General features: G+C 34.4%; 2 protein-coding genes across 7 annotated transcripts; one reads left to right on the forward strand and one right to left on the reverse strand.

The window, feature by feature from the left end:
• The first annotated feature begins 16,560 nt into the window (after window positions 1-16,560).
• On the forward strand, window positions 16,561-46,789 carry CIBAR1 (CBY1 interacting BAR domain containing 1). 3 transcript variants are annotated; one of them, XM_051970863.1, is made up of 9 exons: window positions 16,561-16,722; window positions 17,101-17,335; window positions 20,232-20,300; window positions 21,323-21,424; window positions 24,134-24,139; window positions 30,236-30,340; window positions 41,263-41,376; window positions 44,157-44,276; window positions 46,345-46,789. In XM_051970863.1, exons 1-9 carry the CDS (start codon window positions 16,697-16,699, stop codon window positions 46,429-46,431), a joined length of 864 nt encoding a protein of 287 aa, XP_051826823.1. In that variant the 5' UTR covers window positions 16,561-16,696; the 3' UTR covers window positions 46,432-46,789. The 3 variants fall into 3 exon arrangements, with proteins under 3 accessions (XP_051826823.1, XP_051826821.1, XP_051826822.1); XM_051970861.1 differs by lacking the exons at window positions 21,323-21,424; window positions 24,134-24,139 and having other exon boundaries at window positions 46,342-46,789; XM_051970862.1 differs by lacking the exons at window positions 21,323-21,424; window positions 24,134-24,139.
• A 2,627-nt stretch (window positions 46,790-49,416) lies between these two features.
• Window positions 49,417-57,049, reverse strand: RBM12B (RNA binding motif protein 12B). Of its 4 annotated transcripts, none has more exons than XM_051970860.1 (3): window positions 57,035-57,049; window positions 53,073-53,130; window positions 49,417-52,409 (listed from the first exon to the last, which is right to left on the reverse strand). In XM_051970860.1, the coding sequence occupies exon 3, from the start codon at window positions 52,379-52,381 to the stop codon at window positions 50,144-50,146; it is 2,238 nt and encodes a 745-aa protein (XP_051826820.1). In that variant the 5' UTR covers window positions 52,382-52,409; window positions 53,073-53,130; window positions 57,035-57,049; the 3' UTR covers window positions 49,417-50,143. The 4 variants fall into 4 exon arrangements, with proteins under 4 accessions (XP_051826820.1, XP_051826819.1, XP_051826818.1 ...); XM_051970859.1 differs by having other exon boundaries at window positions 57,031-57,045; XM_051970858.1 differs by lacking the exon at window positions 57,035-57,049 and adding an exon at window positions 56,848-56,943.
• Window positions 57,050-72,089: the final 15,040 nt, after the last annotated feature.

Genomic DNA, 72,089 nt, shown 5'->3' on the forward strand with positions numbered 1-72,089 from the left:
GCTTCTCCCCACTGAAGTTATAATAGTCTAATCAAATTACTCTTTTCCCTCCCCAAATTCAATGCTATCAATCCTTTCTTCCCTTCCCATTTTGAAGTCACTGAAGATTTGTGTTTGGACCAGGATGACTCTCTAGAGAACATAGCAGACATTATGCAAAGGCAAAACAAGCAACTAATTTGAAGTGGAGGAGACAGGACTGAAAATTACTCTGTTCCTTCCCAAAAATCTTTCCTCTACTGAAAGACCAGAGAAGTTACACCACCAGCTAGGTAACATAGTAGAATAGTCAGAAAGATCTGAGTTCAAATCCTGCTTCAGATACTCACTAGATATGTGACCCTGGAAAAGATTCTTGACCTCTATAAATAAAATATCCAATATAATCTTGACTTACTTGTAGATAATTTTATTTCTCAGATGGTAGAGGAAACAATGAAAGAAATTACTACTTGGAACTTAATCTTAACCAACAAAGAAGTGGAACTGATGAAAGCCTTAGGCACTATTTCAACAGAAAATTGTACCATTTTACAGATGAGAAAATTCAAGTAAAGAGCAAATAGTTTATTTTATCTTGAGTTTCTTCATCTGTAAAATAGGTATGATAATAGTACCTGTCACTCAGAGTTGTTAAGAGGATAAAATGACAGAATATATATAAAGGGCTTTGCAAATCTCAAAGTATATGTGTTATCTATTATTTAGTCTGTGTGAAATCTTCTAAAAAAAGGAATCTTAGAACTTCAAAAGGTAGCTCCTTTCATTTTTTGGCAGGTCTGCTTGTTAGAAAGGTCTTCCCTATACTGAAACAAAATCTGGCTTTTTGTGAATAATTCCACTGGTTTTAGCTTCTCTGGAACCCCAGAGAATAATTCAATTAATAGAATCATAGGTTCAAAGCTAGAAAGGATTTTCAAGGTCATCCAATGAGAGGTCACAAATTTATACTTGAAAGAAACCTCAGAGGTCATCTAATCCAACCTCCTCATTTTACGAATGAATAAACTGAGACTTGTAAAGATGAAGTGACTTATCCAAGTGGCAGAGAACCCAATGACAGGACTGGGATTTAAACTGAGATAGGAATATAAAATCATAGATTTATTTAGAGCTGGAATAGACCTGAGAAGTCACTTAGATCAACCCTCTCCTGTTAAAGACAAAGAAACTGAGGGCCATAAATGTTAAGTGATTTGGGCAAAATTATACCTTAGTTAGTTAAGAGAGGCAGAGCTGGAATTTGAACCAACATTTCTATGTGATAATCCTACACACAGCTGAAGATTAGGTATCAAATTGTTCCTAAATCTTCTTGTCATAGTTTCTTCAGCAGTTCCTCATATGAGATAGTTTCCAGACTATACACCATCCTCAGGCTATTGTTGAATCCATGAGGATTAGAAGTTCAAGTTTACCTTCTCCAGTCAATTTTCCAAAAATATGGCAGACCTGGACCTAAGGCAATTTAAGTGTTCTCTATTAAACAAGCTCACAAGGGAAATAGAAATGACAAGATTTGACAATTGATCAGATATCTAGAATGAGGAAAAGTTTGGATCTTAGAATGATTCTAACATTATAAGCCTAGAGGCTGAAATATTGACAATGACTTAAATAGAAATACTTATGTAGAAAAAGCAGAGCTCTGAGGTTTTCAGAGTGGGCAAAGTATGTTTCATATATCTCTGGACATGTAGATTCAATTATTAGGTTTTTCTTAAAGAAATAAATAACAACTTAAGCAATGGGGACAATATATTCAGTGCTCATGGCTGGGCCATGCTAATATAATAAATATAGTGATATAAATTAAAAATAAAACATTTAAAATCTGTGAAATGATGTAGAGGTAATGGCAAAGGGAAAATTTTACGTGGATTTTCTAATTGACAGAAGGTTCCATACACCTAACTCCTGTAATGTAGAAGGGACAAATTTATAACTTTTCCCTATCTTTGAGTATCAGAATATTTGTCACTCTCTAGTCTTCTAGTGCCTCTCTGATTTTCCTCAGTTTCTCAAAGATTTTCAGCAAGGGCTCAATATCACATCAAATTTTTCTCCTTAGGTCAGGAAACACATTCATTTAGGCACCAAGATACTCATTAACACCTGGCCAGAGGTAAAAATGGAAAACTTTGATCCAGAATGCCAAAATGTAGAAGCACTAACAGCAACTGAACATCTTGACTACTTAGAAACAATGATGGTTCAGGTAGGTAGCCTAAATCCAGGGAGAACAACTCCCAAATGAGACAGATTTTAGGTCCATCATCCTTGGACCCTTAGCACATTGATTAGCACTCAGTAAATGTGTAATGAATGTTTGTTGCCCACTTGCCTGAACCCCATGCCTCATGCCATGGTCTCCTGCATTCCAAAAAATTCTCCAGCTTATCAATCTTCTTCTTAAATTGTAATACCCAGAAGCTATCTTAGAATTTCAGTTTTAATTTGACCAGTTCAGAATTCACTCACCTCTTTATTCCTGGAAGCTATGTTTCTTTTAATCCTACCCAGGGTCACACATGTTTTATTAGATGCCACATCATACTAATTTTTTTAAAAGTTTTTTATTTTCAAAACATATACACGGATCATTTTTCAACATTGACCCTTGCATAGCTTTGTGTTTCAGATTTTCCCCTCCTTCCCCCCATTGCTTCTCCTAGATGGCAAGCAATCCAATATATGTTATACATATTAAAATGTATATTAAATCCAATATGTGTAAATATATTTATACAATTCTCTTGCTGTACAAGAAAATTGGATCAAAAAGGAAAGTAAATAAGAAAATAAAATGCAAGCAAACAACAACAAAAAGAGTGAGAATGTTATGTTGTGGTCCACTTTCAGTTCCCACGGTCCTCTCTCTGGGTGTAGATGCTCTCTTCATCACAAGATCATTGGAACTGGTATCAGTCATCTCATTGTTGAAGAGAACCACATCCATCAGAATTGATCATCATATAGTATTGTTGTTGAAGTATATAATGATCTGGTTCTGCTCATTTCACTCAGCATCAGTTCATGTAAGTCTCTCCAAGCCTCCCTGTATCCATCCTGCTGGTCATTTCTTACAGAAAAATAATATTCTATAACATTCATATACCATAACTTAGTCAGTCATTCTCCAGTTGAATGGCATCCACTCAGTTTCCAGTTTCTTGCCACTACAAAGAGGGCTGCCACAAACATTTTTGCACATGTGGGTCCCTTTCCCTCCTTTAAGATCTCTTCGGGATATAAGCCCAATAAAAACACTGCTGGATTAAAGGGTATGCAGTTTGCACATCATACTAACTTCCACTGAGTTTGCAGTCCATTGAAGATCTTTTTCAAACTGCTGTAAAACTGTATCACTTCAATCCTATATTTGTGAAATTGATTCTTCAAACACAGATTTGAGACACTTATGTTGCAGTTTATGCCAAACTTTCATAATCAACTTTAGTTTCCTATCCTTCCTTTTATCTTTTGCACATGTCCTTTTAAAAATTCAAATTCATCTGAAAACCCTACATGTAGCAATATTAGTTTCTTTAGATGTTGCTTCCTCTAAATGATATATGTTTCAAAATGCTTTGTATAATCTCTGATACATAGTAGGTCTTTAACAAATGCTTTTCATTCTATTCAATTCTTTCACATTTATATGTTTTCAAGTTCAAATCCAATTTTATTGACTCTTACTGTGTGATCTTCATCAAGTCACTTAAATGCTATTTTCCCCAGTTTCCTTATCTGTAGAAATAGTACATTTTTTCTGTTTTTCCTTAAGGAGAGGGTGTTTATCTGAATATAATCATCTTTTTTTTTTTTCTTGACTATTATGAACTTTGAGGTGAGAGTGCCTAAAACTTTCTTCAATTCCACTCTACTACCTAATTCTTTCTTGTTTATTAAGATTAAGTCTAACGTGGTAATTTCCTTCACTGTTTACTCTACCATCTGAGCAATAAAGTTATTTGTTAGTGAGTCAAGAATATATGGATAGTGTATCAAAAAAACTTCTAGCAAATCTCTTCAGTAGTAATTCATTCTTCTGTGTTAAGCATAAACTTTTTCAAATGTGAGTATTTCAAAGGGAGATAAGACATAAAATAAACAGCTATGAAGGGTCATAAAGATCATTTGGTTCCACCCCCCCCCCCATTCTATATATGAAAAAACGCAGGTTCAAAAAGGTAGACCTGGCCAAGGTCTTATGGTCAATATATGTCAGAGTTGTGATGCTTTTCCTATTTTTCCCCAACATTTTTTCATTGTGTAGTACTGTCCTTGACAACCTAATGTGAAATAAGTAATTCATCTTCTACTGAAAGACCAAGGTAGTATGAAAATATACTTAGCACCTTGTAAATAGAGTGCTGAAAAGGGAGAAAATGTTCCAAAGAGCACCAAACCAAATCAGTCCCACTTAACAATTTGGCCTGAGAATCCCCCAGAAAGTATTTCTGGGATGTTCTTAAGATGAAGGTGGCTTGAAGATGATGGGCAATTTATCCAAAAAGAACTGTCCACACAATAAAATAGAAGAGAACTCAAAGAAAAACAAAATGCTCTTTTTCTAGCATGTCATGAGAAATTCTTCCAGTTTTCCTTTGAACTTCCAAAGTGAGTGGGGAGAAGAGGGAGAAGATGTTTTTCCCCAGAAATATGTATCTGACTCAGAACTTACTAACTCTTGCAAGATCAGCACTTTTCAGAGGAGCAGTATAACCACCTTGAAAGTTCATCAACTTTCAAAGTCAAATACTAGCTTGAGTAAGATCCAAATTAAACGCAGATCAAAGGTAAACAGCAAATATTTGGCCAAAGCTCTACAAGTGATTTTTATGGAGTTTGCTCCCAAGTTTTATCTGCATAACTCAGAAATTACAAGTTGATCAGTTTTTAATGGTATACTGAAAAGATATGAATATCAGAATTGCTTTATACTCATAAAATAAATGTAATTTATTTTATTTATTATTTTATTCTATTATTTAATATTATTTTACAGTCACATTCATATAATCTATAATACAAATGAGAGTTTTGTTAATACTGAATTAAGGTGGGCTCATTTATAGAGAAGCTATTTTATAATGCAAGCATATGAATCTTTTGTGTTTTCAGCCTTTATTTTTCAGTAATGGAAATAAATAGCTGTCCTATACCTGACATCTACTTTGTTAAGCACTTTTCCTAAAATGAACTCTGTTAATTCCTTTTGGGGATATCATAGGCAAAAACCACAACTAATATTTCTCCCAGAACACCAGAGTACAGTGATAGAGAGTTTAAAAAAAAAAAGCCTCTTTTCTTTTAAGCACAAGGCTTCCTCCCCAAGAAAGAAACTGGGCTCATAGGAGTCAAAGTCAGGGCTCTTTGTGGTAAAGGCATGCCTACAAGTCCAGAGATAAGATTAGACCTTAAGGCTAGGTAGCATGATCTCATGACAGAACATTCTGGTCTTGTCCTGCTTCTGACAATATACTTGCCTGTGTAACCCTGGGCAAACTATTTCACCTTTTGGTTTCCCTCAGTAGTCTCTAAGAATGTAAAATAGAGAGGAGTTGCTGATTTGCATAGGTAAAAGGAATTCTCTCTACAAATAAAATCACAGGTCAAGTACAAAGAAGAAAAATCTAGGAAGCAAGTGAACGTGAGGGAATGTCCTTCCAGTCATCCATGTAAGCTAATATGAAGTGTTCTTATTCACCATGCACCTGGAAATGATCCCCTTCCAATTCAGTAACTAAAAAGATTAATCTGAAAAATAATTATAAAAATATTTCAGAGTAAAATGCATTTTATAGATTGAGATACTATTATTTATTGGATTGTATAGAAATTATTTTTCTTTAAACCAAAATTCCTTTTATAACCAGACAAATCATATAACCTCTCTAGGTGAGAAAAATTCATTATCCAACCATCAACTGTGCATTAGGAATATAGACAAATGTTTACTTTTTGAAATCTATAATCTTATTGTTACTAGTTGTTTAACACTGGGAAAGAGGGAGGCAGTTGGGGTTAAGTGATTTGTCCAGGGCCACACAGCTATTAAATGTCTGAGGCTACATTTGAATTCATGTCCTCCTGATTCCAGGGTTGGTTATACTGCACCATCTAGCTATTTAAGATTTGTAAAAATCCTAGTACAAAGAAACATTTTCATTCATTTAGAAATTTAAAATTTTAAATATTTGAATAGATTTCTAATTTGAAATTGAATAAATGTTGAATATTGAATATATATGTGTGATATAAAAATCTTTTTACTTTGTGAATTAAAAAGCTATTGAAAGACATGATGTTCTTTATAGAGGCAAATTGCTCATAATTTAATTACAAAGCTGTTTGGATAACATAAAAGAATTCTCTAATTTTTAAAAGTCTGAAGATTTCACAATTTGACCATTTCTAACTTTGTCTCACTTTTCATTCCTACCTGAATAGAACAGAATAGAACAGAAGTCAAATTTAACTATTTCTAGATTTTAATATATTTATAATAAGTACAGAAAAATTCCCCCAAGTCTATCTCTTCCTAAGAAATATTAAAAGATGAAAAGATGAAAAAATAAATGGTATTCTTTCCAAAATATCTAGACTACCTATTGACTGAAGAATGCTATTTCCAGTTTTCAAATGATCTTAGCCGTGATAGTTAAATAAAAATTCAAGAAGCATAGATAGTAATGCTTAGTACATACTAACATTTATCAAAGACACCTCAGTTTATGGCCACTGTTCAATAAAATTATTGAATCCAAAAGTTTTAATCATAATTATATCTCCATTCAAAAGGCAAATAAAAATATTAAGTAGAAAAGAATGTAAGAAAACATTTTTAATTTTCCAGCAAAATGCCATAAAAGCAAAGAAAAAGTTCAAAATATAATAAGATGTAAGTAGAAAATGGCTTCTTACGATACAAAGCTTGGTTGGCCAGCAACAGAGCAAATCAAGTCCCTCTCTATATGACTTTAATAATGAATTTCTAAATGGGATATTTATAGAGTGTTGCCATAAAATGGCATAAATGGCATCTTAGAGGTTATTTTAAATTCCTTCACTTTCTACATGAAGAAACTGAAGTCTAGATAGATTCAATGACTTACCTAGATTGTATGACAACATTTGAACATAGCTCCTATATCTCCTCTCCATGTATTTAGCCACCACCCTATTTCAGTCCCATATTACCACTGACTCAGACTTGTAAGAGACTAGCCTCCAGTCTATCCCTCCCATCTCCAGCCTGCCATAAATTAATTTTTGTAAATGGTTATAGTTCCTTCCCAAACCCCATGCCTTCGTTGTACTGTGATTACATTGGTAAAAGAAACTTCCAAGTGAGGAATTTTGCTCAACCAATGTAGGCTGACACCTTGTCTTATTGTCTTAGAGACATATTGTCTTAGAGAATTATCTAGAATGCTGAGAAATTAAGTAGCCCAGACAATATGCATCACAGGTAGGACCCAAATGTACTTTTTTTATTTTAAGGCTAACTCTCTGCATATACTGCCTATAGTATTATTACTAATAATAATTTTTAAATATAGTTACTGTTGAAAAGGATGAAAAATTGAATATGACACCTATATCAGAGCCAAATCTTCTTATAGATGTAAAAAAGAGTGATATAGGGCAAATATTGGCCCTATAAATATAACAATAAAAGGCAAAACTTTCAAATGCTTAATATTTATAAAATAATTGTAAAATATTAATAGAAAGTGATTGATCCTGTCACCCAAAGCCAAAATTATAAATTAGTTCTACCAATTTAAATATGTATGTGTGTATATATAGATATAAAGATATGCCAAGGATAAAGCAAATTATAGATCTTTCCATTTAAAAGTTTGTTTTTTTCCTAGTACCGCAACACAGCAGGACTAGATTCATCAATTTAATTAACTAGCTATGTTTTTGGAAGAATTTCAAGTATTGGATTTTACCACCAGAGGGAGCCCAAGGATGTAATATTATTAAAATAACCAATTAAACCTATTAACTAGAGATACATACTCTATGTTGTCAGTTTGCAGTTTTTAAATAAATGTAAAACAAGGCAGCACAGGCAAATCTTTTAAAATTCATTCTTTCTTTGGTATGTATTTGATTTCATTTTCAACATAAATCATTTTGATATGTTCATGAATATTTTTTTCCTTTTACTATAGATGATTGACAGAAACATTCAGTTTGAGATCTTAACAATACATAGAATATGACTATAAAATTTTTTCAAATATACTTCAACATTTCAAGGAACTGTATTTCTTCAATCTGGACATTCCCTCTACCAACAGAAATTACAAACCTTGCATGCTTTATACAGTCCTAAAATTGCTGTGAATAAAAAAACTGATACTCTACTGACCAATCTTCTACTTGTTAATTACTATTAATTATCAGGCTGGTTCTATTGCAACAGATAAAATAATAAACTATCCCTGAAGCCATACTCAAAGTCTTTTCAATGGCTTTACAAACTCTAATAAATTTTAAATATGATTATTATTTAGTCTTGTACAACACTATTTGACCCCATTTAAGGTTTTCCTCGGTGAAGACACTGACTGAGTGGTTTGCCATATCCTTCTCCAGCTCATTTTATAGATGAGGTACTGAAGTGAACAAGGTTAAATGATTTGCCCATGGTTACATAGTAAGTATCTAAATCTTCCTGACTTCAAACCTGGCATTTTAACCCACTGTACCACCTAGCAGCTCTGATAAATGGAAATTCATTTATAAAACATTTAGAAGAGGTTGATGAAAGTTTGCCTCCAAAAATAGCAATAAAGCTAAGTGGAATAAAAGAATAAACAGGAAGAATGGCAAAAAATTCAATTAAATCAGATCATCTCAAGAGCATTATTGGGATAACTAAAAGAATAATAAGTAAATGGAAATGGAACAGATTTGCTAATATTGTTTTGTTCTTACCATTCGTGACACAGAGCTATTGCATTTCCTCTCTAACCCTTAGTTGCCAGTGTTCTATATAGAAAAGTAGAAATCAGAATTAGAAAGATAAAATCCGAATGACATGATCACCAAAATATTTCAATACTTCTTAAGAATATCTGTGATCCTACACCTCTCATATTGGCTAGGATGAAAGGAAAAGATAATGACGAATGTTGGAGGGGATGTGGGAAAACTGGGACACTGATACATTGTTAGTGGAATTGTGAACAAATCCAATCATTCAGGAGAGCAATTTGGAACTATGCTCAAAAAGTTATCAAACTGTGCATACCCTTTGATCCAGCAGTGTTTCTACTGGGCTTATATCCCAAAGAGATCTTAAAGAAGGGAAAGGGACCTGTATGTGCCAAAATGTCTGTAGCAGCCCTTTTTGCAGTGGCTAGAAACTGGAAATCTCCATCAATTGGAGAATGGCTGAATAAATTACAGTATATAAGTGTTATGGACTATTACTGTTCTGTAAGAAATGACCAGCAAGATGATTTCAGCAAGGCGTGGAGAGACTTATATGAACTGATGCTAAGTGAAATGAGCAGAACCAGGAGATCATTATATATTTCAACAATACTATATGAGGATCAATTCTGATGGACATGGCTCTCTTCAACAATGAGATGAACCAAATCAGTTCCATTTGTTCAATAATGTAGAAAACCAGCTACATCCAATGAAAGAACTATGGGAAATGAGTGTGAACCACTACATAGCATTTCCACTCCCTCTTTTTTATCTGTTTGCATTTTTTATTTCCTTCTCAAAAGGTTATTTTTACCTTATGTCTAAGTCCGATTTTTCTTGTGCAGCAAAATAACTGTGTGGATATGTAAACATATGTTGTATTTAACATATACTTTAACATATTTAAGATGTATTGGTCTACCTGCCATCTAGGGGAGGGGTGGAGGGAAGGAGGGGAAAAGTTGGAACAGAAGCTTTTACAAGGGTTACTCACCCATGTATATATCTTGTAAATAAAAAGCTGTAATAAAAAAAGAATATCTGTGATCTCATGCTTCAAGTAATTTCCCCATTAATGAAGACTTCCCCTTCAGCCTTTTTTTTTTTGAAGGGTCAGCATCCTAGCAATATTACCTGAACAGTGGCTTCTGTGAAGAGCCAAAGACAAACTAGACTCATTGACTCTACAAAGAGTAACTACAGAAAACTACAACAGACCTAAGACAAATCTTGTGAGGATCCCATGAAAGGAAGAAGAAAAATTCTAGCCAAAGGACTTCCAAATTCTATGATCATCATTGCCACATCATGAGTTCTAAGTTTGAGCCCATCCCCTCTAAACTGTATATGTACTTGTGAGAAAGCATCTCCTAAACTTGGGAGGGAAAATTTTTGTATCAAGTATTCTTATTATACCACCTTATTAGCAAGAAAAGTTAGTATAAAACATTTCTAAACATTAATTAAATGTGACAGGCTAGTTGATATAAGTTAATTTCCATTGGGATAACATTCTGGTGGGGGCTTAAGAGGTATAGTAATAGAAAAGAAAACTCACCCCTCAAGGATTACCCCTAGAATCCTGAGGGGTAAAGTAATTATTCTCTGAGGACCTGACCTGCCAGTGTGAACAGGAACTTAGACATGTAGTCAGGCAGATCTAATTGCATACTAATATATGATACTTGAGCAATTATACTAGAGTATTCTTTGGGAGAGTCTATAGACCAAAAGGTGTCCAGAGTGGTACCAAGAAAATTAAAAGCATCTTTTTCTTAGATCTGTAGAAACTCCAAGTCCATTGAGTAAAACAATCAAAAAGGACTTATTAAGTGATTACTATGTACAAACATAGTAAATGGAAGCTAAGTGACTTGCCCAGGTTCACCCAGGTAGTAAGTTTCTAAGGTTAAATTTGAATGCAGGTCTTGTTAGCTCCAGATCTGTTGCTTTATTCACAGCACCCTTGGCTGCCCAGAGCTGAGGTTCGTCTTCAGGCAGGAAATGGGAGTGGATTAGATTTTTGTCTGATAAATATTCCTTGTCCAAAGTAAAACTTACTTTTGATGACTAACTAATTATACTCTTCCGATTCCTATTTGGGTCTTATCTAAATGAGTATTTAAAAGCAAGGGTATTGAAGTAGTCTTTGCCCAGAACAAGTTCATTGTCTCACTGACTTATTCATATTCATTTGAACTATTCAAGTACCAGCCTATTTCTAATATTCCTTACATACAAAATGTGTGGATTTCTTCCCAGTGTGACTTCAGCTTTGCTGAATTTCAACAGGGCATATTATTATATCATATCCTGTGTTTAGTACAGTTCCTGGCACATAATAGGTGCTTGATTATTGATTTACTTATTGGTTGTAAATTAATAATACTTAGAAATTCACATGGGTGGCAGGTTTATCAATAATGATGCTCTCTCTACTTTCTAGTTGTCCCCTTCTCCCTACTAAACAGAAAGCCCAGAGATTTTGGTCCCTTGGCACCCTGCTTGAAAATCCACCTCCACTTCCCCACCTCTTCATCTCCAATCCATTCAGGTTTGAGATTCCTCCTGGGCCAAAAGAATTCTGTTTGGTGAGTGAGTGAAAAGTAAAAACAAGTTACTTAACCCACTGTTTTGAACTGGCTCCAAACCATGCTTCACACCTTTGCTTCACATGCTTACACTAATCTACAAGGACACTTTGACCTACTCAACAAAAGCATTTGCCAATTGTCCTGCAGCTAAAAAGAAGCTCTTACTGACTCCCAACCCTCCACTTAAACTTTCTTTACTTCTTGCTCTTGATCTAGAAATAATATTCAAATCAAAATTACTATTATTACTGGAAAAGGGCACAACACTCAGATATTATCTAATAGCTTCATTCATAATCCTCGCGATTGCCTTAAGTCTTTTTCCTTGCCATTATTCTGTTATGTGTTTCATTTCTCCTATTAGAATGTAAGCTTCTTAAACTTATTGTCTCATTTTGGCATATAGTAAGTACTATATAAAGATATTATTATTATTATGCTTTTCAAAAGAGAGAGATTTCTGCTCAAACTAAATGTTTAGAGAACACTGTGACACATTCTCACTAGGTAACCGCATAACCACTTAACCTCATAATGCCTCCAATCAATTGTCAAATTCTCTAATTTTATTAGAATTCTCTAAGATTATAATTGTGCACATCGGCATTAGTAGAGAAAGTTTCTTTACCAGGAATTCACTATTGGGGGGGTGGGGGGGGAGAGAGAAGGGAGGCAAATTACCACTTTTTTGTTGCAAGTAACCCAAACTGTTATTTAGTCACATTTTCTCATTCTATACTTGTTCAATATTATTCCAAATAACAGTCGATTGACATTAGAATTCCAAGAGGCATGGTAGATATGTAGAAAGACTGGCTAAAATGAATGATGAGTCCCTAAGCCAAACACTGAGTACCAAAAATTTTTTACCAATCCCAATGTGCCTCCTTGTCAAGTTTAATAATGAGTTGTGTATTCAAAGGTGGCTTGGGATAGTTTTGTTCATTCATAAGGAAGGAGTTCTAGTTCATTGTGTTTTCCTAAGTATAAAACAATATAAACTTCATCATTAGGAATCCACAAAAGCCATTTATTGGACCTTAATTGTGTTATAGTATTATTGGAGTTCAGAGGACCCCAAAGAAGAGACTAAGCTTGTTACTCTTCCCTGCCCACCCATCTATCCTTAGCTGTGAACTGTATCTTTGACAGTTCCCCCCCAGTCTGTGAAGAGGGAGGAAAGTGTACTACATAACCTCATATCCCAAGGAGGTTACATAGCATTATAAAACAGGATTAGCAAGACTGGCAAAAAAAAAAAAAAAAAGTAACAGGTTTTTAATCGGATTTTCCACTTTATTTTAGTTATTCAGTTGTTAACTTTTCCTTTTTTCCATAATTTGTATGGTATTTTACTGAGTCTCATCACTCAGTAGACTTAGGACACTATCTTTCTTTTCCCCAGCTATTGAAGTTCTGGGAGTTCTCAGGAGGACTTGAGCTCTCTACTTCTGTTTCCTTACACAAATTATTTTGTTTTAAGGAGAAAATAAGACATTTCTTAAAATTCAAATAGGACATAATTTATCACAAAAATGGGTAGGATTCTCGTATAATTTACAATCCAGTTTCCAATTCTAATATACGCACCAATTTAAAAGTACATCAAACCATTCTGGAGAACAATTTTGAACTATGTGCAAAGGGCTATAGAACTGCATACCCTTTAATCTGGCAGTCTCACTACTGACTCTGTATCCCAAAGAGATAAAAAATGGGAAAGAATCCATGTTGGAATACACAGGAGCCACCCAGCAGTGGCTACTGGAGATCCAACCCAGACCTGCAGAATGGATCTCCTCTTGTGAGAGGATGATGACCGAGAGGCAGTTGCTATTATCTGACCTCTCTGACTGAGATACTATTGTGTTGTCTGACCTCTCTCCTCTTCCCTCTGCCTCCAATTTATCTGATTCCCAGGCTAAAACACCTCTGTCAGCAAAGGCTGCCCTGCAACTCCTTCAGATGCTATGATCCACAGCTGTGGAGGTTCTCAGAGAATTGACCTGCCCCTTAACAAATCCACATGTGCAAAATGTTTGTTGCAGCTCTTTTTGTAGTAGTGCGGAACTGGAAATTGAGTGAATGTCCATCAGTTGGGGAATGGCTGAATAAATTATGATGTATAAATGTAATAGAATATTATTGTTCTATAAGAAATGAAAAGCAGACTGATTTCAGAAAAGCCTAGAAAGACTTACACGAACTGATGCTAAATGAAGTGAGCCAAACCAAGAGAATATGGTACACAGCAACAAGAAGATTGTTAAGATCAACTGTGATGGACTTGGCTCTTTTCAGGAATGAGGTGAGTCAAGGCAATTCCAACAGACTTGTAATGGAAAGAGCCACTCTTATCAAGAGAAAGAACTATGAAGACTGAATATAGATAAAAGCATAGTATTTTCACTTTTTTTATTTTTTGCTGTTGTTTTTTCTTTCTTGTTTATCCCTTTTGATTTGATTTTTCTTTTGCAGCATGGTGAATATGGATATAGTTTAGAAGAACTGCACATTGGATTTGAGGGAGTAGAATGAAGAAAAATATGGAACATAAAGTTTTGCAAGGGTGAATATTGAAAACTATTTTTGCATGTATTTGAAAAATAAAAAACTTCAAATCATTATTGATCAGAGAAATGCAAATTAAAACAACTCTGAGATACCACTACACACCTGTCAGATTGGCTAAGATGACAGGAAAAAATAATGATGAATGTTGGAGGGGATGCGGGAAAACTGGGACACTAATGCATTGTTGGTGGAGTTGTGAACGAATCCAACCGTTCTGGAGAGCAATCTGGAATTATGCCCAAAAAATTATCAAATTGTGCATACCCATTAATCCAGCAGTGTTTCTATTGGGCTTATACCCCAAAGAAATACTAAAGAAGGGAAAGGGACCTGTATGTGCCAAAATGTTTGTAGCAGCCCTGGTTGTAGTGGCTAGAAACTGGAAAATGAATGGTTGCCCATCAATTGGAGAATGGCTGGGTAAATTGTGGTATATGAATGTTATGGAATATTATTGTTCTGTAAGAAATGACCAGCAGGATGAATACAGAGAGGACTGGCGAGACTTACATGAACTGATGCTAAGTGAAATGAGCAGAACCAGGAGATCATTATACACTTCGACAACGATATTATATGAGGACATATTTTGATGGAAGTGGATTTCTTTGACAAAGAGACCTGAGTTTCAATTGATAAATGACGGACAAAAGCAGCTACACCCAAAGAAAGAACACTGGGAAACGAATGTGAACTATCTGCATTTTTGTTTTTCTTCCCGGGTTATTTATACCTTCTGAATCCAATTCTCCCTATGCAACAAGAGAACTGTTCGGTTCTGCAAACATATATTGTATCTAGGATATACTGCAACATATCCAACATATAAAGGACTGCTTGCCATCTAGGGGAGGGGGTGGAGGGAGGGAGGGAAAAAAAAAATCGGAACAGAAACAAGTGTCAATATAAAGTAATTATTAAATAAAAATTTTTTAAAAAAGGGAATTACAAAAAAAATAAAAATAAAAAAATAAAATAAAAAACTTATTAAAAAAAAAGAAAAGTACTGAGATCTCTAATACTTTTAGGCTTTTTAATAAGTCAGTATAACTTGAATAAAATAAAAGGGCGTCATGGGCAACTACTTGTCCTTGTAACAAAAGCTTTTTCCAGTGTCCTTTTTTTTGCCTGCTAACCCATCTCATAAGCATGAGATCCAAACCTCAGTACTGGAAACCCATTTCATTACTAAATAAGCACTATATAAATTTTATGTCATTTTAAGTTCATAATAATAAATAAGTTGAGATCCAGATTCAAAGTCACAGGACTAGACTGTAGTGCTTAGGATTAATAAAGCCTGTCTCTGCTTTTTTATCATATTTAATAAACTCACAAAGGCAGAGAGTACTAATCAGGCAGTAACATAGTCATTTATAAGCTCCAAACAAGATTTTAAAATTGTGTTCCCTGTGTTTTAGTGTCCAATTAGAGACACATGATATTTACACTTCTTTGCTAGGGGAGTGGGGGAGAAGAATTTTCTGACATTCAAAGTATGTTCAGATATAAAACTTGGTTTTAGTTACTGGTTGTAGTCAATGTAGTGCCAGGAAGTAACTGCATGGTGTAACTCACATAGAGATTTTGCAGGCCTCGCATTACCTTCGAAAACCACAAATTAGCATTATCTATGTTGTATTACATCTTTATTTAACTAAACACTTCCCAATTATATTTTAATTGGTTCTGGGTCTTTGCAAATGCCTGAGTGACACTTCTGCTCTCAGACTGTTAATGAAATGGATACAAGTTTTGGTCGTTCCCAACAGGCTTGAAAGTCTCAAAGTGTGTCTGGAGAGTCAGCAACTTGGAAATGGATGGGGGGGAGGGGAGGAAGGGAGAGTGCATGGGGAGAGTAGAACCACCAAAATTTATAAAGACCATCCCCTAAGCTCCTATAAGGGCTGGGATTTACAGCTGCTAACAACCCCACACACCAGCTCTTGACTCTTTGTCTCGTTGATTATTCAGACCTAAGAAAGTGATGGAGAAAATATTAATGATGCGAATCAACTTTAAAACGTATCCTGTGTTCAAACGTGGTCATGTTGACCAGGCTGCGCTTGCCTTCCTGTTGTGTAAACGGGCAAACCAATTCAGTTAAATCTCATTTTCCCCATTTGTCACTTAGAGAGGTTCAATGTAGGGTGACCTTTAAGATCTCTCCTAGCTTCTTCAGTGGTCACCCCTCCTCTCCTTCCCACCTTTTGCACCTAGTCCATTCTCTCTACCCCCACCCCGGGTTCAGTCAATTGGAGCCGGGGTGGAATACTATCCTCCCAATCCTCCTTCCCCCTCCTCCCCTGCCTGTCCCTCTTCCTCCTCCCCCCAAGCATTTTGGATTGGTCTCCATAGAAACCGCGGGGGCGGAGGTGGTGGCTTCTCCGGGGCGCGCGCGCGCGCGCGCAGGAAAGGGGTCGAGCTCGCTCCCGTTCTCTCTCTCCCCATCTCTTCCGCGCGAGCGGGCACGCGGGCTCCCGTCCCGGCGCGTGCCGCGGCGGCTCCACCGCAGGGCCCGTTGCGGGCTCTATCCCGGGGTCCGGGGCCGTTTGCGAGGCGACATGCTGAGGCGGAATGTGGAAAGCCGGTAACAATCTCCCCGGGATCCGAAACAGGCTGATGGGAGGGAGCGGAGAAGAGACCGGGCTCTCCCTTATTCTCCTCCTCTCCCTCCCCTCCTTGTCTCCCTTCTTTTTCTCTTCCTTCTTTCCTTCCGCCGTCCCCTCCTTCCCCGGAAGGGATCCCTTCAATAATGAAGGCCCTCTCTGAGACCCGCTAGGCACTGGCGGGCAGGCCTTGTCCGGGCCCTGCAGGGGCGAGGTCCTGAGGCCTAAGGGCGGTCTCCAGCCGGGAGAGTCACCTTTGGGAGGTGTGGGGGGAAGGGCGAAGGGAAGAAGAAGAGGGGGCCCCCGCGAGGCCTCATGTATGTCTATGTGTCGGTGGGTGCACACGTCGCCCTCTCCAGGGACGCCCAGACCAGACAAATGCAAGATGCGGTCTCCAACGTGGAGAAGCACTTCGGAGAGCTGTGCCAGGTCTTCGCGGGGTACGTGCGTAAAAAAGCCCGGCTGCGGGATAAGGCCGACCTCCTAGTGAATGAAATCAACGCCTACGCCTCCACCGAAACGCCCAACTTGAAGCACGGCCTCAAGAACTTTGCTGAAGAGTTTGCCAAACTTCAGGATTATAGGCAAGCCGAGGTAGGAAGGGAGCGAGCGGAGGAGGCCGCCCAGATTTGTGCCTGCTCTGTAATGCGCGCTGGGAGCTTGAACTTCCATTTGTTGTGGATGATGATAAAAATATTTAGGGTAGCAACTTCGGGAAAAGTGATACTTGGATGAAATGGAAAGAGCCTGGCTTTTCAATAAATTTGGTTCAATGAACATTTATTAACATTTTTACATAGTAAATTAACATTTATTAAGCATCTACTATGTATCAGGTACAATACTATGGAAGAGGGAAGGTGCAAGGTGTGTCCTGGTCCTTGTACCAGGGAGAATGGCAAATGCAAAGTGGACTCTAGTCTCTACCCTCTGTAAAGGAAGTTTTGGGGAGGAACACCCCACCTTGCAGCCATCCAATCAGGGCAGAGGAAGCTGATCGAAGATGGTGTTGCGGAACATGATGATGAGAGTAGAAGGGATGACCTTGTTCCCTAGACAGAGCTGCAGGTAGCAAAGTAGAGTGAGCTTCCCTGGCACCTTATGCAAATCATTATTTCTGAACTTGATTGCATGGAGTGTTTTTTATAAGTAATCTGAAACTCAAAAGATTGCCCTTCATAGAATCTTGCCAATTGTAAATCCTAAATATTCGTGCTATGCTATGCCACGGCTATGGCTACTTCCTTTCACAAATTTTTTGGCTGTGAATGGAGAAAAAGAGGATTTATATGTATAAATGTACAACTCTGACTGGGGAAAAGAATGTATATGACTAAGTGCTGATGCTGCCTCTTCTGATATCTCCCCAGACTACCCTTCAGCTTACCAAAGCAAATTTATAGTTGTGTGCCAACCTGAAAGAAGTTGGGATATCTTGATTTATGCCATGGATACTAGTAAACTACATAGTAGCATATTGATTATTTTTATAGTATTTTTCTTTATAACAGGGCAAAGAGCTTTTACTTGATTTATTTCATTATGTTCATATAATTATAAAGGTATTAAGAAGAGGGACAGATTAATTGGTGCCTCAGAATTGGGATTCCTGGGTGGTATATTTTTCATTTGTAGATGCCTTTTTTTCCTTAATTTATTACCGTTCAAACAGGGTATAGTATATAGTGCTTCCCATGACTTCTCAGAGTTTATATTCAGGTGATGGGTTATGATAATTATACAAATTACTATTATTATATTTTTTTTGCTGAGGCAGTTGGGGTTAAGTGACTTGCCCAGGGTCACACAGTTAAAAAGTGTTAAGTGTCTGAGACCACATCAGACCTCAAGTCCTCCTGACTAAAGGGCCATCTAGCCATTATCTTCTTTTAAAGGCTTCTTCTATAAAACTCCCTTTTGCAGCAAAATGAACCTTCTTTTATTCCCCACACATAACATTCTGTCTCCTTACTCCATTCCTTTGCCCAGGCTGCCCTATTTCCAACTTCACAACCTCAAAGTCTCTTTCATGCTTCTCTTAATCACTTAATCATTTATATCCAAAATCTTGTAATTTTTTGCTCAGCAACTCTCACATAATCCCTTTTCCTTCCATTCACAAAATCACCATCCTAATTTAGGCACTAATTAAATTGCATTAGTGTTTCAATTTGATGTCTTTGTCTTTTCTCTAATATACTACCATTAGTTCAACTGCCAAATTGATTTTCTTAAATCATAAGTCTGATCATATTATTTCTTTAATCACTAACCTCCAAATCCCTTAAAGCTCTTCACAACTCATCCTTTCCAGTCATGTTACATTCTCCTGTCTATCACATACTCTTTCGATCCAGACATACTGGCCTGGTTACTGCTTCTCAAATCACATCTCTGTGCCTTTGTATTGGCTTGTCCCTGTACCTGGAATGTTTTTCTCCCAAACTCCCAATTCATAGAATTCCTGGTATCTATAGGCCTGGAGTCAAGAAACCTGAGTTCCCATCTAGCTTCAGACACTTTATGAGCAAGTCACTTAACCAAGTTTGCCTCAGTTTCCTCACCTATAAAATGATCCAGAGAAGGAAAGGAAATGGCAAACTATTACAGTATCTTTGCCAAGAAAACCCAAATGGGATCATGGAAGAGTCAGACTAGACAGAACAACATATGGCACTTAAAATTACTTTGCTTTCTTCTGTATTTATTAGTTTATGTATATCATTCCCCTTATACTATGTAAATTTCTTGAGAGCAGGGGCCTTTTTTAGATTTTCCTTAAGTCTTTCCACTAAGCATAGAACCTAGCACATAATAAACACTAAATAAAAACTTGTTGATTGGATTATCTTATTTGGAATGTCAGTCACTAAACATTTTTTTAAGCCCTTATTAATGTGCCAGGCACTCTGCTAAATTCTGAGGAAACAAAGAAAGGCAAATCCTAGTCCTTAAAAAAGTTCACATTTTAATGAGGAAGGCAAACTTACAAATAAATTTATATAAATAAACTACATACAGGATAAATTGGAAATAATTATAGAGGAAAGGTACTATTATAAAGAAAGACCAAAAAGGCTTCTTGTGAAGGTGGGATTTTAGCTGAGACTTGAAGGATGCTAGAGCATTCAGGAAACAAAGATGCGGAAAGAACATTTCAGCTATAGAGAACAAACAGCCAAAAGAAATGCCCCAAACCTGGAGAATGGAGGGTCTTGAAGACCAAGGAATTTATTTGAACTGAAGACCAGTAGAATTTATTAGATTTAAAAGTACTTCTGGTGATTGTCCTTAGGATTTATCTAGAAAAACATGTTTAAAAAATCAGGCATGATTCTTTAAAAAAAAAAAAAAAAAAAACTGACTTATCCTAGTGATTGTACTCAGATAAAATTAGTACTAGATTTAAATTTTAATTTAAAGTATTTTATTCCTATATTTTGTTTCACTTAACACTTTACAAGTTATACTTTATAATCTTTGCCAATAGGTTGAAAGACTTGAAGCCAAAGTAGTTGAACCTTTGAAAACTTATGGAACTATTGTGAAGATGAAACGGGTAAGTACATGGGATTTCCATTCTTTGTTACTAGCTATTCTGGGAAGAGTTGTTTGTACACAATTGCCAGTGATTGTTTTATTTAAAGTACATGGAGTAGAATGAAAGGTCAAGTTACCTTTTTACATTTTGGAAGATGATTACCTGTAACTAAATAAAATTAAATGAAAAGCCTGTTTTTGAAAAAAAATTTCAAAATTATAAAACTACAAATGTAAAACATTCTGATTTTGCTTAATTTCTATATGCAGGGTGTTCCAAAAGTCTTAGTATAGTTTTAAGCAATTAAAGCTATTAAAACTGCACTAAAATTTTTGGAACACTTTTTATGTACAGATTAGTCTTAAAAATATAGGCAGTAAAATTATTTTTAACTATATAATTGTATTTCCTTCCACTAAAGCCCTGCTTACTATAGCGAGGTGACTCCATGTTCTTAAAGACATTCCCAGTTGAGCCTAAGTTCTGACAGATTCTACTAACTTGAAAAGGTTCTGTTTGACTTCAGCAGTGGATTTTGTGTTTTCTGTCTGAGATTTCTGGAAGCTTAGAAATAAAATCTAGTCTTAACTCATATTTTACTATTGAGGTAATTGAGACCCAAGAAGTAACTTTAGAGGTCACATAAGTGGCAAGCCCAGAATTCTAATTTTATTATAGCAACAGAGCTAAGGATAAACAGGGTTACCACCAGAGCATTACCACCTGGGTTGAAATCACCTTTGAAGCTCATTAAGCTTTTGGCTCATCTTCTTCTAAGGTAGGGCAGAGTTGTGATTTAAATATTTAGAAGTAAAGTCTTTATTGCATGGATGATACTGAAATTCTTAAAGTTTTGCAGAAATAGTTTTATTTTTTGTAAAAAGAAGAGCCTTGTAAATCTGGATATGTATAAAGTGTGCAAGTCTGAATTCTTTTAGTAAAAGTATACATATTAAGCAAAGGACGTTTTCCTATTATTGTAGCTCTGAGTTAATGAGTAAATAAAGCAATAACTTACCAAAAAGTAAATATGTCTACAGGAGGATCTCAAAGCAACTCTAACAGCAAAGAATCGAGAAGCTAAGCAGTTAACTCAACTAGAAAGGACACGTCAGCGGAATCCATCAGATCGGCATATTATAGTATCCTTTCAGTTTTGAAGAAAAAAATTAGGTTGTAATTTATTTAATAAAAATATAATCTCCTTTGAAAAACTGTCATTTTAGTTTCTGTACTTACTGTTGTAAGTATATATGCAGAGTGATTGGAGAATTGAATTCCAAATTTAAAAGGATTTTAGATTTTCTTTCCCCATTTTAAATATTAATTGTTAATTGACTCCCCTACACAATTCTCTAAAGAGTTTCTAGAAAATCTACTAATGAGATATCATTTTGTATAGTGACAATTTTAAAACCACAACAGGATTTTCATGAGCCTAGGAGATTTGATGTCCCAAAATATAAAGTTGGCTTGTAGAACTCCAGTTATTCATGAGTTGACTAAAGTCAAAGCATATTATCTTATTTTTACAAAACCATTTTCACAATTTTTCCTTATGCTTATTTTTGGGGAAGAAAGTAAAAGTTTTCCTAACATAACTCACATATACTTTTTTTTAAAATCAGTTTTGAAACAAACACCTATTCTATAACTAACCAAAGTTCTTTGACTTCGGAATAATTTTAAAGATTCAGTCCCATCCCAAAAAATAAAATGAGCAATATAGAAATTCTAGAATAAAACTTAAGAGTTTTCTCATTTAACTGCCTTCCTCTTGGATGTGCATTGTTATTGATAATTTTACATGTAACAGGAAATAGTCTCTGGCTGCTTTCCTGCTTATCTAGAAAAAAGGAAAAAAAATAGCATCAGTTTTCAATACACTACCTCTGTCTTTTTTCCTTTTCTAGTTTTTGTCTCATTTTCTTTTAAAGAGTTTTTATTTTTATTTGTTTTTATATTACCTATATTTCTGACTATAACCTCCATTCTTCCTCTTCCATAGCCATCCCTTATAACAAAGAAAGAGAAGAAAAACAGGTCAGAAAGGCTAAAAAACATCCCCCCCAAAACTTAACATTATATACAGTATTCCACACTTATAATCCCCTACCTCTGCAAAGAATAAGGAAAGATATCTTCTAGTATCTCCTCTTTGAGGCTTGATTTGGTCATTGTAATTATAAAACATTGTTTTGATAATTTTGTTGTTCTTTCTGTTTACATAAGTTGTCATATGCTTTTCTGATTTTTTCTTACGTCATTTATATCAGTTTATAGGTCTTCCCATTTATCACATGATCTTTGTCTTAACTTTATCATATTTTTTAAGCATTCAGTTCTTCTTTCACCTCCACATCCCATTATCTCATCTACCACTGTACAAAAATACTGGAGTTATCTTTCCTTCTGAAATATTCCAAACCCCAATATGCCTTCATCCATTCTCTCTTCTCCTTCATCTAAGAGATGGAAGTGGTTATTCTTATCAAAGCTAATCCCTTTGTCCCAATTATACTATCTTATATGGCCTTGACCTTGCTGTTGCACTTATCAATCCTATTTTTACTTAAAATTTATAAATTTCTCCTGTACCAGTTACTCTTCCATAGCCATAGTACATTTTTAGTTCCCATGAGCAAGTTAAAGTATTATCTCTTTCACTTACAGCCTTCTACAAAAATTTATTGATCCACTTTTTCCATGTCGTATCTTTGATTACCCCTTTCTAATGTCCATCATTTGTTCCTCTTTTTTCTTCTGACCCATAAATATACATATGAGTCTTAGACTCTCTTTAACTTCAATATGCTCTTAATCTGTATATATTATTTCACATATAATCTTGTAAAATCTTGAAAGAGACTTCAGAGGTATTCTGATTGAACCCATACCTAAATAAGAATCCTCTAATCCAACACACAAATTGAATAAAATTTCTGTATACAATAAAAACGGTTATTCAGCATTGACTTGAAGACCTCTAATATGAAGAACTCATTACCTCCTGAGGCGACAAATTCCATTTTGTAATCATTCAGATTTTTAGGAAGTTTTTCTGATTTCAAACCTAAACTTCTCTCTTTTGTATGTATGTCAGATATACCTGGATTTTCTCTTCTCGCTAACATTAAATTTTAAGATGGTTTGATTAGCTTCCTCATGACAATGTGCCAGTAGCTGCTTTGATGTATTTGGTGGTGAGAATCAAGGCTAAAGTAGAAGTACCCCTCTTGGTTCTTCTGGTTTTTGAAGATTAAGTTTATTTTTAAAGGAATACAGAAATATATTATTTGCTCTGTTTTGGACAATAAAAGCTTTTAATAGCTATCTGAACAATTGAAATTCCCCATCATGCCTTTGTATTGGAATTCTTCTGTTTCTATTTCTTGTCCAACTTGTCCATACTGTCATCTTATACTAATAATACATGTGTTGATCCTTGTACAAATGTTCTATATTGTGCTTTTTACTCTAGTAGTACAGTCACATGAGAGTTTATATTTAATATACTATTGCATCTTATCTTCTGTTTCAGTTTCCCCTCAAGCCTCAGTGACATTTGTGACATCAAATTTACCTCTTTGTGTTTGGAATGTTCTGTGCATGGTTGGTTATATTTAAAGAAACTAATTTTAACAGAAAAGAATGTTTTATTAATTGATTTTAATAAAAACCTGTTTTTACAGGGGAAAGTGATGATATAAACGTCACCTAATTTTTAAATGATCACTATTTCTAAATTGTCACAGTGTCACAATTAAGATTGCATAACTTTATGCAATTGAAAATTGAAAATATTATGTTCTCTTTGAGAATCTTTTTTTTTCCTTTATAAACACTTTCAGTCACAGGTGGGTAATCGCTTGGTATTTCTCAAGATGGATCATTTAAAGTAAATTCTTTTTGAGTTTTATCATAAATACATTTATCTCTAAAATCCACTGTCTGAGGCAGAGGTGAAAAAATAGTTTGCTGGACTTGGAATCAAAAAATTCTAGTTTGCCTCATTCACTTACTGCCTCTGTGACTCCAGGCAAATAATTTTAATGCCTCTTAGCCTTAGTCTCCTCATCTGTAAAATGATGATAATAATAGCATTTGCTTCACATAATTATTGTGAGCTTCAAATAAAATAATATATAGTTTTTTGCAAACTTTAGAATACTTTATAAAAGTTAGTGTGATGCAGCAGATAAATTAGCCTCCAAGTCCCACCTTTGATACGAACATTGAATGGCAAGGCACTTAAACTATCAATGCATTAGGCAACTTTCTTAAGACTCTTGAATTGTAGAGAAGATACCAATCAGCATTAATAGAAGGAATTTCCTATACTAATGAAATCACTGGTCCAGTCTCTGTCCTCGGCATTATTATCCTCATTGTCATCATCATTATCACAAAATCTCAGAATAGGATGGGAACTCAGAGGCATCTACTCCAACCCAACCTGAACAGGTATCTATCTCCTCCACAGGATCCCTAATAAGTAGTAGTATTCAACTTTATCTTAAAGACCTTACCACTATCTTTAAAAGTAACACAGTCAATTTTTGATACAATTCTAATCATCAGATTTTCTTCTTAAAATTTGTTTTAATTTGCCTCAATAGTTTCCATACATTCTTTCTAATTCTATACTCTATTGGAACAAGTAAAATACCAGTTCTGCATTATACTTTTCTACCCACAGTTCCTTCTGTGTTTTTGGGCTAAACAAAACAAATCTAATATCTGTCCCACTTGACCACCCTTAAGATATATCTTTCCTATGTTTTCTGTTTTCTTTTTCTTTCTTTTTCTTTTTCTTTTTCTTTTTCTTTTCTTTTTTTTTTTTTTTTTTTTTTTTTTTTTTGCTGAGGCAATTGGGGTTGAGTGGAATTAAGTGACTTACCCAGGGTCACACAGCTAGGATGTGTTAAGTGTCTGAGGCCAGATTTGAACTCAGGTCCTCCTGACTTCAGGGCTATCCTTCATAAACACTTTAAGTCCCACATTTCTGTTCTCTTAAACAGAATTCAGCTAGTAACGAGGTTTTTAACTAATACTGCTTTGGCTCTCGATGTTCTCTGATTTGAAAATGTGCTTTCTAAAATATAGTACTCAGAATTAAATATGGGACTATAGAAAATGTCTGACTAGGGCAGAGTATATTGGAGCTACCACTTCTGTTGTAGACTTGGCCTGACTCAGGTCACTTTGGTAGTTGATCTTTCAAGACTGCAATGAAAATGAGACATCTGTGAGCCATTTAACAATTAACAAAAAGGAAATCTATTTAACTAAAGCATATCTGTGAAATTTCATCTTAACTATATTTGGCCCAAAGTTCTAGGCTGTCTTTTTGAATCCTATTCCCAGTGTATTTATTAACCTACCTATGCTCTTTCTAAAATTTTGAAATATATTTTTTCCAAAATCTGGAACTCAACTTACATTATTCCTGTTTTTTCCCTATTCACTGGCTCTAGAAGGTTATGTCAAATATAAAGAACATAAACTAAGAAGACTAGCAATAGAGCTCCCCAAAAATATATGGCAAACAAATACTAAGGAAGAAGTCACTAATGAAATTCATGGCCCCAACATGGAGTGAACTAAAGAAGAAATGCAAGGATGTCTTTGAGGTTTATTGTAAATACAATTTGAGTCTGACTCAGAAAGATTGTTACATATAACTAACCCAGAGCCACATGTGTTCTCTGAGGTGGAGAACACATGTGGAGAGCTTCTGGATGAAGATTGCCATAGAAATAGAAGCACTGTTGTTGGTGGAATATGACTTGGCAGAAAAAGAAGTCGATGATAAATTCAAGATAATCAAGCCTTATAGCCTAGGGCAGGGGTCCTCAAACTTTTTAAATAGGGGGCCAGTTCACTGTCCCTCAGACTGGTGGAGGGCCAGACTATAGTAAAAACAAAAACTTTTGTTTTGTGGGCCTTTAAATAAAGAAACTTCATAGCCCTGGGTGAGGGGGATAAACGTCCTCAGCTTTTGCATCTGGCCCACAGACCGTAGTTTGAGGACCCTTGGCCTAGAGGCATAATACAGTAATGCTAGAAGAATTTTCATTTATCCAATTATTTGCTTAAGCTCTGTGTCAAAAGCAAAGCAGACAATCAATAAAGTAACTTTAATGGTAATTTATTTCATCCTTAAAAATGGGGAGGAACTCTTAGGGAAATTGTTACTTTTCACCAATAAGGAAAAATTAGTTGTTAGATTGGAAATATGTTGTGGGGAGAAGCAAGAGATGACTATCCTAAGAACTGCACTCTTTTTTTAGAAAGCATTTCAGAAAAGTCAGAGAATAGTTAGGAGACTATTGTAGACTAAAATTCTATAAAAGAAACCAATTCTGGAAACGTGGGAAGTTCTCACAATTAAATACTAAAGAAGAAAAGTTATGATGATAAAAAGGATTTGTATAGAGAACTATGTGAATACACAAGGAACTTATTGATGAACTTGGATTTTAGAAAGATGTGCAGATCAAAGGAGGTGAACAAGCAGTTTTTAAAAGGAATCAAAGTGATAACAAAAAAGTTCCAAATCCCTATTAATAAGAGAAATACATCTCACACTTATCAGATTGACTAAGATCCAAAAATGACCATTATTGAAAAGGCTGAGAGAACATAAGCATGTAGGTACCCCATTGGTGGAGTTAGGAATTGGTCTAATTCTGAAAAGGAAAAAGAAAAGCCCCCAAAATCACATTATGGTAACTTTGACCCAAATGTACCTCAAAGAGATCAAAGAAAGAAAGGATCTTTATGTAGAAAAATACTTACAGCAACTCTTTATAAGAGATGTTTCCACTCCCACTGACACTCTCAAGAATTCAACAACTAGCTTTTTTTCTTTTTGATAAGAACTAGGTATAAAATAACAGTTCCTTTCAGTAGTCCCTCCACATTTTAGGAATCCTGAGCAATATAAACTAATGAAGAATAAATAGAATCTTGAAAACAATTTATACAAAATCAATAATTTCTTTTTTTAAAGCAGTTTTGAAAGACATGAAAACTCTAATGCAAAAGCCAACCATGATTTCATAGGATCAGTGATGAAACATGCTACCCCCACTTCCTAAGGGATAATGGAGCCAAGGTGTAAAGTGACCGCTGTTTTTGGCAAATATGTAGATTTTGTTTTGGCATGACTGCTTATTTGCTTATAAGGATTGTGTTTTTCCTCTTAATGGGGTTCGAGGAGAAAGAAAGGCAGGGAGCTATTTATAGAACTGCCTCCCAAAAAAATCATTGAAGCATCTTTAAAAATGTACATAAGGAAACAAAAGGAAATTCAGGGAAAAGCTCAGATAAGTAGGACAATTTTTAAAGTAACATAATGAATTTACTTTATATATGTACATTTATACAATCAAACTATTTAATAGAGGATCATTTTTATATATCTTCGAGTTCTACTTTAAAGAAATGATCTTTGGGATGTTAAAATCAGAATAATTTTGTTTAAAAGATATGTGGAATATGGAACAAGGGCAGACAACATAAGATAAATAAAATGTTATGTCAGAATCCTTTAAGAGTAGTTCAAAAGTATAAAAGCCCAGGATAAAAGCTGCTGAGACTGGCAAGGCCAAAAAGGTCTTTTTTTTTTTTTAAAGCTATGCCAGGAAAAAATGGAAAATCAAAGTAAGGATAGGGCTATTTCTGAAGTAAATGAGATAATATTAATAAATGGCGAAAAGAAAGTTGTTAAAATTCTTGTTTCTTTTCCTTCAGCCAAAAAGAATGATCTCTACCATTCAAAAATGAACAGAAATTGGTATAGAAGCATATAAAACTGATCAAGATAAAAGGGTGGGGAGAGGAGAGAGTGAAAAAGCATTTCAATGCTTTCTCTGACTTTGAGTCACCAGGCCAGATGAGCTACATCCCATTGTATTGAAATAACTGGCAGATGAGATTACAGAGTTGCTATTACTGGAGAATAGAGATAATGCAGTACTCAAAAGAGGAAAATGTTTTTCCAGTTTTCAAAAAACAAATGTGGGGTCTCTAAATACTAGTGAAGTTTGACCAAAATGGAACTATTAAAAATTCTAAAATAATAGTGAGCATTAGAAAAAAAGCAGTGATCAGAAATAGTGAGGATTACTTGTCTAAACCTTTACTTATTTTACATTACCTAAGCTGCTAGAGAGAGGTATGTTGTGATTGTTTCCTTGATTTTAGAAAAATGTTTGGTAGATTTAGAATAAGTTGAATGCTGATACTATATATGTCATTGATGATTCAATATTATCTTGAAATTAGTTTTCAGGGATCTTTGTTCTTGTTCTATTAAATATTTTCATTAATGACTTAAAGATAATAGTGATATGATTATCAAATTTTATAAATGGCAAAGTTAGGAAAAACAGTTATCATGTTAGATGATAATCAGGATCCCTAAAGATCTTGTCATGCCAGGCTAAACTATTGAGCTGAAGCTGGTAAGACAAAACTTCACAAGAATAAATGTTTGTTATTGTTTTCTATTTTTTCAGAACTATAAGCTCTCCTTCCCCTCCTTTTTTTTCTTCATTCAAAATAATAGATAATTTTGCTGGCTATATATATATATATATATATATATATATATATACAAACACACACACACGTAACTATATACATATAAACACACATATCCCCACACATAGACACATATCTTTCCCATCCCTACTAACAATTCGCTTTTATCCTGCTCCTAACTTGCTTTGCTATTACTTAACCTCTCCCCACCCAAGGATCTCTTGTCTTCTTCTTTCACTCTGCTTCCCTGTCTGCAGATCTCTCCCCCCTTACTTCTTTATAGATTTTGGAGGGTGCTATACTCTTCATAGCATATATACAGTGTTTCCTTTTTAACTCATTCCCAATGTGAGTAGGTCATAAGAATAAATGTAAAATCTTAAACTTACATTTTTTTTTTAAATTTAATTTCACAACTAAAAGCTAAGAGAAGGATGACTGGGTGACAATTCATGTGAAAAAGTCTTTTAAGGTTTTTTGTGAGCTACAAATTCAATAAATGCCAGTAATGTTACCATGATGACCTAAAGAACAAGTGCAATCTCAGACTGCATAAAGAAAAACTGACTGCCTCAGGACTAGGAAATGGTGACCATTGTATAATTTTCTGCTTGACACTCATCTGGAGTCTTTTCTTCAGTTCTGGGCTCCCACATTTTAAGAAACACTGACAAGCCACAGAGCATTTAAAAGAAGACAATAGAAATGGAGAAGTGCTTCAAGATCATGCCATAATTGGAGACATTTAGCTTGGAGAAGATATGGGGGACAAGAAATATTTTCAGCTGTTTGAAAGACACTCTTAAGTAGAAGGAAGATTTGATTTGTTCTGTCTAGACTCAAAGGAAACTGTTAAAAAGCAATTGGAAGAAGTTATAAAAAAATCAGATTTTAAAAGAAAAGGTTTTTTAACATTTAGAACTTTACAAAGAATATCTTCAAGTACTTTTTGAGTTTCTTTAGGAAGTAATAGGTTCTCCCCTCGAACCCATCAAGCCAAGGCTAGCAGACTTCTTGTTGGAAATATCAGGAGGAGTTCTTGTTCAGATGTGAATTGAACCAAGTAACTTATGAAGTCCCCTCCAGCTCTAGGATTCTGTTTTGGGGGTTGAGTTAAGCTTTGTTTGGTTTTTGTCAGCCACTTGCTTTTCAGTGATTTCATCTTTATTGAACCCCATATGATGCATATTCATTTTCTAAGGTGAGTGGTAGACCATACTGTTGAACACTTGTATTCTGACTCAAGGGGTGGTCTTAGTATTGGATTTGTTTTACCCACAGTTCAATAATTTAAAATAATTTCAGTGGCAGTGTATTACTATCCCATTATATCTTTCCTAATAGGCTTAGAAAATTAATTCTGACATCCTTTTTGTGTGTGTTTTCTGTGGATATTTTTATAGGCAGAAACTGAATTACAGAGAGCTACAATGGATGCTACCAGAACAAGTCGGCATCTAGAAGAAACAATTGACAATTTTGAAAAGCAAAAAATAAAGGACATAAAGGTAAAAAGCTTGCTGATAAAGGCAGCACTAAAAACGCAGGTTCAGAATCACACTATCTTGAGCCTTCATCCTGGTTTTGTACCTTACTGTCTTGGTGCTAATTGCTACCTTTATACTTCATTTCTTTATGCCTTAGTTTACTCATTTGTAAAATGAAGGATTTGGACTAGAGAGTTTAAGGTCTCTTCCATCCCTTTTGTGACCTTGTGATCTTTTGTTAAGTTTTAAAAACTGTTTTTTTCCCCCAGAAATATTATTTCTACTTTCAGGATCTAAGGCTACAAAGTCATAATTCTTTGAATTTAAAATTTTTGCAATCTTGGGGCAGCTAGGCACAGTGGATAGAGCACCAGCTCTGAAGTCAGGAAGACCTGAGTTCAAATCTGGTCTCAGATACTTAACACTTTGTATGACCCTAGACAAGTCACTTAACCACAGTTGCCTCAGCAAAAAAAAAAAAAAAAACAGAAAATAAAATACATGCAATTTTTCCACTTATAGAAAGGTTTATTGCTAGAAAAAGAACTGAGTCAAAACAGTATGTACAATCTACTTTTCCATAGAAATTATATAAAAAGTTATGTTATTCACAGAAGTCCAGAAAGCTAGTTTTTTTAATAGAAAGAACTACAATCTTCCCTAAATTATCTTTATATGTAGCAAATCTTTTTTCAAATATAGCTATCTTAATTAAACTGGACACAATAGCCAAACATATAAAGTTGTATGTATTATATGATACTATACTTAACTCTAATAAGCCTAATAACTATATATAATATATTTAACAGACTATAATCAAGAGTATAGAATTTAGAAGGGCCTCTTTGGAAAGATTTTCACAGGCTCTTTTGAGATAATTTGGGAGCAGTCATACAGGTAATATGTGTTCTTTTGAGAAACTTAGCAAGAAATGATTTTTCTTCATTTTCTTATCGTCAGTTTCTTTGTAAAAAGCACAATCATTTTCTTGTTGAGTTGTCATTTAATTCCTGACACATATGATTGTTTATTCACTGATTAACATTAATGATTAGCCAAATCTGACATTATCTGCCTTTTAAAATAAATGAAGCCACTCTTAATTTTGCACTGAACTTTAAATATTTTAATCTCCTATTATGATGTAGCTTACCATTTTAGAAGGAAGATTTGTGTTTAAGAGATGGTCCCTCCAGTAGCCCAAATTCATTCTGAATCAACAAAATGGAGCCTTTCCATCTCAGCTACAAACCCTATACTTTGTCCTATAATGGCAGATTACAGTGATCTTTAGTAGACAACCTCTTTTGCCTTTTTATCATCTTTAAGAATTGAATAAGATTTGAATATGAAGTGGTGAGCCCAATATCTCTCTCTCTCTCTCTCTCTCTCTCTCTCACACACACACACACATAAAAAATATGTAAAATTTAAATTATGTGTGTAAATTTGAATGACTATTGTTCTTTACAACAGCCCTTTGGAATGGCTATATGCTTATTCAAATGAAAATGCTATTGCTTAAAACATTTTAGGAATTATTATTTTGGTACTGTTACCACATGGGGAAATTGTCCTATTTTTTTGTTTTGTTTTGTTTTTGTTTTTTTGTTGAGGCAATTGGAGGTTAAGTGACTTGGCCAGGATCACACAGCCAGAACATGTTAAGTGTCTGAGATCAGATTTGAACTCAGGTCCTTCTGATTTCAGGGCAGTCTTATTATTTTATAGCCAAACATTACTCTCTCTGTCTCATTTTCTTTCCTGCTTTTCTTCCTTTTCTCTTCCCTCTATCCTTTCCCTCCTTTACCCTCTCTCCCTGTCCCCATTATATTTCCTTTATATACTCAATCTTTTGTCTTCCTTTTCCCTTCACTTGTTGGAATGGGTAGGAGTGATAGATATATAGATATATAGGTCCTGAGATATAAGATTAAAAGGGGTATATCTCATAAAATAAATTAACTAAAATAAGTTGATGTATTATGCTTGCCTGACTTCTTTAAGTACCATAATTAGCAGTTTGAATGGAAGTTGTTTATCTGTTGCTAGATAATCTGTTTTGCAGATTATTCAGAGGCCCCTATAGAGGCCCATCCCAATTCCTGTTTAGCTTTCCAAACATAGCTCTCAACTGTGGTGAACCCAGGAGACAGGCAAGACAAAATATTTTTGTAGGGACTGATTTCTGCTGTTAGTCTAGGAGCAGAGAACAGGGAAGAAAATTAACCCTAAAATAATTAGCTTTTATTTGAAGGACAGAACTGGAGACAGACACCTAAGTTAAGAAATAGGAGTCTAACATGAATTAAGTTTAGAAGCTTCCTTTTTTCAGCTGCTAACCAACAGTTCATAAGCTTTAACCATTGTTGTAAAAAGCAGAATTAATTAAGAAATGGTACAGAGGACTTTTAAATACAAATATTAATGTCTACTTGCTCCTCTAGCAGAGGATCCATGAACATCCCCACTATTTTGTGTCTTGAGTTGAATATGGTTGTACATTTTTCGTAAATTTGTTCCTTGTTAGAACTTCCAGCTTTCTGGTAAAAAAAAAAAAAAAAAAAGAAAGAAAGAAAGAAATTGTACTTTTAATAAATTTTCCTAGTTATAATTTCAAAAATCTTGCTTTTAAGATTTTGCTTACATGAACTGACCAGTAATATATTACCTGCAATACTATTTTTTCTTTCAGCTCCATGTGCATAATTCCTTTCTCTTCCCCACCTCCATTAGTAGACATAATTAAATGTCAGTTAAACATGAGAAAAATAATTTTCAAACTTAGACAATGCAGTTTTAGTGGCATAAATACTACAAAGTTACAAAAAAAGAAAGTTAATTTAAATTTATTTTAAACTTATTTAGCTTTGAATTTTGAATATTAAATGTTTAGTTTTAATTTTAACAAGATAGGGCACCCTATCATTATGCCTTTCCATGTGGAAAAACTTGTGGATGCCATTTTTCCAGACTGCTAGATTGGTAGGGAAAGATCTCTTACTTGGCCACTTCATTCAGCTGATTTCTCTACATTAGACTTGGGCAGGATGAAGTTATGTTAGAACTCTTAAATATGTTTCAGAACATCATTCTTGGATAATTTTAAGGTTAGGATTACAAATGCATTCATTTCAGTTACTAAGTAACAGTAGCTGGTGAAAAGTTTTTACAAAATTCAAAAATCAACAAGAGTGGTAACATAAAAGATGATTATATTGAATTTTAATTTTAAAAAATTTAATTTTCCAGATGGTTTTTGTAAGTTTATAATATTCATACTTGTTATTAAAGTTTTAAGCTACATTAAGATTTTTGGGACACTCCAGACTTGTGAAATATCAGATAATTAGAAAACACAAACAATAACTCCTCTTCTTTTAAAAGAAAAAAAATAGTACCATAAATTAGAACTTTCCATGACTGTTATTTTTCTAATGATTTAGATATTTTCTGATATCTGATTCCTTAAATTAGAGCTTCCAACTCAATGGATTAAGAAAGGAGTCTATCAATTCATTGGCTTTAGCTTAACAGATATTTTACATGGTTGATCTTGCGAGGACTGCTTATTCTAGGGTGTGCACCTGAGGGTGTGGGGTAGGGAAGAACTCCTACCTTGTTTCACCAAAGAATTTTATTTTTAGAACAATACTTTTCTGTTTTCGTTCAGAACACAACCAGAATGATTTCCAGGCTTCAGGCAAATGAAAAGTTGGGAATCACTGTCATCATAAAATGTTAGCAGTCTTCCTCCTATCTACATTATATTAAAGTTGATTTACACATTCTTGGTATAATGAGGGTAGGAGAACACTATTCTTTTTTTACTCTGATGAACTTCAGATTTCATCCATTTAGTTTACTGTAGCTTCCACATAAGACTTAATAACATAACTATGACAAAAGAAATAACTCTATTTGAAAAGATTATATGACTACAGAGCCTTCACAAACACTCTAACAGGTGATATAATAAACTGTAATGTTCTTTAAGGGTCCATCCCATCTCTAAATCTATGGTCCAACAGCCCTAAGTACAGGCCAAATGGGGACTTTGTCTGTGATCAAAGGACACATTTACATTAGTTAAATTGTGAGACTTGTTACCAAAAGGATGATCACCAGGTAAAAAGACTTTTTAACCATTGCAATTTGAGAAATAATAGATAAGCTGAGAGGCATCTTTGAAAAGATATCTGGATGAAATCAAAGATCTTTCATTATCAAGGTATATTTTATTTAAAAACTGAAAAAAAGCATTTTCTGCTAGATCATAAGATTATAATAGTAAAATTACATATTTTTCAAGTACTTGCTTGGAAACAGAATGCCTCTATAAAGATAATTATAATCAAGTGATTGTAGAGAATTAGATTTTTAAAATGCTGAGAGATGATTTTTAAATATTTCAAAAACTCGTATAAGATTATTTTTCCCTCTTCAAGAAATAGGTTTAAATTATAGCTTGAAATCTATGTAAGGAGGTTTCCAATTTGTGAAATAATTTTAAAAGAGAGTATCAAGGAAGGCATAAGATTTCCATCTCTGAATATATTTAACAGTTGAATGATCAGTTCTCTTGAGTAGTTTAATCTTAGTAGAGACTGTAGTAGGCAACATCTTCAATTTCCTTTCTAGATAAATTACTTCCTTTACCTCTTCACATTGGTGCTGGGAATGACTCTTATTATCTGTGCAAAATCCTATAATAGCTTAAAATAAAACCATCTGATTTACAAGAATATCTTTACCTTGGATTTTCTAAGGCAAGTTAATTATATATCACTTTTTTTTTTTTAATGACTCTCCTTACATAGGAAAAATATAGTTATGAATTAGTCTGAATATAGTCCCCTTAAAATCTGTGTTGTATACAAGACAGATACAACCTATCATTTTTCTCTTTACTAACTTTTATGTAGTTGTATTTTTAGGAAAAATTGAAAATAAAGGGAGAGTAATCAAAATGACAAAGATTAAGAGAGCAGTAGTAATAAAAATACCCTAAACATCTTTATTTGAGAAAATAAATAATTTAAAGTAAATATTTTAATATGGTAACTTAGTGTAATTATCTTTCAGCATACATTTTTAAAACTTTTGAAAGATCTCATTTTAAAGGCACAGCTTATATTTAGAAAAATGTTACTCAAGAGGGAGAATTGTTCTATTGGCCACTGAACATAACTAAAAATGTAGCCACTGTTTCTCTTCTTAAGCTTGAGAAATGAATAGAAGAATTTTCTTCCATACCCTTTATGAAAAGCTATTATTAGACCCAACTCATTGATTCTAAAATGTTTTAAAGAACTATAATAAAGTTTTAATGTACTGCTTTAATCAACTATAGAAATGTAATGTTTCCTACCATGGAATTGGACAAAACTAAAACTCTGTACCTCATGCTGAATAAAATGACTTGAGTTTGAATGTCATGGCAAATATTGGCAATGTAGGTTATTGCCTACTTTTAACAAATTATGAAGCATAACTAAGCAAACCTCTAGATGATATTTATTAACTACAGATTACATTTTACATGATACATTGATTCAACAGTATTAAAGTATACATGAAGCAGATTATAAAAATGAGATTAGTTTGGTTTTTTTTGCATGCAAAAATAGTAACTTCATAAATAACTCGAGTTATATGCCTTGTGTAACCTTTAGCAGGTTAACTTACACTAAGGTAGAAATGCTCAAATAATTAACTTTATTTCCACACATACTCAAAATGTAGAACCAGGAGTATAAAATCTACAGTGTTGCTTGACACTTCTTAAATTTAAAATCTTCAATCAAATCTAACTTTTAAATTTTTATTATACACAAGTGATATCACAGAAAAAAGGGAGACATTTCTAAGAATAAAGCTTGTTGTATTATGTTTTTGTTCTACTTAATTGTACTTCACATAAGTCTATTTTCACATCTTAAAAGTGTTCAGTGTTGCTGAGAATTTTATCATTTAATAAAATAGAATTTGGAAGTAATTTACTTTTTATGCTTAGAGATTAAATAGATCATCTTCCTCTTCCTCCAAGCCCAATAAGTTATTTTATGCAATAGCAAAATGTTTACATTTTTAGATCTGTATTTGCCTATGCATAGAAAGAAGTATATCAAAAATTTAGATATATACAAGTGATCAATTTTATATATTATAAAATGTTAAAATTATATTTAAACTTGAAACTAAACAGTGATACTGTCCAAGGTTTGGGGTTTTCTAGCCTGTCATTTGAAACCTTTCAAGTGAGTGCTAAGACTAATTATATAGATTTTTCCTATGGATTTCCCTGGGCTATTTATGGGGAAATTGTGAGTGACTCAAAACACTGTAAGTATAAATATTCCAGAAACTGGAGACAATATTAGAGTCACCTAAATTTGGTGTGAGGAGGGGTAAGTAACATTGTCGTGTTTGAGGGAGTATTAGGAGGTACTTGTTTAATGAAGTAGAAGAGAAACAGCTAGGTTAATAAGAACAGGTATTTGAGGCATTAGAAGGATGTGAGGGGCAAAGACTCAGCTGGTGGGACTTAGTGTCTTCCTAAGGCAAAAAGTGTTCTGACAAGTTAGTCATTTCCTCTCTATCTGACATCTTCACCCTGGTCCTTAGGAGTTCTCTCTGTGCCCTTGAAGTGAGCATGGGAAAATAAGCCCCTCACTGGGGCCACAGAAAACAGTGTGAGGAAGAGTCAACTTGTGAGGTAAGCAACTCCTAATGTGTTCCAATTTTTGGATGTGTTAATAGGAGAATCTTACTCTTTATTAATTGGCTACTTCTAGGTTGTTGAGTTTGCTATTGGAGGCCATACTTGGTGAGGAACATCGACGACAAGCTAGCATGTGTCCAAAAGAGGATAATCAGGAGAGTGAAGAGGCTCCAAAATTATCTTATTTGAGGATTGATTAAAGAACTTACTTAGCCTAGAGAGAATTTGTGAGTGATAAAGAGAGTAGAAAGAGATACATATTAGCTGTCTTCAAATGTATGAGTTGTTGTCTTATGGAAGATGAACTAAACATCTATTGTAGAGAAGGGCAAAAAAAAATTACAGGGAGGCATATTTCAGCTTATTGGACAGATTTTAAAATCACCACTTATCTAAAAATGGAATAAGCTTTCCTTTAATATAATGAATTCCTGTCACTACATGTATTAAATTAGAGGCTGACCAACCATTTGGCAGTTTGAAGTAGTGAATGGTTGGAATTGGAACTAGGTGAGCCCTTTCCAACTCCTAAATCAGGTTCACAAGCTTTTATTATATACTTAGCTATGTTCCAGACATAGTATTAAGCCCTAGGGATACAAAGGAAGGCAAAAGACAGACCCTGCCTTATAGCAACTCACAATCTAATGGAAAACACAACATTCACACAATTGCGTACAAACAAGATATGTACAGGAATATTGAAGATAATAACAAAGACAACATACTAGCAAGTGGGTCTTTAGTTAAGACATAAAGGATGCTAAAGAATTCAGGAAGCAAAAATGAAAGAGGAAGACAATTCAGACATGCCTTATTTGAGTGTCACTGTATTGTATAAATACAATGACAGTAGGTCTGTCACTGGATTATATAAAGCATGAAGGTAAGGTGTATAAATACTGGAAAGATAGGCTTCTTTGATTCAATAATAGGATTCGTGGGTTTTGTTTCTGACTGCCATTTGACTTGCTAGATGATATTGAATGAGAGAGCTAGAGGTTGGTGTCATGGAGAAACTCTCCTGAAGCAAGATTTTGAACTCCACAGTTGAAGTGTTAGAGCAGCTTCATACTCTTTGCATTCATCAGTTGATAATGGTAGATTGCAGAAAAAAAGTAAGCTATTTCATTTTAAAGATATGTCTTGTCAAGATATTTAAAATGACTGAAATTCCCAAGTACTCATTTGTGTGTCAATAAATAACATTTATAAGCATAAAAAGTTAATAATAATATGGGACAATTGCCTGACATTTTTGCAAATTATACAACAAAGTAGGAGAGAATATGTAATGTTGGGTTTTTAATTAGTGAAATCTTTATTAAATATTTTTAATACAAGCCATAGATTAAAAGACTTCCAATAAACCAAAATTAATTCATCAATAAATGATTAGAGAATCCCTATTCTAGATAAGCATTTAAATTATCTGCTAAAATAGATTAGATCACAGGTTTTTCCTCTTTGTTCTTCTAGCTCTCTGTAGCTGAATAAGGTAATACAGTTGTCTCTAATGATTTGAAACAAGCTTTCCTTAATACATTTATTAAATATTGAAACTCAGAAAATCAAATGTGAACTACACAGCCTCCAGAACGGAGTAGTAAATGATCATTAAAGTAGTAAAATGATTTCCTTTTTCTAAAATCCTTCCAATTTCCTTTGTCATCAAGTCAGTATTTTGAAATCTTGAGGATTTCCAGATTATAATTCTAGAGGATACTACCTCATCATAATTGTACATTCTTCCCAGATATATAGTCTCTCCTCCCCTATTTTTATTCTCATCTTGTTAGGCAGAATGAAAATTTCCTGGAATGAAAAGGCAGTATTTTCCAAGCTCAGTGGACTCATTTTGCTTAACACACACCCTTCATGCATAGATCTGCTTATATTACTTCTTTATTCAAAAATTTTAAGTGGTACTTTATTGCCTACCAAATTCAAATATCTTTATTACTTGATAGTCATTCATGAACCTTTATTATCCTGCCATTCTGACTTATCAGCTTATACTGCTCCCATTTATTTGCTCTATCCTACTATCCACAAGACTTTTTTACTTTCTATAAGAAACAGTCTTTAAATTCTAATTTAAAATTCCATCTTTCTGATCATCCCTATCAATAATGACTATCCCCCTCTCTAGACATTCATATAACACTTTATTTTATACTTCATTTATGTACTTAGGCACTATTTTACATAATATTTATCTTTACATTTCAGATCCTCCTACCAGATTGTAAATTCCTTAGGGACAAGGACTGTACTTATTCTAATGCCATTTTATTTACTTTTTTTTTTCTTTTTTTTTTTTGCTGAGGCAATTGGAGTTAAAGTGACTTGGCCACGGTCATACACAGCCAGGAGGTGTGAAGTGTTAAGTGTCTGAGGCCAAATTTGAACTCAGGTCCTCCTGACTTCAGGGCTGATGCTCTATCCACTTACCATTTTAGTCTTAAATTATTCTCTTCATTAGGCCACTTAGCTGCTCCACTTCTAATATTTGTAGCTTCCTTAATCTAATCCAACAAGGATTTACAAAGCCCAATGCCAAACTCTGAAGATACAAATAAATTCTATCCATAAGAAGCTTACATCCTATTGGGAAATATAATGCATAAAAATTTAAATGTATAGGGGATAAACTGAAGAGGAAGAGAGCGCTTAACTAGGGGAACCAGGAAAAGCTGCTTATTGAAGATAGTAGTTCATAACCTATGCCTTTAAAGAAAAAAGCTAAAGAGTCTTAAGAGGCAGAGATGAAAAAGAATGCATTCCAGATATTATTGTTCTGTAAGAAATGAATACAGAGAGTCTTGGAAAGACTTACATGAACTGATGCTTAGTGAAATGAGCAGAACCAGATCATTATGTACTTCAACAAGGATACTGTATGAGGATGAATTCTGATATGAAGTGGATATCTTCAACAAAAAGAAGATCTAATTCAGTTCCAATTGATCAATGATGGACAGAATCAACTACACCCAGAGAAGGAACACTGGGAAATAAGTGTAAACTGTTTGCATTTTTGTTTTTCTTCCCAGGTTATTTTTACCTTCTGAATCCAATTATTCCTGTGCAATAAGAGAACTGTTTGGTTCTGCACTCATATATTATCTAGGATATACTATAACTTATTTAACATGTATAAGACTGCCTACATTTAGGGAAGGGGATGGAGGGAGGGAAGGGAAAAATCAGAACAGAAGTGAGTGCAAGGGATAATGTTGTAAAAAATTACCCATGCATATATGCTGCCAGTAAAAAGATATTTTAAAAATAAATAATTTAAAAAAAAAAAAAAAAGAGTGCATTCCAGGAAGGGGAAATGAAATAAACAAGCATAATTAAATGCCTATTCTCTGCCAGGCACTGTGCCTGATGCTTTACAAATATTACTTCATTTGATTCTCACAACAATCCTAGGGGGTAGATAGTATTATTATCCTCATTTTGCAGTTGAGAAAACAAGACATTCAGACTTTTAAATGATTTGCCCAGACTCCAGCCCTGTGCTTTATTCACTCTACCATCTAGCTACCATTCTAGTTATAAGGTACAGCAATCTATGCAATGACCAGGAGAGGCAAAATATGAATTCCCAGAATACTAGATGGGCTGGTTTGAACTGTGTGAAAGAGTACTGTTCAGTAAACTTGGAAAGTTAAGATCGCTAAATCATGCAAGGCTTTAAATGCTAAACTTGTGACTTTAGATTGTCTCATTTGAACTTCACAATTACCATAAGAGGTAGTCCTACTATCCTATTATTGTAGATGAAATAAGAGGTAATAAAATTTGCTTAAGGTTGCAAAATCAACAAGCATTTATTAAGTGGCTATTATTATGTGCCAGTCAAATGGAAGGAATAAAAATCCCTGTTCCACAAATAATGGGATGGGACAGAGTATATAGATTAGTGTGGTACATCTTACTTGACTTGTGTTCTCTTTGCCAACTGAAAACAATTTGTCAGGTATACAGGTAGAAGTGCTAACCAAAAATCAAAAGAGAAAATGAACAGCAAATGGAGGTAATATTTGAAAGTTCTCAAACTATATTTATTTAAAGGTTTTTTTAAATTCTCCAAGTTCCCCAATGTGTTCCAAAAATACATTTCAATATTCCAGTTTCACAGAATGTTTGAAAAGCAAAAATTTGCCTTTAAATTTTATTAATATAATTAAATTTCCACTCTTTTTAGAATATATTTTCGGAATTTATAACAATTGAAATGCTATTCCATGGCAAAGCTTTAGAAGTCTACACAGCTGCCTACCAAAATATGCAGAAGATTGATGAAGAAGAAGATCTAGAGGTAAGACTTTAATACATAAGCCCATTTCTCTCAATAATATGAAGGTACACTATGTAAATTTTTGTCATGATGATAGTGTATTAAATTGGAACATGGTGGAGGTGATGGTAATTTACATAATATCACTTCCCTATATGTTTCTTTATATTCTTAAATTAAGGACCTCTTGTGAACTATACACCATACTAATTTTAAATGGCTTCTCCCACTAGATTGAAACCTTCTTAGTGTCATGTTTTGTTTATCTCTGCATCTTCCTTAGCACTTAGCCTAGTGCCTGAAACATAGACTGAAAATTTTGTTAATGTTCACCTTACATGTAATTTGAGAGACTTGAACTCTATGGATAAATCTGGCTATTTAGGTTTTGTTTATAGGGTGAAAAACAGGATAAATGTTTTTCCACTTTTGCTTTTCAAATTGTAGATACTTAGTTTGAGTTTTAACAGTTGTTATTACAATTATTAATTACCAAATGAAACTTATAAAGCATTTTTTTTTTTTTTTAGTAAAGTACAAGTAAAAATTCTCTACTCTCATTCCTCATTTTGGCATAGAAGCGAGTTCTCACAGGTCCAGTGATAAAAATGTCCCTCATCTCAGTATCAGCCTAAGTAAATTCAGAGAGATTAATTACAAAAAGTTAGCTGCCAGACAATATAACTTGCCCTTTTACTAAAATAAGGAAAAAGTAAGTCCATCCTAGGAATTACATACATTAATGGAAATATCGATGATAATTTAAGCCAGAGGGGACTTGGTCATCTAGCACAAATTCCTTTTACAGATGAGAAAACTGAGGCACTGAGAGGTAGAGCAACTTGTCTAAAATCCAACTGCTGAACTAAAATTCAATACAGGTCCTCTGAATTCAAATGTAGCACCCTTTCCATTGTATCATGCTGTCTTCTATTTTTGAAAGATTACAAAAATTAGGCTGTTTTATAAGTGTTTCTTTTGAACACTTATAAATATTGCTTAATTAACAATACATGGCGATTAAATTTCCACTGAAACCAAGCCATCAACAAGTAAAGCAGAATTAAACATTTAACCTAGATATTTCTGGTAAAGGAAAAAAGTTATTTCCCTAAAGATATATATATATATATATATATATATATATATATATATATATATATGAATATTCTTTTATCCAAACTGTGCCTGTTTCAAATAAACTCTACTTTGATTATATAACCATTATCCTCAGTAATAAATTGTTTGCTTTTTAAACAGTTTCTCATAGAAATTGAATTGTTTTATCTAGTTGCCCAGCCTTTTGGTTGGTTTATACCTCTGCTGAAAAATTTTTGGTAAGGGTACCTTAAAAGTCATGGTATAATGTAATGGATAGAGACTTAAGTTTAAGAATTAGCACCAGATATTTTTAATCTATATCAGAATGCCTTGCTGTCTTAAAGAAGGGGGAGGTAAGGGAGAGAGGGAGAAAAATTTGCAACACAAATCTTAAAAATAAATGCTTAAAATTATCTTTACATGTATATGGAAAAATAAAATACAGAACTAGCACCAGGGTAACTCTTAACTCTGCCATATACAGGCAAACTTATCTAAGGTAATGAAGCCTCTCAGTGCCTCAGATAAACTCTTTGCAGAATATGTACTGATCTACATTGATAAAGGGAGCATCTCCACTGAATGTTCTCTAGATTTATTAAATTGACAGGATTACAGGTAGTTTTAGGGAGGGAAGATAAACATCTTTAAAAATCTGACATAGCTTTCAAGATAATATTTTTATAAGTAATCTAATAACTCATGGATGTATCCAAGAAGGCAGTCTTTGGGTTTCCCTTCCTTCCATTGTGTTGGGTCCCAACTAATTGAGTAAGAAAGTACAATTGCGGAAGCTAAAACAAACTTATACAAAGGTACATGTTTTGTGTATGATTATATTTCAAAGTTGGAATTCTGTTAGTTGTTTTAAGCTAGACTCTTTTGCTTCCAAGTTAAAATTCCCATAAATATTTTAATTAATTATGAGGGAAGCTTAAGTTTTCAGAAGACTTCAGTGGATTAATGTATTCAGAGTTTTGAATCATAACTCTCAATTATTTCTTCACTTATTCAACTAAAGTAGATTTTATGTCAAAAATTATGACATAAAAGAACATCCCAGCCATCACTTGCAACAAGTGACACTGTTGAAAAGCAGGCTTGTCCTGTGCTATTAACCTTTCATTCTTTAGAATGTACCTTCAGACATCACAGACATCCCTTAATTGATTATTGGAGAATCTGTTTCTTTCTGAGCCTGTTTTATTTTCAGCTAGCTCTTTCAGATTAATGTCTTGTCAACTGTTTAAATGCTTAAAGCAATTCCTTTTTAGTGTCTTCAGTCTTTCACGCTTAAAGGGATTCCTTTGAAGTATGAATTTTAATTATTTGTTGGATAAGTCCATGTTATTTATGTACTTATTTCCCCTACTATAAGCTCCATGCTACTCAAATTTGTATCTCCTAAAGGGGCCTGGTTTATTTCTTTCACATAGTAGGTGCTCAATGAACAAATTCAATGAATTTGAATTAACAAATGTTTATACCAATTCTATAATTATTTATCAGGCATAACCTCACAATCTTAATCTTATCAAAATGAAGTCTTAATCTAATGCATTTTACAGCTTTTTAAAAATATATATCATGTCTTCATCTAAAGTAAAAGATGTTTGTTAAAGAAGCTCCTTAACTAAGAAAACCATTATTTGATAATTTTGTTTTCACCTCCATGTATAATTTTTTTTTCATTGTAATAGATTTTTCGGAGCTCTCTTTATCCACCTGACTACTCAACTCGTTTAGATATTGTTCGAGCAAATTCAAAATCCCCGCTTCAGAGATCTCTTTCTGCCAAGTGTATATCTGGAACAGCACAGGTAAGGTAAAACCAAATGAGTAAAATGGAATGAGATAATGTTTTAAATACTTTAAGTATTTTACCAAATACTTTAAAATACCACTTTACCAATCTTAAAATACATTATTAGCATAAATTTGATTCTTAATTCTTTATTTAAAGTATGTGTTAAACAACAAGCATGAATATGATCATTTAACCTCTCAGAGCCTCTTCTATTGAAAAATTACACCTAGATTAAAATGTCATTGTAAGAATTGATATTTCTCTATGCAGTCTAGTTGATTATAGAATTATAAATCCTACTTTGCATGTACTAATACTAATGTATCCATGGAAGATAAACACAAAGGACTGGATTGGGTCCCCAACTAGAATTGACACTACCAAAACAGATACAGATATATTAATCTTTAGAACAGCCAGTTATTCCATTGGCCTTCATTTCTCTTCCCATCATATCTAGAAAAAAAAATTGAGACTCCAGCCTACTTGAATGTCAAAACTTTTAAAGCATGAATTTAGAAATAACTGAACAAAATTATAGTCTTGCCGGGCATGCCTATTTTTCTTTACTTCACCTCAATTCCTTTAGCACATATTTCCTTTATCATTCCAACTTAGCTACTCTAAATTGCTTTCCATTATTAATTTTTGTATGTCTTCCCAGATAATTTGAACTCTTTGTACATATTGAATCTTTTATTCATTCAGCAAGCCTTACAAAATATATCATTTATGTCATATATTGAAGAATATAGATAATACTCAACATAATAACAAATGTAATACTAAGAAATGCTATTTGAAGGTAATGTTACCTGTTAATAGTTGCTGCAATTAAGAAGACTTCATAAAACAGATGAAATTAGGGTTTGAAGAAATAGTCAGAAATTCAATAATTAAAGAGGTTAGTGGGAAGTATTTTTCTAGGCATACATAATAGTGTAAGCATTGACAAGAGGCAAGACATGTCATATTTAGTCATGAAGTAAACCAATCTGAACAAAACTTAAGTGTACTTGGAGAACAGTAATATTGGTACTAGATTAAAAGCTTCATGTGTTGATTTGACTTTGAACTTTACATGAGAGCTACTAAAAATATTTGAATAAAGGGCCATATCTTTGAAAGAGCAAGACATTCTGTCAGGAGTATAAAGGATAACTATAGAACCAAGGTGGTGGTGATAATACTGAAGTAGTAGTGAAAATAAAGTCAACAATAGGAAACAATATGGTGGTGAAATCAACATGACTTGCTGATTAGATGTGGAATAGGAAGAAGTAATGATGATGGAAGAAGTATAATGGTACTATAGACAGAAACAAGGAGAAACAGGTACAGAAAGATTATCTTCAGTTTGGCATATGAGTTTGAAGTGCTAATAGACATCCAAGTAGTGTTCCTTGAGACAGCTGTAGATGTAGAATAGTACACAGTAGAAATGAATTTGGAATAATAGTACAGTGCTATTTGGAATCAGGATTTACATTCAAATCTTAGCTCTCCTACTTATGATTTTTATGACTATGGGCAAGCCACGTTACCTCTTAGTCCCCATTTTCTCATTTGTGAAACGGGATTTAGAGGGGTTTGTATCAAGTGACATGTTAAATCCTTATCAACTTTGATTTCCAGTCTTGTGTATCTGGAGTTCATAAAATTTGGGAGTCATATTTATACGGATATCTAATAGGTGGAATAAAATGAGATTTTCTAATCCACAGAGAGAGTGAGAAAGCTCCTAAGAGACCCTTAACAGCCTAAAAACTTTAATGATGATTCTTTAATGTATTGGAATTTATGGGAATATTTCATTAGAACAAAACAAAAATTAAACCATCCTTTTAGAATATTATCTTTACAAATTGTTTCAAGTATCCTCCTAATAATCAAGGCATCCTCTGTCATAGAACTTCATCTTATTTTCTCATGATTCTTAGTTTTGAGGCAGTCCTTTTCTTTATTGTAGAACAATTATAAGAGGTACATGTACCCTTCTGAAAATTGGAGGATCCTAAAAATAAAGATATTAGTTTTCAAGTTTTAAAAAAATGATTTATGTTACACTTCACTTTTAGCAGATTCCCACCAGTCGGATAAGAAAAGACCAACAAGATGATGATGAAGAGGATGATGATGAATTAGAAGTTACAGAGGAAGAAAATTAATTTTATATGAGCTTTTTAAGAGTTTCCCTCAGAATCATCAAGACTTCAATTTACTAAATTGTTTAGCTTAGCTTGTCAGTTGTCAAAATTTTAAAACTAGGCAACAATATACACCATTAACAGATACTTCAAAGAACCTACAATTTTAAAAAGTAAATGGCTTTTGAGGATTTATCCCCAGGATGGAACGTGCTTAAAGAAAATTTCTGTAGCCCGAAAATAAAGTAGCTCAAATAAAAAATTTAAAACATACCTTTAGTTTCATTCTTTTACCCAGGGTTATATTTGTTTAAATATCTTGAAAGCTTGTCATTCAGATGTTGTTATACCACACAAATAAATACAATTGCCAAAAGAATTACATCATTTTCTCTTGGTTTTGCATGTAAGTTTCCATGTCTTTGTTTTTAAAAAACTCATGTTACTCCTTTTGAATCATTCTGATAAATACCATCCCATAAAGTACTAAATGTAGTTGTTTTACTTACCACTTAACAAAAATTGAAGTTTTATTTGCAAAATTAATACCTTTAATGGTTAAAGGACATAAGCAAAAGAATTAAAAGGGTGTAAGGAAATTGTTTTTTATATATTTCACAAAATATGAAATAAGGCAACCTTCATGAATTTCAAATAGCAGATATTACAATGTATGATACTGACTTTAGAAAACCTGCTATTCCCCAGAACAGACAAGCCCCTAGTAAAAGAACCTGAAATTTAGAATTTTCTAAATAAAATTTATTACTGATTCTTGTACCCAAAAATAACAGGTTGGGGACATTAGAATCATAGGACTTATATCTGTCTGTGATATTTTTTCATTTCCAAGATTTCCTTTTAAGGAAAACATTTGTAATCATTATTTCATTGATTCAGAAAATCTTTTTACTAATTGTGAAATTTATTTCCTTTGGAATACTAAAAAACCAACTATTCAAAACATATAAAAATAAAGACTTTACAGAAAACTGTTGGTTTTGTGATTTTTTAATAAAGATAACTGCCTCTGAAATATTACAATTAGTATATAATTCACATATTTTTAATATACCATTGTAAAAATGTTTAAAAGCTGAAAATCTGATGTATAGTGCTAAAGAGTTAATCTCCATTGGAAACTCATTTCTTTTCTGCATATCTAAGCAGTGAAGTTCGCTCTTTCCCATATGACCTTTCATTTAAAAAATTTACAAATTTTCTATTTAACATTTCTGGGGCTGTGTCAAGCTATTTCACTGTTTTCAAAACAGCTTCAAAATTCTTTGGTGACAATCTGATCAATTCATTTTTCTTATTAGCTTGTGTACCCTGGTTCATTGAAAGATAAAAATTTAATTAGTTAAGTCTTTCAGCTCTCAAAATTTCTAACCAAGGTAATAGTTTAACATTTTCTTCTTCCCAAGGATGCCAACTTGTTGCAAATCAAACATTTGCCAAACCCTTGAGTTATAAAGACCAAATGCCAATGTAAATTGTACTTTTAATCCTAACATTCATTTCAAGGAGTACACTGCTTTTGTTAACTAGTTTAAAATGTTATACACTAAAAAAAAAATCCTATTTTTACCCTATAAGACATTTTTTGCTCATTTGTTTCAAAAACATAAAAATTCCATTAAATTGAGGGTTGCTGATGACTATCTGTGCTTTATATTTTCAGTCACAGGTTTATACTTGTCTCTGATACCCAATAGAAATCGGGGGGGAAGAGGGGGAAGTTAACTAGACATAACTTCCTAATTCATTAGTGTATTAGTACATCACTTTCAATAGGCTTTTCCCCAAAAAAAAGTAGACCAGTACAGTACATTAGACCTCTTGGAAACTATATCAAGATATAGATGTACTATTTTAATATGATGGTTAATATGCTGGTTTTGAATATTTCTACGTGCTGAACTGAATTTTATTATAGAAATATTTTTTACAAAACACAAGAAAACTACAATTACATAACTTTAAAGATTTAAAACAGTCTTAGAAAATAATCTAGCCCTACCCCCTTATAAATTAGGAGGCTCAGAAAAGTTATATAATTCAACCTGTCACACTTAAAAAGAACTGGGCTTCATTTTAGGAAAAACTGTTTAAAAACAATTTTTCATAAGGAAATAAGCTATAGAAGTAACATTGTACACATCTACCAAAAATAGTCTAAAAAAAATGTGCGTTTTTGCAGGTTGAAAACCTAAATGTTTTGGCCAAGTGATCAGCCCAAATATTGATGCAAAAGTCAAGGGATAACCTAATATTTTAGAAATTGCTGAGCTTAATCTAAAGGCAACCTTACAATGAGATATGTATTAGAATTACATGCTGTAAGTTGCCATGCTAGAATTCCCAAAAAGTACTTGAGTAACTTTTCATTCCTGTGAAATGAAATGCATTTAACAAAAGTGGCATCAACTTGAAATACTTTCAAAGCTATGCAATAAGATGTTCAAAAATACTAATAAAATCTGATATTTTATAAGTTATTGTTTTGCCTATGGTAATTTGAAACTTTTGAGAAGCACTATGTTATGTTGTAAGGTCAGTAATGTCCTGCCCTACCCTAGTTATGTGATTTTATTTATGCAATTTATTTTACCTCTCTGGGTATTAATTTTGTACCTATCAAAGATTATTACATGACCTCTAAGATATCTAACAGTTAATATAGCTATAGCCATTTGTTTGGAAACTAGAAATGACAAATACTAATTTTATAACCTAAACCAATGGGTCCATCTATTTTTCACAAAGAAACCAAGAGAATTGCTATTTTATATACAAGACTTTTATACACGAGACTCATGCCTGTGGTTCCTAAATCAATGTATTTGCAATATTGTGAGAAACAAGAGTGTTATACATAAAGAATATCTGATCCTATCTATTTGTAAACAGTTTTAACATTTTTATTAAAAGTCCCCCAAAATACCAAGCTGATGAAGTTTTCCCTTTTTCTTTTTTTTAATATAAACACAAGTAAACATTGAATAGTTGGTCCATTCAGCTGTATCTTTATTTTTTTTTTAATTCTGTAAAGTAATGAACATGGAAACTTTTAAGAATTCCTGTGAACATATGAAACAATTTAACAAGTCTAATAAGATTTTTCACAGAAGAAATTTTCAAGTTTACATTCTGTCCATTTTGCAATTTTTAACATGGGACTAATACAGTATTGTCCCAGGTGATGGTTAGGAAGTTTTATTTGTACAATCAGGTAAGCAATGAAAATGTCATACCTGAACAAATCATTTAACATTTCCTTAAACATTTGTATAAAGATACTATGGACTATGGAAAGGAGGAATAAAAATTTCCCTTTTCCCAAATAACATTACAACTCTACTTTTCAATTTTTGAAATTAAACTATGCAATTTACATAAATCATTTAAAGGATTAGTGCTATTATCCACCGTCAAAGAATAAAGCATAATGAAGTTGAAAATTTAAAAAAGTTAGATGGCAATTTGCGCACACACGCACGCACACTCACACTCACACTCAAAAAAAAAAAAAAAAAAAAAAACAAACACCTTATGAAAAAAGATCTAAACATTCCACTATTTACAATTTGCTCTTCATAGGAATTGTCAAAATTAATGGTTTGGGGAGGTTTTTTGGTAATTAAAAATAAACACTTTTTTTATACAAATGCATTTTGCTGCACCAATACTGTGGGGGAGTTGGAGGGAAATGTAAATTGCTAAGTAGCCTCTAGAGCAAAATTAGTTTAACTTTTCGTGGGCCAACTGGTCTGTCATTCAGGTCATTAATAGCAGCCATAGCCTCATCATAGTTTACCATTGCAACAATGGCCTCCCCTAATGGTAATCCTTGGTCATTATACTGTATTGAAACTGATTCTGGTATTACTCCATAACCATGGAAAAAGTCCAAGATTTCATTGACATTTGCTTTAAATGGAAGATTCATTATTTTAATAGGAGTTACTCTACCTGAGCCACAATTGAAATTTGGATCAGACATAAATCTTCCCTCTGGAAAGCCTCCCATGTTATTGTTTCCAAAATCAAACCTGCCAAAAGGTTCACCTTCAGGGGGACCAAAATTCATGAAAGGACGAGGACCTCTGAAATCATCAGGTGGGCACATGAAATCATCAGGTGGTGGTCTAAAATTATCCGGTTGCCTGAAGTCATCTGGAGGATGTCTGTCTGGAGGGTGCCGGAAATCATCTGGAGGGTGTCTATCTGGAGGGTGTCGGAAATCATCTGGAGGGTGTCTGTCTGGAGGGTGCCGGAAATCATCTGAAGGATGCCGGAAATTGTCAGGTTGTTGACGAAAATCCTCTGGGGGATGGCGGAATTTTCCAGGAGGGCCAAATGAATGTACAGATGGTCCTTGTGTATCAACTGAATGGGAATGTTCATCTCTATCTCGTGTCTGTGAATGATCTTGCATTTTCTCACCTGAGATAGATGAAATATTCACACCAAACTCCTGCATTTGTTCCTCAGATATAAGTCTTAATAATACCTCTGTTCCCAAGAACCTTCGTCGGTTTAAACTTTCAGCTTTCATTGCCTGTTCTTCTGATTTAAATTTCACCAGTGCCTCTCCCAGACCAACTCCTTTGTCATCATAAAGCAAGTAAACATCATCCTCATCAATAGAAAACCCGGCAAAGAACTTTTGTACCTCAACTTTAGTGACATCAAATGGAAAATTTCTTATATATATGCACAGCTTTGGGCCAGAATGTCCTTCCCGGTAGTTTTTTTCTGGAATATGCCCAGGTCGTTCTCTCCCCACTGACCCTGATCTTTTTTTTTCATAACATTCAATGAATTTCAGCATTGTTTTTTTAGATATAGGATCAATAAGAACTTGACGATGAAATAATATAAATTTGTGTAAGGCGAGAGCAGAATTATAGTCTCTCAATGTCTTGAACATCACAAAGGCAGATCCTGTTCTTTTCTGATCCTTATACAAAAATTTAATCTGATCACTGGCCAGATCAGTATCTCTAAAGAAATTTTTTATATCTCTCTTCTCAACACTTAGTGACAGATTTTTTAAATGAACATAAAATCCATATTTGTGAGGGGAACGGGAGCGTCTTTTCACTCTTCTTGGGGATTTTGATCGCGATCGTTTTTTTGAATGTGCATCATTTATTCCTCTTTGTGGAGAACGCTCTTCACTTCTGAAATGAACTTCATCCTTTATATCTACACTACCGCCACAGTCAATCCACTGTTGCTCTGAAGCTGGACTGACTTCAACAAATCTTGAGCCCATGTAATGTCTATGGCGTTGAAGACCTCCTAAAGCATCATGAGATGTAGCAAATTTTACCAAGCAATCACCATTATTTCTGCCAGTTGGATGTTTTAGTAAAATAACTCCATCCACACATAATCCAGGAAAGAAAGCACGTACTTCATCTTCAGTTGCTGAGTATGGCAAACCACGTAAAAATAAGTAACGGTTATCTGATTTGAATGTACGTGTTTCTTTTCTTGGCCCCGTAATACCATGTCTTGTACCATTGGTATGAAAACCAGCCTCTGGATCATCCGAAGGATCATAGCCAGGTTTATTTATTCCTTTCTTAATAGCCTCAACTAAATTAGATAGGCTGCCAACCCCTGATGCACCAGAACTACTAGATCCTGGTCTTTTGGAGCCTGATATCAGTTCTCTTCCTCCACGATCAAATCTTTTTCGTTTCATTTCTATGGTATTCTGCATTTCTGTCTTGCTGCTAAGAAAAAGCTCTACAGGGGAGTCCTTGATAAACCCTCCTGACCGACTCATGGCACGTCGTGCATCTTCATCTGTTGCAAAAATAATAAAAGCCTCCCCAATTTCTCCTCCAATTATATGCACTCCTCCATCAGGAATATTCAATCCCGAGAAGAAGTGACGAATATCCACAGGCCCCGCAATAACAGGAAGCCCCTGTAAACGGATGACTACAGCCATGCTGAGCTCAAACCACAGCAATAATGACCTGCAGACAAAAAGGTACACATAATAGCAAGTCTTACTTTTATAATATCTTAGCACAAACTAAACCTTTAATTACTAGTTTCTTTCTCATTCAAGATTTATGAATGAAAGCGAGACTCAAGTTCACAAAACATATTGATCCTATCTTATTCTTAAGAAATCATGGGAAGAACTTTATCCCAACTAAAAAAAAAGTAAAAACAACTTCTTCCTCAAAGAAACATCCCATATCACCTGCCCTGCACAATCCAAATGCCAAAATGAAAAAAAGGAAAAAAAAATCAAATCTTCCATGGCATGGCTTCAGCCTGCCAATTGCTGCTTCATACCAAGACCAAACTCTTAATAGTTTGACTTAGAATTCTATCTCTCTTGCACTGAAAAGTCTTAACTGATAGAATATTAAAAGACAAAAATAAAAACTTTAGAATTAAAATAATTCACCAACCATGATGAATTTTGTTCTCAGACAAGTTCTATCAGTGGATGATTTCTGCTCACCAATGTAAAACTACCTAACAATGGCGCACTGTAGATCAGACTTAAAGAGCAGAAGTCATAGGTACCCAGGTGTACAATTCTATTTTTCCGGGTAGAGTTCTGTGAGAAAAGCCATGATCTTTGACAAGGCTCAGTGAAAAGCATTATGCTCTAGACAGCTTACCTGTTTGATTATTTATTTTTTTTCTCGAAGACCTGATAATTCTGTAAAACCAACTTAACTGTGGAAAGAAAATGAAACATAATTAATGCCTGCTCCATCTGTATTTTGTCTTAAACAATGCCAGATTACTGTAGAATGTCCATTTCAGTGGCTATAACACAATAGTGAAGCACTGTAAGGAACCACAATTATGGGCACATTTTTATGAAATATTCTTCTTTGTTCCAAGGGCAAATCAGGTCTCCTTCAGCAAAAAGCCACATACTGTGCCTTTGCTTAATTTTTTTTTTAAATATAATCTGATTGATTCCATTTTAGAAGTAAAAAAGAAAATATAAAATGAGAAACTGAGGTCAGCAAATGGTGAAAACATGCTTGAAATTACTTGATCATCAACTGTTCCATAATGAATAGCTCCAAGACTGTTAGGAGGAAAACCCTCCATTAACTTCCATCCACGAAAGGAACAAAAATCCAGCTCACGATATGACTAATATTCAAATCCTCTTTCTTCCTCCTCTTTGAAACTAACCAAAATAAAACAGCCCAATCATTCAAAGTACCAAGGAAAAGAAACCATAAGAGACAATGCCTGGAATCTTTCTGTCATACGTAAACCACAAGTCCAATTCAACCAAGTGTCATAACCTGTGACACTTGCAGAAAAAATACTGTGCCTAACTTTCAGACAGAACCAAACTTTCACATACCCATCTCTTTAAAAAACCAACAACAACAAAACTAGTCTTCATTAAAGTCTTGAAACAATTCCTACACTAAAATCAAATGAGTTTTTACTAAACAGGAACATAATATAGACTAGAACTACAGACAATTACTGATACACAGAAAAATGTGATTAACTAAAAAACTACCACATAACAGTTCCCCAACAAATCAGTGAAATAAAACAAATTATCTGTAGAATACGATCTTAATTCATTTCAAAACAACCAAATTGCACTTATTTACAAAAAGTTCTAAATAAACTACAGAAAAAAACAATTGAAATACAGTAACATCACATTAATTTGGAATATTTCACATTTACATATCACTTCAACTTTACATAGCACATTCCTCACAACAGTACTGTAAGATAAATTATACAATTTTATTCCCATCATAGACTGAGAGATGAAATATTACAGAAAAGTGAGACTCAGGCACGTTGAAGTGACTTTCCCATGATTAGGAAAATAAATGCTAAGGCCAGAATTGAAACCAGGCCTTCTATTTCAAGGCCAGTGTACTTTTTATTTATACTACACCAAACTTACTCTCAATGAAGGGAGTTTAAAGGAAAGGCAGTTTGAATTAGTCAAAGGTTCAAATTATGGAATATTTTTATAAAAGTGATTTTACTACTTTTTCTAAGCCAAGCAGAACTAAAAAGCATGTCCAATTAAATGTCTTACCAAGCCTTATTTAATAAACAAAGAGGCTTCTTCTGTAATTACCTTTTATTAAAAAAAAATTGAAACTTGAAAACTGTTTGACTTTGGGAGATTAAATATACCCTCACTCCTTAACATTTTCATAACAGAAATGTTTAACTCAGTCTTTGCCTTGAATTAGGATTAATTTCAAATTAATGAAGTTTACTGTAACTTTACTAGCCACCAAGAAAAAACTGCCAGGAATACTCCTAATCTTTTCTTTTTATGAAACAATATCTAGAACACTCTAAAAGTAGCTATTAACACTCTAAGCAAACTTCTTTTGGCACTGGGTCTATATATAACTACAAAATTCCCTATTCTGCACAATGTACAAAAATAATAATAACTTTTTTATAGGATGAAAACAGTATTAACTATGGCCACACCTTTATTCCTAAAATAAGGTAAATGTATGCCTATTAGAAAAATCAATTCTTTTCCTGTAGCAATATATATTCCCTAAAATATATTTTAAAAAATTAAAACCAAAGCTTCTTGAAAGATACTAGGGGCAAAGTGTCAGGTTTATCTATTTCTAACGACACTGATATTGAAAACACTAAGTCATTTAAAGTAGTTCAGTGAAGACTTAATGATTCCACTTAAGAATTATCCTAGAGATTCTTTTTTTAAGGCAGTAGCAAGATGGTATTCTAAGGAAGCACCATAGCTACACCAAACATTCCAATACACTTCATGAAAACATTTTGGTACTGAGAGTAGTGGGGAATGGGCAATTTTTCACTATCCAGTGAATCCTGTCTGGGAGACTAATCAAGCATATCCAAAGACAAACTTTCAAAAGTTTGTCAAACTACCAAGTTACATCTTTAAATTAAGTTTCCATGTTTGTCTACCCTAATACAATTTTTTTTTAAATTAAGACAAAATGACAGTAACACAAGACACATTCAACTGTACTCTGAAAATTAAATAGAAAAATTTTAGTTTGCCTAGATTTGTTGAATTACAACATTTTAGTGACAACAAAAAAATCAAAATGAAATCTAGAAGTGGGGAGGCAGGTTACAAAAGAGTTCATTTAAAAGTGAACTCAACTGCAACAGACATCGAGTTTACACGACCACTAAAGCAAAAACAGTTTCACCAGATCTTCCTACAAGATTGACAAAATAAAGTCTTCCTCTAATTTAAACCAAAACACACACACGAAAAACCATCACCTTTCAATTCTGGCATCAGTCCGCTCTACATTCCTTTAACTAGAACACCATAAGTTTACTTCCAGACAGGACGACTAAAACCGTGATTTCCTCAGGCTCTCCGATCAAACGTGATTGATCCTACAACTCTTCAGAAAGCCCCAACAACTCTACGGGTCTCTCTTCCTTTGCCACTCTCAATTAGTTTCTAGGATCGGTGGACTGCCTATCTGGGTGTCTTTGGGAACGGATCCCTCAAGTGAGCGCCAAAGCCAGACTGCCCAGAGCCTTAGTCTCCGATAGACACAAGAAAATAATGGAGACGATGGATTCCACGGGGTGCACGGGATTCCCCTCAACATCCTCCATCCTCCTTAAAGGGGGGGTCCTCCAGGGGCCTCCATTACCACAGGTTCTAGAGCCAAATGCCGTTAGAGTCCGTCCACATTCCCAAGAGAGTCAAGCGGCTCCTTCGTTCCCGCCAGGCCAAGGTCGCCAGATGGGATCCGACGCCGTCCCCAAAGGTCTGGGGCCAGCCCCCAGGGTCAACCAAGCCTGACCTCGCAGGCGCCTCCGTCCGTCTCCCCGGCCGGGCCCGAGGGCACTCAGTCACTCGCTCCCCCCCGGGGAGGCTAGTACCCCTACCCAGCGGTTCGGCCAAGGTCGTCCGCTACTTCCATCCTACCTAACTCGGGGGAGCCGAGGGGAGGCGCGCGGCCGCCACCTCCTCCCTCCCCGAAATCGAGGCGGGCCTGGGCCTCCCCCGACCGTCACTACGCTGAAGGGCCGGAACCACGGCTCCGGAGCTCAGAGGAGGGTGGTAACACGGAGAGAGGGGAAGGGAGAGGTGGAGAGAGAGGGAGACGGGCAGCGGCTGCCCACGATCGGGAAGACCGCGCCGCGGGAGCCACGGCACGGTGCTCGTGTCGGGGGCGCTGCCTGCAGCAGTGGCAGCAGTTACTTCCTTGAGCGGCGACCGCCGTCGCTACCGCCGCTGCTGCCGCCGCCGTTTCCGCCGCTTCCTCCTCCGGCGCGGGAGGGCCCCGCCTCGGCCTCGGCCTCGGCTCGCTTCCTCCCCAATCCCCCTTAACCCCCCACTTGACCGGACCCCTCCCACCATTCCTGGAGCCTGCAGCGTAGTTCTTCCACAACCCGGTTATAAACACACACCGCGGCTCCCGAGTCTCAAGCTCCCAGCCGAGCCTGGGAGGTCTCCTTCTGCACCACAACCGCTTCCCGAGGAAATAAAAAGTGGGGGAGGATAAAAAAAAAAAAGCTCCAACTCAGAGCAAGCTTACAACAAAATGGCGGCGACTTCTACCCCTCCCCCCCACCCGGGGTCTCTCGACAAACCGACTTGCAGTTGGTCCGCTCATGCGCCTTCCCTTCTCGGAGCTCGCGCTCTCCCTCTCCTCCCGCCCCTCTCCATAGGGCAAAATGAGGCGCATGCGCATTCGGTCGCCGAACTCGTTAAAGTCTTTTTTTTTTTTCCTCCAGGAAATCTACCTCTTTCCTCTACTTCGAAACTATTACGCATGCGCGTCTACTGTGTGTCTTTGCATTTTGGTTTTTCGACAATGTAGTGAGAGGAGCGAAAGAATAGAAGTCAGTTAATTCGTAAACATTAAGTGCCTTCAACGTGCCAGGCGCTATGCTAAGAGCAGGGGATTTTAAGAAAAAAAGTCTAATGGGGGGGAGGGGAGGAAGAACATTAAAAAAATTCAGTAAGAAAGCGGGATGGGGGAGGAGGCAAGAGAAAGTATCGAGGAGGAGGGATAAAGTGCAGAACAGAATCAGTTTTTGAGCTCACGCCGCCTCAGCGCCCTCTGCTTTTTACTCCTGACTCCCTTTCCCACCTGGCGGCTCTGTCGACTCCAGAAACTGGTAATTCTGCTAGACAAATTTAACTCTAATTGACACTTCCTCAGCATCCCTGCCCCTTAGACCCTGCCCTTCTTTGATCGAAAGGCGTGAGACTTTTGGCCGCTCCTCCTAGATCCTCAATTTAAGGGGGTGGGAAGAGTCAAATACTTTATCTCTGGTCTCACTGCCCTCTCTCTTTGAGTCCAAGAAACTAATCATTAAAGGAATTCAACTGTAATTCACACCTTCTCAGCTGCCCTGTCTCTCTCTGTTCCTGCACCTGCCTCTGCCCCTGAGGGTTTCCCTAAATATGATTGGAGAGGGACATTGAAGAGTTCCTATTAGAACACTAGCCATTTAAGGAGAGCATCTGGGGAATTCACTTACCTTTCTGGTCTCCATATTTCCAGAAACTGATGGTTCTGCAGAGATAAATTAAACTTTATAACTAACTTCATCATGCCCATTCCTAAGAGCTAAGAGTTGTCCTGCCCTTTTCAATTTTTTGTGCTGTCTTCCTTCTTCTGAAATTCTTTGTATTCCCAAGAGTTTAACACAGTGATTGACACATTGACATTTACTATATGTCTCTCCCCATTCCCTTTAAAAAAAAAATCTGGAATTCAACAAATATTTATTAAAATGTAACTATACACACTATGTTAGGGATACAAAAGTGAATAAACAAAGGTGAGACAGACATTCTTGTTAGCCTACTTATGAGAATTTGGCCATTATCTTTCATGTTATTCCTTCAAGTGGTATAGTTCAAACCAGTGCACACAATATCTAATGTCACTCTAGTCTCTGGCTTCCTTTAAATCCTCTGAAAGGGACCACTGAGGGAGAGAGATCTTCCTCCAAGGAACTAAATGTCTGTGGACATTCCACTCCCAAATTGGAATAGTTCATACCTCAGCTCTCTCCATTACCCAAGTGCTTAATTGCCTTTTTCTGATGAGATCTTTTATGGCATTTCTTACTTTTTTGTTTCTCATTATTATTACTAATACTAATTTTAGATCTGTTTGTCATAGATAGAGCTTGTCATGATAGTGACATAGTGAAAGGATTATAAATGGATAACATAGATTGATTGTAACAGTTCAGTAAAGGTTGTAATTCGTATGATGCCATAGCCTCTTAGTTTCAATAGGATTGCGGCTAAGACCATGGAGCCTGCAATAAGGGCCTCAACATGTACTTTGGATAGTCATAGGTGGAAACCATATAATGGTATTTTTACTATGTATGCTATTATACAGACATATCAAAGCAAGGAAGTTGACATAGAGTAGTCTAGAATTGGTGAAATTAGTGATATAGTTAGTATATGAAGTGAGCCTAGGTTGCTGTATAGGTGGAGTAGGGCTGCTAGGAGTGGGAGAGATCCAACTAGTAGTGTACAGAAGAGGAAGTATAGGCCTGCATTTTGGCTTTCTCATAGTGTGATAATGATTAGGGTGGGGATTAGGGTAGTTTGGAATAGAATATAGAACATGATGAGTTCTGATGAGGTTAGTGATAGTTGAAGGATGATCAAATCAGTATTCCTATATTACCATTATTCTTGGAAAGTTTTGTTATTTGACTGATCTACTTGATAACTCATTATCCATGTACATTCCTTGGCTACCCAGTTGAGTAATACAGCTATCCTTTCCTCTCCTCTTCTTTCTCTTCCCTTCCCTTTGTCTACATAAGATATCAAACTCTTAATTGCAGGTGCTCTGGCCAAAGGAATGTAAATTTTGATTGCTATAACCTAGCAAGAGATCTTAGAGTTTCTGGGCCAGATTGTTTTCTTTTTTCTGTAAAATGAACTGGAAAAGGAAATAGCAAATCACTCCAGTATCCTTGCCAAGAAAACCCCCAAACAGGGTCCCAAAGACATGACTGAACAATTGAACAACAAATTATCAAAGCAAACTCACACCTCCTTAGATTATTTCCCACCCCTAGCAGCATGATTTCATCATGCCTGTGCCTAAGATCTGGGTAATCCTCATGATAGGGTTCTAGTGGCACTCAGAAAGTTGTGGAGGTGCAGGTTCTTCATGAAAGAATTCACAAACCCGAAGAGTTTTAGGCAAAAATGGAAGTTTATTGTTGGATGAGAAGTCAGCTTTGCTAAGAGACTGACTTCTTTAGTGGCAAAGTCCTGTTAGGGAAATGGAGGCTGGCACTGAGAAGAGAATTGTCTTCTCAGCGGGCAGGGTCTTGACAGGCAACTATACCAAGGGACTATGCCTTGCATAGTCCTGCTTTGGACATTCTGCAAAGAAATGAGTAAACAGAAACTTATTATATGAGCAGATCTTGAGGAAGAGAATGGGGTTGGGCAGTTTGAACTGATCAAATCAGAATCTCCCAAATGAAATTGCTTTGAAGGCTTTTTCAGCCTGAATTTGAATAGAGATCAGCTATCAATGGAGGTGATTTACCTTAGAAATGGCCCAGTCAGATGATGCCACTTAATTTGTCTGAGGAGCTAGGCTTCACAGGAGGACCTGAGACTGGAATCTCCCTTCTTTACAGATCAAAGAGTACACAATCTTAGAGTATTAATTTTACATATTAAAGGGAACACAACTTCACACCTCCTTCACTCATATTAGCTTCCTGAGACAATAAGCAGATATAGGTTATACATAAAACATTTCTATTAGTCATTTTGGAAAAGAAAGTAAAAATAGCATGCTTCAGCATATATTCAAACTATCAGTTCTTTCTCTGGATGTGGATGGGTATGCTTCATCATTAGTCTTTTGGCTTTGTCTTGGATTTTATTTCTGAGAAGAGTTATTCATAGAGCAATTATTCACAGTTATTCATGGAACAATTTGCTATTACTGTGTACCATGGTCTTCTGATTCTATTCACTTCACTGTATATCAGTTCATGTTTTTCTGAAATCATCCTGCTTGTCATTTCTTATAGTACAATAATGTTCCATACAATTATCTACCACATAGGGCAAGTAGGCAAGCACAGGCCTTAGAGTTAGGAAGATCTGAGTTCAAATGTGATGCTTAGTAAACTTGTGACCCTGGGCAAAGTCACTTGAGTGTCTCTATAAAAAAACATAGACAACAATAAAAAAATTTTTTAAAATGAATCATATATACAACAGCTTATTCAGTTATTTCCCAACTGATGATATCCTCTTGATTCTCAGTTTTTAGCCACCATAAATTCTTAGTTGCTATACATATTTTTGTACAGATAAGTCCTTTTCCCTTTTTTGGATGTCTAAAAGACTTATGAAGAAAAATGCTATTAACCTCTGGAGAAAAATCTAATAGAGTCCAAATACAAATTGAAACATACTATTTTCCACTTCTTTATTTTTCTTATAATTGGCCTTTTCAATCCATTCTTTTTCATAACAAGACTAAAATGGAGATATGTTTTACATAATTGCACATGTGTAACATATCAAATTGTTTACTATCTCAAGGAAGTAGAGGGGAAGAAAGTAAGGCAAGGAGAGAATTGGGAGCTAAATTTTTTAAATGTTAAAATTTGTTTTTACATACAATTAAGAAGAAATAAAATATCAAGGGAAAAACCAGATTTTTGTTTCAGTTACCATTTCAGGATTATTCAAAACACTGCACAGTTATCTCAATGCATTATCATAGCAGAAAGGGTACCAGATCTGAAGTCAGGAATACTTACCTTCATGAGTTAAAATCTGGCCCCTAATCACAAGTTGTATAACTCTAGACAAAACACTTCACCCTATTTACCTCAGTTGTTTATCTGTAAAATGAGTTGTTAAAGTATTAGCAAACTACTCTGGTATCTCTGCCAAAAAAGAACAAACAGGGTCACTTAAAGGTTAGCTATGGCTAAAAGAACTGAACAACAACTCATGGAGTAACTTCTGTTTTAAGGATCTTAATACTTGAACCCTTAACACACTAAAAACTTACCTCTAGCATTTCTCTGTGCTTAGTACTACCTGTTATTCTCATCTTTATCTTTTGTACCCTTTTCACTTCCCTCATTTAGTTTCTATGAGATATTAAAATACAAAAAAGGATAGTTACCTTACTATTAATGAAGAATATTGTTATAGAAATGTTTATGTATCTGTTTTATTTTTATTTCTTTTTGTTGTCAGCCTTCCAGTTTCATCTATAGCTTTTGTGAGATGATGTGGCTTAATTGTATCTCATAGTAATAAGTTCTCAAATTATTTTTTTCCTTTTAGATTATCAGCCCCTTGAGGGAAAGGACCATGTCTGATTGATTTTTTTGTCTTCCCCCAAACCTATGAGCATATGAGCATTCAAAAAATTTTTTGAATTGAGTTTTGTGATTTACCCAGAATTGTATTGTTGTGAAAAATAAATCATTGAATTCAGGAACTGTCCTTTGTCTCTTTTTGTATCCTAGCACTTAGCACAATACCTAACACACTGTAAACATTTAATTAATGTTTATCAATTGATTGATTGTGAAGTGAGATGTTAACTCAAGTATTCTGTGTCCAAACCTACTTCCCTTTCTATTATAGCAAACTGTTTCCACAAGGTTTGGAAGATAAGACTTACCCCCATTATGATAAAATATAATTTAATGAGAAAATCACAAATTGTATGCAAATTCAAAAAAGAAAGGATATTTTCTAAAAAAGAGAAAGTAGGAAAATTTTCAAGGACAAGGTAGCATTTAAGCTAGATGCTTAATGTTTGATGTTTGAATGATATTTGAAAAGGAGAATAGAACCAGATATCTTCTGGCTTAACTGTAAGTAAAGGCCTAAGGGAAAGAAAACATGAAATTATTTCATGGCACAGTGAGTAGACCAATAAATATTCCAAATTTACTAACTACCGCAATATGTGAATTCAATTAAATTAAAATAACCATTAAGTACTTACTATGTTCTAGGCTCTGTCTTATTTGCCAAAGATACAAAACAGAACTAAAAATAACCCCTGTCCTAAAGAAGTTTGTATTCTGTTCAGAGAGAACACCATGTACACAAATAAGTAAATGTAACATATGCACTCAAAAAGACAAAATAATTTTGGAGGAATGGTAAGTTCTAACAGTTGGAGAAGAAAGATCAGGAAACGCTTCATGTAAAAGATGTCATGTAAACTGAACTGTGAATGAAGTTAGCATTTGTAAAAAGTGGAAATGAAAAGCAGTGCCTTTGCAAAAAGCATGAAATGGCTTGACATATAAGGAGAATCATGAGGCTTTCAGCAACTAGAACAGTCACAGTACTAGCAAAGACTGACTAGCTAAGAGAAAAAGTCACCCACAGAGAGAAACAGCTAGAAATAATCACTTCACTTTAATCATGTTGCTCTCAATGGAGGTAAAATCTGTAATAGTAAATGAACCTCCTTGTTCTAAATGATCTTAGAAAGCTTAGATATAACCTCTTAACCAATTGTAATCACTACAATTCTTAATGTTTAGTGTTTAACCAATTGTAATCACTACAGTACTTTATGTTTAACGCTCCCTTTCTGCCTGGGAATAAAAGCTCCTGTTCCATATCTGATTCATGTTTGTAAGCTGGTTATCTTATATTTTTCTCCTCCCGTTGTACTTTGTCCCACATTTCACTGAGTAAGACTTCTTGAACTAGACTAAAAAACAGGTTTGATCTTCAGAAATCTGATATGGAAGCAAAATTGAAGAATTGGGAGCCCTACTTCCTTACTGAAAGGCAACCTTAGAACTATGAAACAAATTAATAATCCTTGTTAACGTTGTTCGACTTGGAGTTTTCTTGGCAAAGATACTAGAATACTTTGTCACTTCTTTCTCCAGCTCATTTTACAGAGGAGGAAACTGAGGTTAAATGATTTGTGTAGGAACATTCAGAAAGTGTCTAAAGTCAGATTTGAATTCATGAAGATGAGTGTTCCTGATTCTAAGCCCAGTGCTCTATCCTCTGGGCCACCTGGTTGCCCTGACAAAATAGAAATTCATTTGTATTCATTACTTTTCTGGGTAAATGACAGGGATTAGGAAAGGAAAGCAGACTTTGCTGTTTCTCTGTTGATTTTTACCTAAATATTATTCTCCCGAATATATCTTTATAATATTAAACCACGTTCCCTCCTTCTGCCCCTTATTTTCATTCTTCCCCTGAGGTAAAGGAGGGTTAAGTGACTTGCGCAGGGTCGCACAGTTGGAAAGTGTTAAGTATCTGAGGTCATATTTGAACTCTAGTCCTTCTGACTTCAGGGCTGGTACCCTATCTACTGCACCACATAACTACACTGACAGTTTTTTTTTTAAAATAAGCTCCTACTCTATATGTATCAGAGACCATGCTAAGTTATGGAGAAAAAGACAAAAAGACAGTCCCTGTTTTCAAGATATTTATAGTCTAATGGGTGAGGCAAGATGAAAATTACATACAAGTGAGAGAGATAGAGAGACAGAAAAAAGACGAAAAAAGAGGGATTCAGAGAGAGAGACAGACAGAGAATGGAAATGATCATCAGAGCAAAAGCATTAAAGGGGATCATCATTAAAGGGGATTCAAAGTTGTCTCTTATAGAAGGTAGGATTTTAGCTAGAACTTGAAGGCCAGGGAAACCAGCAAGATTAAGGTTAAAGACCATTCCAGGCATGGGGAGCAGTCTATGAAAATGCATGGAATTGAGAGATAGTCTTACTTAAGGAATATGCCGATGTTCAGTGGCACTGGATTATAGAATACATGGAGGGAAATAAAGTAAAAACTTTAATGATAGAACAGGCCCAAGCTATGAAGGGCTCTTAAACAACAAACATGACTTTATCTTTCTTTTAGGAAGTGAGTGATAGGTGAAAGATATTAAGTTGCAGTCTAGGATCAGAGGCCATCAGTTCTTTTTCTAGAGGCACATAGAATTTTTCAACATGAGACCTTTAGGATTATTTTAGATCATTGTATTAATCAGAATAGCTAAGTCATTCACAATTGTTGATCATACAATATGGCTATTACTGGGTCCAGTATTCTCCTGATTTTGTTTAATTTACACCAATTCATAAAAGTCTTTTCAGATTTTTAAAAAGCATTTTGCTCATTATTTCTTATTTACAATAATACTCCATTATAATCATATACCACTTGGTCACCCATTTCTCAATTGATAGGCATTTCCTCAATTTCCAATTCTTTGCTATCATAAATTGAGCTACTATAAATGTTTTGGATTTTTTTTGTTTTTTTTTACATAGATCCTTTTCCCTTTGATCTCTTTGTATTACAGACTTAATAGTGGTATTGCTGAGTCAGAGGGTATACACAAGTTTCATACCCTTTTGGACATAGTTCCAAATTGTTCTCCAAAACTGATCGGATGATCAGTTCACTACTCCAGCAGCAATGATTTAGTGTCCCAGTTTTCCCACATCCCCTCCAACATCTATCAGTTCCCTTTTTTTTTTTTTTCATATTAATCAATCAGAAAGGTGTGAGGTGCTATCTCAGAATAGTTTTGATTTGCATTTCTCTAATCAACAGTGATTTTAGAGCATTTTTTCACATGACAATAGATAGCTATGATTTCTTCATCTGAAAACTTCCTGTTCATATCTTTTCACTATTTATCAATTGGGATTAATTTGTATTCTCATAAATTTGACTTAGTTTTCTGCTTTCCTTCTAATTTTGGTTGCATTGATTTTGTTTGTGTAAAATTTTTAAGATTTAATATAATTAAAATTATCTATTTTATATTTTTTAATCCTCTCTATCTCTTGTTTGGTTTTAAGCTTTTCCTCTATCCATAAATCTAATAGGTAAATAATTCCTTGTTCCCATAATTTGCTCAACTTTTATGTTTAAATTTTATACTCATTTTGACCTTATCTTGGTATATGGTGTGAAATTAATCAGTTGCTGCCATACTGTTTTCCAGTTTTTCCAGATGTTTTGTCACATAATAAATTCTTATTCCAATTTATCAAACGCTAGATTGCTAAAGATATTTGTTACTACATATTTTATGCCTAATCTATTCCACTAATCCACTGCTCTATTTCTTAGCTAATACCATATTGTTTTGATGATGACCACTTTATAATATAGTTTGAGATCTGGTATGCGTAGGCCATTTTCTATCACTTTTTTCTTTTTTATTGATTCTCTTGGTATTCTTGACCTTTTATTTTTCCAGATAAATTTTGTTATTTTTTCTAGTTCTATAAAAAAATTTTTTGCCTGTTTGATTGGCACAGCACTAAATAAATAGGTCAATTTAGGTAGAATTATTTGTTTTCATTATATTGCTTTTGCCTACTCATGAGCAATTAATATTTTTCCAGTTATTTAGATCTGATTTTATTTATATGAAGTGTTTCATAATTGTGTTCATATAGTTCCTGAATTTGTTTTAATAGGTAGATGCCCAAGTTATTTATATTGTCTATATTTTAAATGAAATTTCTCTTATCATTCTTCCTACTGGACTTTTTGGGCAATATACAAACATGCTAATGATTTATGTGTGTTTATCTAATATCCTGTAATTTTGCTAAAGTTGTTAATTATCTCAACTAGATTTTTTAAGTTGATTTTCTAGGATTCTATAAGTATACCATCATATTTTCTGGCAGAGTGGCTGTTTTGTTTCCTCCTTGTCTATTCTAATGTCTTTATTTTTTTCTCTCTCTCTCATTGCTATAGCTAGCATTTTGGATTATTGAATAATATTGATAATAATGGGCATCCTTGCTTCACTCTTGATTTTAATGGAAAAGTTTCTCTCTTATCTCCATTTTAAATAATTCTTACTGGTTTTAAGGAAATTGCTTGCTCATTTTAAGGAAAACTCCATTTATTCTTTTGTTCTCCAGTATTTTTAATAGGAATAGATGTTATATTTTGTCAAAGACTTTTTTTCTACATCTATTGAGAGAGTCACATGATTTCTGCTAATAGTGAACCAGTCCTGTATTCCTGGTATAGATCTTAACTAGATATAGTGTATGATTCTTGTGACGTATTTCTGTAACCTCCTACCTCATATTTTATTTACAATTTTTGCATCAATATCTATTAATGAAATCGGTCTATAGTTTTGTTTCACTGTTTATGCTCTTCTGGTTTCAATATCAGCATGATTTTTGTTCTGTAAAAGGAATTTTGTAGGAGTCCTTTTACCAAATCATTTATATAGTATTGGGATTGTCATCTAAATGTTTAGTAGAATTCATTTGTGAATCCATCTAGCCCTGGAAACTGTTTTCCTTAGGGAGCTCATTGCTGACTTAATCAATTTCTTTTTCTAAGATAAGTTTATTTAAGTATATTCTATATCTTCTTCTATTAATCCAAGTAATGTATATTTTTGCAAATATTTATTTATTTTGCTTAGATTGTCAGATGTATTGGCATATAATTGGACAAAAATATCCTAATAATCACTATAATTTCTCCTTTATTGGTAGTGAATTCACCCTCTTTGTTTTTGGTAATGGTAATTTCTTCTTTCTTTTTTTAAAATAAAATTTACCAATGGTTTATCTAATTTTTTTTTTCACAAAGCTATCTTCTAGTTTTATTTATTAGTCCAATGACTTTCTTACTTTCAGCTTTATTAATCTCTCCTTTGATTTTCAGGATTTCCAATTTGATCTTTAATTGGGAAATTTTTATTTGTTCTTTTTCTAGGTTTTGTGTGTGTGTGTCTGTGTGTGTGCGCGCACATACACGTGTGTGGGGATGTGTATGCCCAATTCTTTGATCTGTTCTTTCTCTATTTTATTTTATTTTTGCTGAGGCAGTTGGGGTTGTGACTTGCTCAGGGTCACACAGCTAGGAGGTGTCTGAGGCCAGATTTGAGCTCAGGTCTTTCTGACTTCAAGGCTGGTACTCTAACCATTACACCACCCAGCTGCCCCTCTTTCTCTATTTTGTTGGTATAAATATTTAAGAGATGTAAACTTTCCTTGTGAGTACTTCTTTTACTGCATACCATAAATTTTGGTGTGTTATCTCATTATTGTCATTCTCTTTAATTATTGATTGTTGCTATGATTTGTTCTTTGATCTACTTATTTTTTAGAATTAGATTAATTAGTTCCCAATTAATTCTTAATCTCTTTTTTCCATTGCCCTTTATTGAATGTAATTTTTACTGTGTTATGATCTGAAAAGGATACATTTAATATTTCCTTTTTTTTCTGCATTTGGTTGTGAGGTTTTTATGCACCTAATCAATTTTTTGTGTAGGTGACATGTATCTTTGAGAAGAAGGTATATTCTTTTCTATTACCATTCAGTTTTCTCCAGAAATTTATTATATCTAAATTAAAAAATATATATTCACCACCTTAACTTCTGTTTTTGTTTTTTATGTTTTTCTTACTTTCCCCACTAATATAGTTTTACTATGTATTTCTTCCTGTAGCTATTTAACTTCTTTTAAAAATTGGATGTTATATCATTTGGTGTATATATGTTTAGTATTGATATTACTTTGCTGTCTATGGTGCCTTTTAGCAAGATATAGTTTCTTTTTTATTTCCTTTAATTATATCTATTTTTGTTTTTGCTTTGCCTGAGATCATGATTGTTATCCCTATTTTTTTCTACCTCAGGTGAAACATAATAGTTTCTGCTTCAGTCCCTTCTCTTTATTTTGTGTTTGCCTCTGCAGCACAGCATTATATTGTAAACAACATATTGTAAAATTCTAGTTTTTTATCCATTCTACTATTAAGTTTTGATTTGTGGGTGAGTTCATATCATTTACATTTAAAATTATGATAGCTAACTTCTTTTTTTCTATTATCTTTTATCCTATCCCACCTCGTAAATATTTTACTTCTGACCACTGCCTCTTCCCCCCAAATCAACTCTTTAATCCCTTCTTCTTATCCCCATTCCTTTTGATTTCTTTATATGGTAAGATAGATTAATATATCTAACTGAGTGTATATGTCATTCCCTTTTTGAGTCAATTCAAATGAGAGTCAAGTTCAAATGTTGCCTCCCCCATCTTTTCTCCTCTACTGTTAAAGCTGTTTCGCATCTCTTTTATGCAAAATAATTTGCCCCATTCTTTATCTTCCTTCCCTCATCCCTTGGAGTAGTCTTCTTTCTCACTGATTAATTTTTTTTTTTTTTTTGGATATCATCCCAACATAGTCAACCATGCCCACACCCTCTTCTATGTAGACTACTTCTAATTACCATAATAGTGATGATGTTCTGAAGAGTTAGAAATATCATTTTCCCATGTAGGAATATTAAAAAGCTTAATCTTATTGAATTTCTTGTATTTTCCCTTTCCTTTTTTTTTACCTTTTTATGTTTTTCCTGAGGAATTATAGTTTTAAAAAAAAAAGATATAGTCATGAAACAAGATACCAGAATTGTAGTAGTAAATCAAAGCAATTCTCTGAAGTAGATTTATGTTGGAATCCTTACTAACTGCTAACCAATTAGAGTTGATCTAATCTTACAAGAAGATTTTGGCCAGAACCTGAAACAAGGTACTAAGTAGAACTAATTAATACAAGGCTTGTGTTCACACCTTTACTCATTGGAGTTCACAAGTATGCCAGCTTCACAAAGTAAACTTTCTAACTTCAAGAGAGTTCACACCTCCCTTAAAACTCTTTGGGCCAGAGAGCACTATGGGAGAAAACCCATAATCCCATTCTCTCAGAAGATTCGCATATAAGGAGAGAGAGCTATTCAAGAATACATTTTTTTCCACTTGGCTGGCTGGTGGCAGACGAAGAGTTTTCAGAGGATAAAGCTACGAGTGAGAGTTCAGTGGACAACCAGCTTCATCTTCATCTCACACCACTGTAGTCGGTGGCTGGGCTCCCCAGAAGGAGACAAGAGAGACATTCCATCTCTGTGTTGGTTGGAGGCTGAAGAAAGCAGAGGCAGAGGCTGAAGGACAGAACCTTTGGATCTAGAGATACTCGGAGGGCCCTAAGCTAAACCAGCTGTGTTTTGAGAAGAACAAGAACTCCAACTTTTGAACTCATAACAGATTTATATTTTTTGAAAAAGATATGAGCATATAATTTTTTAATCTAACAAACCAATAGCTCCATAATCCCCAAATAAACACAAAAGAGATTTTTAAAATTAGAGAAGATAATTTTTTTTTAAATATAAAAATAGTAAAACAAAGATCTGGGACTTTAAAAAGATGAACTATATTGATAAGCCTATTGCAAATTTGATTTTAAAAGAATGAGGGCAATACCTAATTAAAAATATAAAAATTAAAAAGGAGAATTCATAAGAGAGGATTTAGAAAAACTATTACACCAAATTATATATCAACAAAACTAAAATTTTAAATAAAATCAATAAATCTCTACAAAAATATGAAATGGCAAAACTAATAAAACATAATCTAAATAATCCTAGCTCAGAAAAATAAATTGTTGTAAGGCATAAGGGAAATCCTACAGATATACATACATACATATATATGTGTATATATATATTAAGGATAGATGGATTTATAAGTGAAATTTCTCAAAATTTAAGTAACAAATCCCTATGCTTCATAAATTGTGTTTTTTTTTTTTTTAAAGAAATTTGGCCAAACTAATTTTTATAAGACAAATATGTTTCTTTTTTCCAAATCTAGGGTATGTGTGTGTGTGTGTGTGTGTGTGTGTGTGTGTGTGTGTGTATGGATAATTTCAGATTAATATTTATGAATATTATGAATATTCAATGAATATTTATGTAAAATATTGTAGCATAGCAATATATCCAAAAATTATTTTTATAATCAAATTAGATTTTTAAACTACAAATGCAAAGATGATTCAAAAAAGAAAATGATTAGCATATTAAATTATGTTGCTAATGCAAAATATAAATCACATAATAGATGCAGAAAAGAAATGCATTTGCTTATATTAAAAAACAAAAGCTAAAAAGCATAGAAATGAAAAGTTCTTTCCTTAATTAGATCAAAAACATTTATTTGAAACCAAGAGCATTTAGAATGGGAATAGTAGATTTACCATTTACATCAAAAGTGAAACAAAGGTTCATAGTGTCATGATTCTTGTTAGACATAGAAATGATAGTGTTTTGTGATTTTAGGGAAAGGTTCAGATTCACTCCTACAAAATGATGCTCTTGGACTCAATTAACGTGAAAGTAAAATTTAATTATACAATGCACGGAGTAGATTGCTCGCAATAACAACTAATACAGCAAATAACACATAACAGACAAAAGACAAAGAATAATAAGAATTATGATTAGAATAGCAGAAAAAGAATACATTACATCACATCACCGGTCAAGGGAGCTTCAACTCTAATTTACGGCTGGGAGGCCCCGGTATTTCAGCCTGTGAGTCTCGATTGGGAAAATCCTAGTCAGATCGTCATCTCCATAGGCTTCAAAAATGGAGAATGCTTTGCCCGCTTTTTATAGGAATCAGGACAAAGAAGGCTTTGGGCCAAATGAAGACCTCATGTAAGACAGGGATGTACCGACTAGGGCTCCAGGTGGTTTTAGTCAAATGTTGTATTGACAAGGGGGCCAGTCCTTATCAACAGCAACAGTTCCAAGGAGTGGCGAGTTCCTGGAATTACATATTTGGAGCTAAAACACAGGTGGTACGTGCCTAGCTTATAGGTTAAAAAATGGTCAAGTTCTCATGGGAGTAAGAGCTAAAACACCTGTTGTTATGGGTTAGGGAATGGTCAAGTTCCCACAGGAGAAGAAGTGAAAACATATGCTCTTATGGGTTAGGGAACTGTCAAGTTCTCATAGGAGTCATGTCCTACCTCGATTAGGTTCACATGGTTAGGATGGAAATTAGGTTCACATGGAGATTGGGTTCACATGGGGAAAGTCACGTTCTTAGAATGATTTGAAATGAACTTACTAATAAAATGGAGATTCCCTATTCAGATAGCTATAGAATTAAGGCTTTTCCCTAACAGAAACTAAGGAAATCAGTATTATTAAAGAAGACAGACTTCTCCATCTGTTGTTGACAACAGAAGTTTTTACCTAGGCTAGACTCTTCCATTCTGTACTTGAACTTGTTGGTCATGTCCCCAGAGAATGGGTACTGACTACACCTCCCCTCAGAGGTAATTCTGACAAGTTTTGGGGTTGTTTCTCTAATTCTGTCATTCATTAGCCTCCATTTACTGTTATCTTAATGTCAATTAAATGATTAGAATGGATTAACTAAAGTACAAGAACCTTCCACATTAATGGCACACTCTCCCCTACCAATTTGGTTCCTGGAAAAAAGCAGATTAAGACTTAAAAATATTTGATACAAAATATTCCCCCGATAAATTCTATTTCTGGGTCAAACATACTCAATAGATAAGTTATGCTATTATTTGCTATTGGCTATAAGTTTGATACATTGTTAGGCTGAGTCTAATAATAGATTGTTTCTCAAGGCAGGCTTGTTTGACTACTGTGGTTACTGACACCCTCTGCTTTTGATTTCAAACATAGGACAACTGATGATCCTTCTAACTTTCCAAAACATTTAAGTACCTAAACTAGTTAATTGGCTATTGAGTAGGGAGATGAAGCAGTTGGTGGTAGATCACTA

Source organism: Antechinus flavipes, chromosome 1 (assembly GCF_016432865.1).
Source record: "Antechinus flavipes isolate AdamAnt ecotype Samford, QLD, Australia chromosome 1, AdamAnt_v2, whole genome shotgun sequence".
NCBI lineage: Eukaryota > Metazoa > Chordata > Mammalia > Dasyuromorphia > Dasyuridae > Antechinus > Antechinus flavipes.

Coding starts and splice junctions, on each gene's coding strand:
- CIBAR1 (XM_051970863.1), top strand. CDS start 16,697: ATGCTGAGGCGGAATGTGGAAAGCCG. Junction 16,723..17,100: donor AGGCGGAATGTGGAAAGCCG/GTAACAATCTCC, acceptor CGCCCTCTCCAG/GGACGCCCAGACCAGACAAA. Junction 41,377..44,156: donor ATGAAGAAGAAGATCTAGAG/GTAAGACTTTAA, acceptor TCATTGTAATAG/ATTTTTCGGAGCTCTCTTTA.
- RBM12B (XM_051970860.1), bottom strand. CDS start 52,381: ATGGCTGTAGTCATCCGTTTACAGGGGCTTCCTGTTATTGCGGGGCCT.